This window comes from Centrocercus urophasianus, unplaced genomic scaffold (assembly GCF_019232065.1).
Source record: "Centrocercus urophasianus isolate 14NV4802_14NV808 unplaced genomic scaffold, USGS_Curo_1.0 seq_18, whole genome shotgun sequence".
NCBI lineage: Eukaryota > Metazoa > Chordata > Aves > Galliformes > Phasianidae > Centrocercus > Centrocercus urophasianus.
The window spans coordinates 16593666-16665754 of NW_024884733.1; positions in this window are offsets into that span (position 1 = coordinate 16593666).

Here is a 72089-nt window from a genome sequence, read left to right on the forward strand (position 1 = left end):
CACCATTTATTTCTGAATGCCTAGAAACCTTTTAAACAATTTTTAATGAGCAATACTAAGCTTGGTCTTTGCAGTTTGTCACTGATTTCTTTGTTCGCAGCATTGGGCCACCTTACTTATCATGGACATTACATATACACAAACACTTATGTAGTAGTGCTAACTGCGATGAAATAATATGTGATCAGTTGTGCAACCACCTGATACATTAATTTATTATGCATCTTTGATTGCTTCACCTGCCCCCTTCCCATTAGTTCTTCTTTCCCAGGACTTCCAGACCTCAGAGCAGATTCACACAGCTACCATTACAATAAAAAAATACCCTAAACTTATATTTGGAATGCTGTTTTCCTCTTTCAGTAGAGAATTTCATCTAAAGATACATGCACTTGGTGTATGAAAGATACATCCATTTGGTGTAAGAAACAGTCAAATGATAGCTTTCTTAGATATAAAAATGTCTCCTAAATCAGGATGATTCCACATTTTACAAACTGAAGTTTCAGAACCAGGAGGAGACCATTTCCATCTTCCTAATATCCAAGAAACCTTCTAACAGATGTCACTACTGAGACATTGGTTTTCAATTCTGCAGTTCATAGCTGCTTGATTTAGGTTTTCTTGGCAATTAAAGAATAACTTTTGTAATGGGTTTATGATTTTTTAGTGAGGCAGCTATACAAACTGCCACAGAATCAGTTTGTATCACAGAAATCGATGTGTGTTTCTCAGTAGGAAATACATACTATTATAAATGAGCATAAATTACCAGAATAAATATTGTGGCAATTAAGAGATCATAATTCATTTGTTTGTATAGAGGTAAATGGACATTTGCTAGTGATTTTGGTTAAAATGTATGAGCAGATTAAGATAGGAAACAAACCTTTCTCTCTGTAATTGCAACATCTTTTTGATGTAAGTCACTGTATTTGCTGCTTTCTTGTATTGTCTTTTTGTCTTCCATCTTCAAAGATAACAAGATCAGACTAGCTTTATATGAACTTTTTTTTTTCTGGTAACAAAGCCTGCTTTAGTGTGGACATCATTGTCTCATTGTTATTTGTGCTGGTTTTTTTTTTAATATAAGAATTGTGTTTGGGGAATTTCTAAATTTTCTGCTGCACTTGGGTAGCGGCAATCCCAGGTATTTATACAGACTGAGGGAAGATCTCCTTGAGAGCAGCCCTGCGGAGAAGGACTTGGGGGTTCTGGTGGACAAGAAGCTGGACATGAGCCAGCAGTGTGTGCTTGCAGCCTGGAAGGCCAATTGTGTTCTGGGCTGCATTAAAAAAGAGGTGGCCAGCAGGGAGAGGGAAGTGATTGTCCCACTCTACTTGGCTCTTGTGAGGCCTCATCTGGAATACTTTGTCCAGACCTGGGACCCCAAGCACAAGAAAGATGCAGAGCTCTTGGAGCAAGTCCAGAGGAGGACCAATAAGGTGATAAGAGAGCTGGAGCACCTCCCCTGTGAGGAAAGGTTGAGAGAACTGGGCTTGTTTAGCTTGGAGAAGAGAAGGCTCTGGGGAGATCTCATTGTGGCCTTCCAGTACTTAAAGGGAGTGTATAAACAGGAGGGGGAATGGCTGTTACGAGGGTAGATAGTGATAGGACAAGGGGAAATGGTTTTAAACTAAGACAAGGGAGGTTTAGGTTAGATATTAGGAGGAAGTTCTTCACACAGACGGTGGTGACACACTGGAACAGGTTGCCCAAGGAGGCTGTGAATGCTCCATCCCTGGAGGCATTCAAGGCCAGGCTGGATGTAGCTCTGGGCAGCCTGGTCTGATGGTTGGCGATCCTGCACATAGCAGGGGGGTTGAAACTAGATGATCAAAATGGTCCTTTTCAACCCAGCCCTTTAGTTGCTGGCAAAGGATGAGTTGCTGTGTTGTTGCTGTAATTTCCCAGATAAATATTGAGCCAGCAGTGTGCCTTTGTAGCCATGAGGGCTAGTGGTTGCCAGGGGTGCATTAAAAAGTGTGTTAAGGGAGGTTAAGGGAGTTGTCCTCCTGTCCTCCCCATACAATGACTTTTTTAATGGCGGTGTAGACATATTTGTTTTCCTTCTAAATAAATGTGTGGAGAAAATAATTATTTGGCTTTGACCAAGAAACTAGATCTTGAGGCTGCTAACTTTAAGTCATGACACTCTACGCTATAATCTTGTTTAAATAGAACACAGCAGTGAATCTTCTGGCTGTAGGATTGGGCTGGTAGGCTAAGGTTGCATACCTTTTGGAGTCCACCAGGCACGAAAGTACGTACACTGTAATTGAACATGGCAAAGATTTTTCAAGATTTAATTTGGTGGGTTTAAAATTCATGAGTTCCATTTTATTTGAAATAGACTGGCTAATAGCACTGAACATGAGGGAAATTGGGGATAAAGTACAATCAACAATGCATTTAAAAAGTAATGGACTTCTTCAGTTTGGTATTACGCAGAATCAGTTATCAACAGAAATGTTCATTACTAAAGTTAATAGTACTTACAATCCAGATCCATGTTTTTGTGTTTCTCTGTAGTATTTTGTGATCTTTAGACAAGTTTACCCCACTGTATTCTATTACATTAAATGTAAAGAGAGAGGATTAATTATATGGTATCCCAAGAGATATTTAAATATGGTACTTAAATAATAATTTAAAAGTTATTTATTTAATATAAGCTACCCAATTAACTTATGATGTTTGTACACAGATTTCTAAAAAAGTACTTTGCATTTCTTTTCATAAATTTAATATGATGAAACATAACAGTCAAGAGTGTTTAAGGAGAGCTGGAAAATGAGAATATTGGAATTGTAAAATTAAAAGAAGGTCAATTATGATTTCAATTTCTTAAGCTTTGAATTAGGCTTACACTTCTCATTACTAGCAGATCTGTGAAGCTGGACCCAGACTCATCTCATTTACTGTGCACCGTACTGGAAAAATGCTCTGACACCCTTTCTTTTTTGTTCTCTACTTTATTATTTTTATGTTAATCCTATAAAAGTGGAAAGGAAGCAAGACAAGAGAATAAGCTTTCCTAACAATCTTGATCTCAAATTTAAAATGTTATTCTAAGATATTCTGCAGATTCATTTGCTGTCTCAAGCAATTCAGGAATAGTGCTGTAAAAAAATGCAAATTATGTTTAATAAAGATTAATGCAAAGTTATGTATCCTTCTGCTAAAATATTAAATACAGCAAAACTGAAGGGCACAACATCTAGTGAATGGACTGTGAATTGCATGTTAAGTTAATGATAGTTCTTGTATCAAATTCACTCTGCAGTATAAAACAGCAATGATGGTACATTGACTTTGAAGAGAGTATGATGAAGGTTCTGAAACAGGGTGAGATGTTTAATTGCGTATGTACTGAAAGCAAATTTAACTATGAAGCCATGGGCTCTGAAGAAATGATTGACAATTTGAACTGTCACTTCTCAAAATCCTCATCAGAGGATTATACCCATATATGCTAATAGGCAAGAAAGAGAGGTTAGGCTGTTCTTAAAATGAAAAAATGCCTATGAAAATAATAATAATTTAAAAAACAAAAAGCGAGTTTTATAATTGAAAACAGAAGCATTGGGGTAGATTTCTTCTTTGTCTTTCTTCTTATATTCACCTGTCAAAAGGAATAAAAGAAAATATTTTTTGTGTAGATGCAGATAAAATTTTAGGTGAAATAACACATTTAGGCACATTTATCAAGTGAATTTCTACTGTATGATACAAACGAAAGAAATAATTTGTAAAGATAACAGCTTATTCTTTATCACAGAGTCAAATTTTTAAATAGGATTCACTTCAGCCTCAAAAAATTGTAGGGACTGCTTTTATTTTCAGGCTGACTTGTGCCGAAAAGATTCATCTTGAATGCAGGAAGTTGTGTGTTTATCTACCCATTTTTATATATAATTTGTGGGTATGAATCGTTTTTGAAAATCTACATGCAGGAAAAAAAGTGGCATGCATAGATATTACAAATTGGTTTTGAAAAATACAATTCCCTTTTAGCATATCTCAGCTTACAGGGAGGCTCAGAGGCACAGACAGACATTCCGTGTGTGGAAAGTGAAGATCTCACGTAAGATAAAATTACTGAAAGACAACTGAGCCTCTGTCTATGTTGCAACACCTTCATTGTAATCTGCCAGACATCTTATGTTCAGAATTGCCTTATTGACAGAAATAATCAACTTTTAAAGCTTTATTACGACATTTGGTAGTGAGGTAGCTGGATGATGAAGAATCAATAGTTTTTCAGTGAAACACAAAAAAAAGTTAGTAATGCATCCTAATGGCATGCAGAACTACATTCTCTGAAAAGCCTATATTTAAAACACTTTTAAGTTAGATTTTCCACACTGGAAGTGTCAAACTGTCAAATTAGAAACTTTTATATCACAAATACATATTTAACTAGGGATTAGGATGCCATAACAGCAAGAAGTGGGAAACAGCCTGAAGTTTCTCTCCATTGCAGCTCACACTGTGGCCGCTCCCCACCCCATGCGATCATGGAGATGCTGAGTGGCCTGGCCTGACCCCAGGCACATATCTATCACTCAGCAACAAATATTGCTGCACAGTAGGTACTGTCACAGCTGAAACCAGAAAATGGGAAGGGCTCAGTGCAGTGCCAATTGAAATTGTGGCAAATAGTTTTATGCATTTTGATACATTGGCTGAAGACAGGTCCTGTGGACAGTGAAAAATATCCAGTCGTGCTTTCTATTTTGAGAAAGGAATTTGAGAACAGGTTTCAACATTGCCAAAAAGTTATAAATTTTTTTTGTATATTTGCCACTCCATTTTCAGTTATGATCAAAAGTTTGATCCTGTCTCTTACGTGACCTTTATAAAACCTCTTTTACTAGAGAAAAATGTCCCTCATTTTGTAACCATGCCTTATTCATGTCATTTGTGAACAGCTGCTTTCAGGGTTGAAGCACAAGAAGGGCAAAATTTTATCAAAAATCTCTGATGAGCACCTTAAAAACTCACTGGGATTTGCAGCCACTGCCATTAAACCGGGGATTGATGCATTAGTTTCACAAAAACAAGGTCAAAAATCCCACAAGTTTTGTGTTTTTTTCACTTTTCTTAAAAGAAAAAAAAAAAAAAAAAAGATTAGTTTTTTATCTATATACGTTAACTACAGTATATATTTTATGAGGCTGCTCCAAAAGTAATGCCTTCTGTTTTATTAAATAATCCCATAACATCAAAGGTGAATGTTGGTGGAATGACAGTAGAGGCTGAACCTTCCCACCAATATGCTATTACATTTTGTTGCTGTGAGACAGATGGCAGCAGAGGGACAGTCTGAAAAAATGGCATCCTACATGGAAATACATCTGAAGCACTGGGGTGGAATTGAATTCCTATGTGCAGAAAAAATGGCACCCATTGAGGTTCACTGATGCTTGCTGAATCTCTGTGGAAACCAAACAGTGAATTTGAGTCTAGTTAGGTGGTAGGTGGTGTATTTCAGTAATGGCTACTGTAGATCACCTCCTCTGGTATAGATTTTTACGAGCACAGCATGTAGGCTCTTCATCACTGGTGAAAATGCATAGCTAACAGTGATGACTACGTTGAAAAATAGTATTTTATCACTGAAAATTTGCTCTATCCAATAGTGTTATTATACTCTTTGTATCAGTAGTTGTTTCCATGGAAATAAATAGGAGGCTCTGAAAGCCTCCTATGAGGGATGAGGCATATGTGTATATGGTCCAAGACAATTCCTATACATTCAGTGTGGCTCAGGGAAGCCAAAAGGTTGAACACCTATGGTATATTCTGTCATGTAAAAGATACATGACACTTCCTAAATAATGAATGTAAAAAGATACTAGATCATTTGTATTTTAGGAAAGAAACTTTTGGATTCAGGAGATTTTGAGAAAAAAAGCTGTGCAATTGAAATAAACACCACTTTACTTTCTAATACCAAAAAGAAAATTTAGAATCAGATTCTCAGAGGAACAAGACAATATCTTGCCTAGATGTTTGCATTTAAGGGCCCTCTGGAAAGTATATTCTACTCCATGAGAAATACACGTTATCTTCAAGGACTCCATTTTCTTCACCTGTATTATTTTAAGCCTCTGATTGACATTTATTACCCTGTATTTGTGTTGGCTTTACATAATGTTAAATACATGATATATTTTAATTCCCAACCACTCTTTGCACAGTGTACATTGTACATTTACATCTCTGTAATGCTGTCCATGACAACAAGAAAATTAAAAACATTCATTTCCTGTGCACCTTCTCTGAAATGGGAGGAACAGACACATGAAGATCATTATAGATCTTACTAATAGGGTAGCTGTAGCATAGGTGCTGTTAGATGCAAAAGAACGTCTGGCTACCTAATTAACCCCCCTTCATCATTGAGATATGAAGCAAAAAGTAAAATTAACAAATGATTGAGGTCAGGTTTGCCCTATTAGTCTCTCTTAGTATAGGTCAGATATGACTGAATAATTTTGAAAAACGCACTTTAGTTACTGCCAGTCTGGTTAGATAGGTTTGTAGTAGATCAACTATTTTTAATTAGACTTCTACGCTTTAATCCAAACTATTTCAGCATTAGCACCCATTATTGGTCCTGGTTGTAAACAGTTACTTCTGTTTCTGGCTCAATTTAAGATTTAAAAAAGAAGCACAATGGTAGTAAGCAATTCTAAGAGTAACTTTCACAACATAATCAAAACAAATTATACTTCCAATCAGCACATGCTATAAGATAAAACAAGCAGTTTTTTTCAAGTCCTCAAATAGAAGGATTTGTTGCTGATCTCAGATGCAAACAAACCGAGACACAAGAGCTGCTCCAAAGCAAGGGAAAAGCAAAGGGGAACCAAGAAGCTAATGGGAGAAGCAGGCTGCCATTGCTGCCCCATGCATTCATCCAAAACCTGCAAGGGACTAGAAATGTATAATTGAGAGGTGGGTAAGGAGAGAAGTGTTAAATAAGCTCATTGATTTGATCTGATAAGAGGGATCAATAGCAACAAGAGAAATCAGGATTAGTATAGGCTGAGAGACTCTTGTGGCTATAGTATGTCATGTTCCTTAAAATCTCACAGCTGTTTACTCTTAGCTTTCTAACTGTGTTTGGCATTTGTTAAGATTTTCCATTAAGTAGGAGCCTCATCCTGTCTTCATAGTTACTAAACAAGGACAGAAATTAGATAATTAGATATTAAATGCAGTTTATTTTTTAAAAGAACCTTATATGTATAATTTCCCTTACAGCTAAAGGTGCTGTCAGGCTCTGTGTGTAGAAACAGGTAAAGCTAATATAACAGTAATGTATTTTTATATACACAGATATATTTTTTCAATGGTATGTGTGAAATCAGTTGCTGATTCTGTGATTTGGAAACAAATCAAAATATTGGTCAAGACCTCGGGTAACTTGTTTACTTTCTTGAGCATAGCTCAAGCAGAGTAACTTTTCTTCTAAGCCTGTATTTGCAAACTGCTCTGAATTTGCTTTCAGTTGGAAGTGACAGCCATTTTGTGTTCATTTCAGTACAGCCTGTTATAGTTGAAGAGGTGATCTTTTCCTTTGTCTGTTAGGTCTTTATCCCCTCAGTTTTGGAAATGTGAATACAGAAACCTGAAAATATGTGTTTTCCTTTGTAAAGGGCAAATATAATACTGGGTCTACTAATTCTGTCATCATTTTATTGCTAATAAAATGACCTTTATATTTCTGTGTAAGATAAAATGCTAACTGTGAGCATAGAGCTCTTTTTCGTTTTTATACATGTGTTTTACTTCTTGTTAAGAAGGAAACTTCTTAACAATTGGTTAAATTCTTTTTGGTACTAATTTGACTACCATTTATGGTAGTGGGAGGTAGGTAATACTCCACAGTGAGCACGTTGACTGTGAATTATGGTATATCCCAGCAAACAGAACAAAAATGTTTTATGAAAAATGTTTGTTCTTTAGAATCGGTTAGAAATATCTTACAACTTTCATCTCTTTTAGTTATTAATGTATAGTTATATTTATAATGTTAGTTATTAATGTATATTTGGTAACTTGTGTAATCTGGTTTGGACTCTTGCTAGTGTATTTATTACTCTATAGAAAAAAAAATAGGGATTTTATTAAAAAGCTGTAAAGGAGTATAACTTCCTGATTTTTGTATAAGTGCTCTTATTTTTCTTACTACAAACAAATAGAGAGATAAAGTGAATGGAAACCTGAAATAAGGCATCTTCCTTATTCTGGTATCATACAAGTAAGATAATTTTGAATTAATGTGAAATTTAAACTTCTTACAAGAAAGAAGTTAAGAGTGTGCTTTCAAAGGTATTGAAGTTTTACTTTGAGACTTGTCTCAATTCTAAAATAGGATAAACTTGTGATTAGAGAAGTATCGTAAAGAATGAAAGTTTTTCTCCCACCTAGAATCTTATAGCTTATTATCTACAGCATCATATCATTATCTTTAAGGTAGGAAATCTTTTATTTACTTACAGTTCTGTTCCTCCCAAGTGAGTGTGATACTCTGCAGGACTGGGTTTGTCACTGTCAGCTTCTAATTTAATCACATAACACACTAATTTATCCCTACAGTTGTTAAAATAAACCAAATTTAGAAAGACATTTTTTGCCTTGAATATTCTATTAAGCTTATCTCCTGATTTTATTCCTTAAAAACATGTTTCAAGCAGACAGTTGAAAATGAAGCTATCAATTTGATTTTTATTTAGGATTTAAAAATATGTTTTCTGCCTCGGAATGCAGTCTTATTTCTGTAACTCATGGTGATAGGCTAATACTCTGGAACAGATTGGATACTCAGAAATGTCAAGCATAATGGAAAAAAGAAAATGCAAAAGAGAGGAAGTTGACCAGAGGTGCTATAAAGGGTCTTATGCTCTACAGGTTCTTCTATAGCAGGTAGGAGCATCATGCTGGTCTCAGGACTCTATTCTGTGTCACTTTGCTGCCATTCATCAGAAATAAACCCTCAGATAAACAGCACAGTGTCAGTTCTTTTTGCCTGCCTAAGATAACAGGTTTTCTTTTTCTTTTTTTTTTTTTTTTCTTTATTACTGGAGCTCTGCTGGAATTCTTTTCCTTCCTTCTTCTATAACAGCCTAAGTGTTAGAGGATCTAGTCTAAAAGTTATTAGAGTTTTGCAGTGGGGGGTACCACCTGTGTGTCCCTTCTTCTGGCAATGCCTCTGTCATGCAGTTGTTCTGAAAGGTTCTGAAATAATTTTTTTTTCTTACTCTCACATTACTTGTTGATCAGAGGAAAAAAAAGGATTAGTTAATAGTAACTTCTGACAGTGAAATCGGTATTTAAATCTCACTTTAGTTGCAAAAGCAAGTTGTCAATCTGCATTTTGGAGAGTGGTTGTGAGTTTCTTGATAAGTAAATGTGCAGTTACACATGAAAATACTTCTAACAGCTGAGTTAAGAACTTAGCTAACCTCATTATCTAGAATTAGAAGAATGTCATATTCTGTGTTACTATATATAGCTGTGAGTCCTTGGTCCAGCTGGGCTCAGCTGTGTGTGTGAGAAAGATTTTTGTGCAGTTCATGCAGTAGGAAGCCTTGAGGAAGCTTTAATTTCTTGCATGCTTGAATATATTCATGTAATGGTATACAGTGTCGTGCCTTTTGAAACAAAAATACTCTGCTTTTAGAAAAGGAACTGTAAAAGGTGGATTGTCATGAAGACTAAATCCATACAGATTCTAAATGCGTGCTTAATGAAGGTCACCAGGTCTAAAATCATGGCTTCAACATGTTTCTTCAGATTTCTATCTCCTGAAGACACATGGTCAGTCAGCTGGCCTGAGTTGGAACTGGAGTTTTGGGGACAGGCAGGCAGGAAGTTGATCACTAACTGTTGATATGGGGACAGAGGGATAATAACTGTATTGATTAGTAACAATTATGAGTAACAATACATACATATTGAAACTACAGAGATAACTTGTTGACTTGTTAAAATATTGAAATATAGATATGTTTCCTAAAATGCAACATTTTTTACCTGTCTGAATAATCAAAAATTGCTGTAAAAGTGTGTTGTTACTTTGAGAAATTATTTAAAACAAGCATTATAAAATGAAAATGACTGTTTCACAATATATTGTTATTCAGTTTGTTTCTTTGTGTCTTGTTTTGTATTTAAGAAAGCACGATGCTTTCCTTTTAACAACTTTAGACATATATATACAATGAAGACTTTCATGTTGTTTTTTTCTTTTTTTTTTTCCTATGCTAACTTTACATGTCTCATTTCAGAAAAATTGCATTAGTCTAGTATCCTCAGCAATCACCTACATCTTTAAGAAATGCACACTGTGCTTAAATTAAATAGCCTTTTTTAATGAGACAGATCTTGTGTCTGGTCTTAGGTGGAAGTATGAGGTGGCTGAGAATATCTGCAGCAGTTTCATTAGTGTAGGCATTGACGCAGTGTAAATTTTGTTTTATTTGAAGTTCTTGTTATCTGTAATTGTGAGGCTGTAGAGTTGATCTAAATGATCTGAGTAGTGAAGTGCAACAGCCTCCCTGACTAAAACTCAGTCTGGATTGAACACAGGATATATCAAATTGCAGAAAGGTTTCAATATGTTACATGGTTAAACTTGCTGAACTTTTGTTCTTGCAATTATAAAACCTTTTTTCTACCTTTAACACACATACTCGTGAAAAAAATAGACATGCTATTCACTAAATCAGATTATCAGGAACTGAACAGAGTGATCAAATATGCATTATAACTGTGAAAGCAAAGCTTTAGATTGGCTTTTCAAACAAATTTTGGGTTGTGCTCAGAAAAGTGAAATTGTTTCAGTTTGCAGAAAAGCTCATGCTTTAACTAGTCTCTTCCCCTTCCTTACTTTTTTAGCTTTTTAATGGGAAAGCAATTGCAGTGGACTGAAGGCATGTTAGAAGCTTCCACACTGCAAAGGATAATGGGAATAAAGTAGGCTAATATGGTTATGTTAGGAACCAGAGTGGTTATGTGAAATAGTTGAAGATCTGTGTGGATATAGCAATTTAACTAATTAGTAATTCTGGCACACAGATATGGTTTGTGTGTCATAATGTACATATCAATAGATAAATCGGTTGTTGGTTTGTTTTTATTTCAATTTTCCTAGTGGAGTAAATGGCTCCTACACTGTTCCGGTCAGTTAACATTTGGTAGGTTAACCAATTCTATCAAGACAGGGAAACGAGATACTTGTAGTGATTTTTACAGTACGTGCACATAACCTGCTTTTCTGCTGATTGGGGACAGGAAAGGTAATCAGAATTCAAATTTGCCGAAACTCACTTTTGGGACTTGCACTTAAAAGCCCTAAAACTTCCATACGCATATACCGTTCTGCCTTTAAAATGGTTCGCAAGTTTAATCACCAGCTAGAATTGATTTTGCAGCTCAAATGGGACCAACACATGGCTGGAGCTTCTTGTTATATCTGTCTGGGAATAAAGGCACCATCTCTCCTACGGATGCTGATATTATTATTTTTTTTTTTTTTCCATAAGTGCATGCAGTTCAAACTGTTCTAAATAAGTATATGTGGTTGGCTCAGTTCCTCAGTCTTTGTGATAATGCAGCCATAACAAAATTGTCAGATGTGTGGAACTGATTATAAGAACAAAGTAGATTTCCTGTAACTTCTTGTCCTGTTACGATGCTTGTTTACTGTATCTACCATTTTTAAGTGGATGAACCTAATCTAAAATGGAACAGCCTTTCAGGAAAGAACATTCCACTGGAGATGCAGTAAACTTCGTTGGCTACAGCTGATAAGCCTTATTCTATTTGAGGTCATTATTAATTGTTCCTTGGGTGGATCACAGGAACAGTTGGAGACCTAGGTGATATCATTTATCAGTAACCCATTAACAGTTGGCTTGTCTAATATTCTTATATCTCTTTCACACTTTTCCCTTGAAGAACATAAGAGAATAATATTTGGTCAAGCACTGATAAATCAATAACTTAATGCAGTTAGTTACACTTAGTGCAGTTAATATGAAGAGCTTGTAGAAGTTTCTTTGTATTTACTTCTTTATTCCCTCATCAGCTATTAAAGAACATTCTCATTTTCCACATGAAAGCCTCAGGAGCCATTTCACAGCACAGATGCAGCAAACTGAACACCAGAAGATTAACTGACTATACTATCTAGTATTGCTTGTTTGGCTCTGCATGTACGATTTAAATTTGCAAAAGCAAAAACAACTACATCCTAAAAGCTTCATATAGAAAGCCTGTTCAATCTCTTCTTTCTTAAATTACATATTCAATGTAACTTCTTATAAATTAAATGTCTTTTGGTTGTATTAGAATAATCAGGATAACTTCAGATTTTAAAAAGCAAAGTTATTGTAGATTAAAACTATTTTGTGATGGCACAGTTAATGGAGATAATGGCATTCTAAGCACATAATCACATCCTAAATTTTTAGCTCTGCTAAATAAATTTTGAAATTAAGGATTTAAATAGGTTAACTTAAATTCTTGAATTGTTTGTCATGTCAAACTGTGGCTCATTTTTAAGGCTCACACAAGAATTGGTTTACTTTAATTAAGCTTATTTTTAATGCAATGAAACACTACAAATGTAAACAATACATGAAAGCACTAAGAAACCAAGGGCAGGATTTTTGTGTTAGTGAATATATGACAGATTTCATCAGATGGACAAAAATAAAATATTTATTTCTGATAGAGAATCTCTATATTTAATACAATGGGTGGAAGATAGAGCAGTTGTTCACCCTTCCGAACTTCATTTTTTTTGAAATAATATCCTCACTTAAAGATTGTCCTCGTGTTGCCATTTCTTGGTCCTGCTCTCTGTGCAGGGATTTGTTTTAAATACAACAATATTACACTCATTTTTAAAAACACATTTTGCTTTCTGAATAGGATTGAAAAGCTGAAGTTATGTTCTCTAATGGCCAATCTATATGTTTCCAGACTTTCCACGAATTTATCCATCTCCTTCTTGAGCTACATGTTGTTCTAACCAGACCAAGGTTTCCTTTCTAAGTTAACAATTGTGACTGCTAACATCACAGTAGTGTTTTTGTTTCTGCTGTGCTACTTTGATATTGGCAGGAATCAGTTCAAAAGCATGCTATGAAGCCTTCATTAGGGGACTGTGATACTCAGACTCTGGGAATTCAGCCAGGGGGAATCAATTGGTGAAATATTCAAAGAGAAAAATGAACCACCTCTTTTATATTCACATATTCCAGAGCAGACTGCTGAGACAGAGCTAGAGAGACTGGCCTTAGACTTTGCAGTTATGTACAAAAAATTCTGTCTCATTTATCCTTAAGTCTTGAATGCTGTTTGTATTAGATTACACTCTAAAGATGATAAACTGTGATGTGTTATGGTTTCATGCCAAGGCTTTGGAAACTTTGCTGTACATTTATGTACCTAATATAATGGAAGTAGGACATGTATGAGAGCAAGAATCCAGTATATTCACCTACCTGAATAAGACAGGTCTAAACAGAGAATGCTTCAGGTCACTGGGCCTGTGGAAGCATTCTGCATTGAAGGAGTAAAATGTGAATTTTGCAGGGTATTCCTGAGTACAAAGAACAGTAAGTATTAAAGGGGAAAAAAAATACACTGTAAAGCACATTGCCAGAAACTTGAAGATTATTCTATATAATTCAGGACACACATTTCATTGAATTATGCCTAAGTAACATCTTAGAAAGGATATAGTAGTAATCAAAGGATCAAGAAGTAATAATCCTGTGGCAATATTTTAACTGACTAAACAGCTTGCTGTAGCTAAACTTATTAGTAATTTGATAAGCATGCAGGTAACTAATTGTAGGTACTTAATTATGAAAAGTAAATATTAGAATTTGTCTCATAGTTATCTTTTAAACTGAAGGGATTTCTCTCATTAACCTGGGACTAAGTAGAGGGGGAAAAACCTCTGTAATTCACTATCTGTATTTGCTTATAATTTGGTCTGATTTAATGTTGTACTAAACACTGATACTGCATATGTTGAAAACAAGCTACTTAGAAACACTTCCTTCAAAAGCTGTATTAAATGCAGATCAAAGTTTCATGCTTCTCTAGGCACTCTTTTGTCTGTTTTTTGCAGTCCACTAAGATCCAAGATGCTCCAGTTTTTGCCCTGTGTTTAAAGCAGGAAATAACTACAGTTGGCTTTAGCCTAAGAACAAAGGTTATGCAGTTGTTGGGTTTTTTTTTTGTTTGTTTCACCTTTCATTTATTTTCCCATCTAACAAAAATATCCAGGTAAATGCAGAAAAATAATAATGAATTAGTGGGGGAGGGGGGGAGGGAGCGGAGCTGGAGACTTATGATCCTTGATGTCCCTTCCAATCCGGGCCATTCTGTGATTCTGTGAAAGTCTGTATGTTATTAATTTGGTTCTGTAAAATCAATTCCCTTTGTCATTTTCCATGGTACCTGATGCCCCAAATGTCTCTGGGTCCCTATCACAGTATTCCAGGTCTTGTAGCTAAAACCAAATAAATAGACCTTTGTTAAAGAAAATCTTTTCTTAAAGAAAAACCAGAAAAGAGTCAGGTTGTTGAACTCAAACTTTTTCCTTTCATCTTGTGTTTTCTGTTCTTGTTGGCTCTTGCTTCTTAGGGTTCTGCCCTACTGTCTGATTTGCTGATCTGGCATCTTCAAAGAGCCTCAACATAACGACGTTCAAGTCATGGCCTGCTTGTCTAGCTCTTTACAAAAGACATTCTCAGCTGAAGTTGGGGATTTGGACATTAAGGCTTTTCATAGGTTTGGCAGAATATCTTGTAGCCTAAATAAACTTATGAGCAACAGTAGGAAGAAGTGTTCTTGTTTAGCAGATGAGTTAGAGCTTCAGGTTGCTTGTTTGTGTTCACTATTGTTACAGCAAGGCACCAGTGTCTTAATCCGCTGACCAGAAAGCTATACTTTCCTATGTAATTTTTCTTCAGTGTGCTTCTACAGTCAGTGGATATATGTGAAGGTCCAGATTAGAGAACATTAACCAGTTTCTTTCTGCCTCTACAAAAACAGCAGTATGATGCACATGGACAAAAATAGGGAACAGAAAGTGAATATCCTAGAGTACAACATGCAAGCATAGGCATACAGGAAATATAGCAAAGCAAACAGACATTTGTGTGAAGGCAGCCCCTGTGTTTCGCTCCAATTTATAGGAGGGAGATGAGGTTCTTTTAATATCTGTATACCTGGCGTGAGATTAAGAAACAACGATTCATATGTTAGTCCAACCAGTTTATTACAAATCCTAATCAGGGAGATGGGAAGGGAAGGAGGGCGATAGAAAAGATAGGAAAGAAGCAAGAATTGCGTAAAGAGGGAATGGTTACCACCAGGATCCAGCAGCGTCCCGTTGTACGACGTTCGAAGATCCGAGGCAGACGCAGCGGGGGAGGGAGGAGCAGCGTGGCCGGCCTTGGGCAGCAAGCAGGTAGCAGGAGGCAGTTGCAGTGCCAATCCAGGAGGAAGCAGCAGTGCTCAGGAAACAGGCTCAGGAGAGTTCATCAGCATGCAGGAATTCCTCAGTGTGAGGAATCTGATGTCAGACACCTCTTCTTCTACTTCATCATGCAGGCATCACTTCGTGAGGAATCTGTTAGTCAGAAATCCTATCCTCATGGTTTTGGATTCCCCTTTTATCCTCCTTGTTCTCCTGCCTACGTGGCAAGGATGGGCCTTGAGCAGGAGTCATTGAGTACCCGCTGAGATGGCCATCATCCTGAGATAAGTCCACATAAAAGAGCACTCCACAGCTATTTAGCTGCAGCTCATCTCTCCTTGCCCCTGGCCTTGTCCATCTGTGTCCCCCATACAAAGGATTTCACAACCCTTGTGCAGGACTTGTCCATCAAAGTTCTCCAGAGAAAGGATTGCGCAACTTTTGCCCAGGACTTGCCTATACTTGAACAAGTCCATCTGTGTCCCCAGCAAACTTTGAGACACTGATGTTAACAGAATAATATCTTACACCCTGGAAGGAGTACTCTAGAGAGCGGTTGTTTGAATGAAAAGCAAACGCATCAGAAGAGCTGTGACAATGCAGTGAATTCAGGATCTTCTTTCAGAAATGGGCTGTACTGTTTATTTTTCATACAAAATTCTATTATGTGGGTCAAGAGAATTTAGAGGACTTCAGTCCTTGTGGTAATGAAAAGGAACATAAGGTGGTCATTTTTTTTAGAGATGTTATCTGAAGCTCCTAAACTTTCCTTGATGAAATCTGGTTCTTTAAAGGCCTAAATCAATGTCTAATGAAAGGTTACAAAGGCTAATTCTGTGAGTTTTACATCTAGCTTGTGCATTTTCCATTATTTCCATGCATTGCTACATAGCAATATGTAAATTTCTATGCCATAATTAAAATGTGAATTATTGTGGTTGGGAAAAGCAAGGAGGAGAGTTGCAGATCACAGATATAGTTCACAGCTGAATCAGATTAATAATTTTTGATTTGGGAAACTGTAGGCTCAGTTCAAAAAACCTCTAACTTTCCAAAGGTGGACATTCTTCAAGTTGTCTTCATCTTTAATGGAAATATCAAATTTTGATTTGTTTTAAAATACTGAACTTGTGTGGGGTGCACAGGGTAAATGTCTACATAAGATCTCTGTTCTGTGTTATGGAGAGCCTCTCTGTGCCCACGCTTTAAGAACAGGGCTGAGAAACTCATCTACTGCCACCATATTTAGACTGTATAAATAGAAGCAGCAGTGTCTGAGTATCAGTATCAGTTTGCAGGGAAGCAAATACACTTTTCAGGGAGACACAGCAACATGTGAATGTTCAATTCTGCTGTTGTTTGCCAAGAATGTAAATATTTTTATATAGTGATATGCAATACTGTATCATTCTTGGATTCCTCCCCCATACATTTCACACAAAGAATGTACAGTTTTCAAGCACTCATACTACATACTGAGATGAACCCTAGTTTCCACATTTCAAGTACCCTCACTAAAGGGAGGTATAACTAAGTATTTTACACTGAGAAGCATCCTATATTGATACTGGTGAGACTGATATATGAGACATACTAAATTCTGTTTTTTTTTTTATATCCGTCTTCCTGATAAGTGTTCAAACTGATGCACTGACATATTGCTCTTCAAATCTTGTTATGATTTGAAAGAATGGATTGTAAACCTTTGAAACATTTGTGTATCTGGGGGAATGGAAAGTAATAGTATTGCTGTACTTACACCATTGTTAACTGTGGTGTAACAAGAACCTTCTGAATGGAGATGGTGAAAGCAACTAGGCAAGATAAGCATGAAGTCAGCGTTAAGAGATTATTTCATTGCCTGATATATTGCTTTATAGTAATGCAAAATAAGTAGAAGGCATGGCCCTTTAGAATAAGCTTAGTGTTCGTGTTTTGACTTCTGCAGATAGATGATCTGTTGAGGTATGGAACTGAAAGAATCTATAGAGAAGCAAAACAGCAAAATATGTGGGCAGCAGTCTAAATGGAGAGGGAGAACTAGCGAGTGTTTGATGTAGGAGGCCCAAGAATGTGCTGTGAGTTATGTGTGGATGGCACATGAGTACTGAATGGGTGACAGGACCCTTTAGGGAGTGCAAAAGCAGTCCCCAGACTTCCATTTGTGCTAGAAGTTCCCCTCACCATTGCCATCTTCACATCATTCTGACTATGTTACTATGGAGCTGTTATTTAGTTGGGAGCATTTGTTCTCTTTTATACCTGTCTCGTAAAATGATGGGGATGGTGGTGGAAGTTAACGCTGTACATTTAGTTCAGCTTTGTGCTCTGTGCTTAGAAAAGTAGCATGTCTACACAGGATGCCTTCTTCTGTGGTTTTCTTACCAGAGGTCCGTGGATAAGGAGTTAGTTATGTGATGCAATCTCATTTCATTGTTTGCTCTTCTTCAGTTGCATTAGAAGAAGCTATATTAAGTAAAGTAGATTTTCTGTGTAAGAAATTGCTGTGGCTGCCCCAGGGATACTGAAGGACTGTGAATGGAAAAGATGATCATGTCACTGATACAGAAAGGAGAAGACACGCACATATCTTTATTAAGATGTCGTACAGAATATGGAGAAAGTTTTGGGACTGCTGTGCAATAATGAACTTGCTTTCACTAAATTTCTGAAAGCATCTATTTACTGAGGATATCAGTTGCAGCCCTCTGGAATTGAGGGTCAGACAGAGCTGATTATTGCCAGCTCAGAATTAGGATTCTCAATAACTTTGCAGCATTGCTGAGCGCCTGCTATTTAACCCTAAATGACATTTATTAAGTTTGCGCAGCCAGTGGACTGACGGACTCACTTCCTCATTATTAAATGTGTGTTTTTCTAATCTTGCATCATCACAGTGCTTTATTTAAAACTAAAATCAATATTCATGGTACAGAGGTATTTCCCCCCCCCTACGCTTTCATAAGTCTGAGTATTTAGTTTTTGAGCACTTTCATTGCAGGCAGTGAGTCTAATAAATCTATGACAGTCTCAAGAAAGTTGTTTGAAGTTCTTTAAAATCTGAGAAATTGCCAAGGTTAGTGCACTGTTTTTTCATCTTCCCAAAAGAGAACTTGTCCTGTAAATGAAAATAAACAATTTTACTATGCTGCAATGTATGATGTAATATTAAAGACAAAATAAACAATACTAGTATTTTGATAACGTAAAAAGCACTTGTTACTGTACAATGTTATTATTAAGTAATTGCTGATTTTATTACTAGAATAATATCATCTGAAATCTCCATTAAATTATTTTTGAATGAAAATAAATGAGAAATTAAGTGCAATTCTTAGGTACAAATTATGCCAGTCATGTGTATTGCCCAAAGAATATTCTGTATCATGTGTGGCAATTTAAATCCTGCATGAAAGTCATAATGTCCTTTTGCAAAAAGCTCATTTATGAAGCAATCTGTAATATATATTGCTTTTGAATTATCCTAAAATTGTGATGAAAAAGAACAATGTTTCAGTCATCATGGTGTGTTTGTTTTTTTTTAATTTAAACCATTAGTATGGGAAACAATAAAGTCATTGGAGAATTCTTTGTGCATAGGTTTAGAAGTTAGTGGAGGAAGTAAGTATTCTTTTATGCTGTATACACTGAAATTAATCACTAAAAATAAAATGAGAGAAATAGTGACATTTCACGTAGACAAAATGAAGACAGTTAGGCCTAGAAGACTCTGTAATGAATCAATCAAAATGGAGTTAGCAGATAGAAGGCTTAAAGGAATGTAATAAGACCATGCTAGAGATATCCTCAACAGGAAAGACTGGGGAAAGAAAGAAATGCTATGTGATAAGATAAGAAAGGTATGTATGGATAATAGCATTGTGATGATGGCTGATAACACCTCCACAATATTAATTTGAAAACCTTTGAGATATGATGGAAATAATAGCTGTTGCAAATTACTGTTTCCTGAATCCTATCAAGAACAGCCTTAAGCACAAGTCTAGCTGTAGCAAAGCTAGAGCAAATACCAACCTGATTAAATAAGAAATAGTTGATACAGAAACGTTTTGCTAATCTGGGAATTAACCAATCACTACCAAAAGGACATGCATTATTTAATGGCTTTTGCTTCAAAAAGAAACTAATTGACACAGGGAAATGGATTGAATCAACCTTAGCACAGTGAATAAAACAATAAGGGAATTATGCTCATAAAATTAGGTGTATGTAACCTGCAGAAGTAGTGTATATAGAAGAGAGTAAAGGAAAATAGGTATTCTAGAGGTGACACTGAGGAGAAATGAAGGTGGTAGCAAGTGAGGATAAGAAAAAGGAGGAAAGAACAGATGCCAGTACTTACCTTAGTGATCTAGGAACATTATACTCTATTATAAAAGATTTGTAAGGGATCAGTTGCAAAAGAGTGATTAGGAAAGTCCTTGCTATTATTAGGTAAATTTTAAAGGTTTTTGGCAAAAAGTGAAGAAGGGTAGAAGTAAACAAATGTACCAGAAGGTTGTAATACTTTTCTAGTGTCAATAAACCATGCGGTTTCTGGTGCTCTTCCCTGGGACATACGTTATTGAACTGTTATTTCCAGTACATAGGATCTGGCCTGGTACAGGAGATGATCTTACTGAAAACCTCACCATAAAATGTGCTGCTGGGAGGCAAGACATATCATGTTATCCCCGAATCTTGCACAACAGGAAAACACTGAAATAGTGGTGATGAGTTTATGGAAAAATAGTTGAGGAATACTGTGTACTCAAGAATGTTCTTAAAGTATGTAAAAAGTTGTCAGTATCTCTCTAATACGTGCTACTGTATATATACACACACACACATACATAGTTCCTTTTAATTATAGTAATTACAGGTAAGCTGGTGAGTTTCTAGCTATGGATCTTTATTTTTACTAGTAACAAAATCAGTATTTTCTTTCTCAAGTCTATTGGCTTCATTTCAACTTTCTTCAAAAGCATTTCACAAAAGCAAGTAGTAATTTTTAATCCCACTTTTCAGCTGGGAAAAAGTGAGTCATGAATTAATTTTGTGAATCACAGAATATTCCTTGCAGGTAAGCGTAAATTCAGAACACAGACCTCCGCATGGTCAACTCCCCTTCCTCTTCTCTGTTTTGTGAGATTATTTCACAGCTGACTTTGTGAACGCAGCTTGTAACAAAAAGTCCAATCTGGAAAATAATGGAGACTTGTTCTGGGTATGCAGAGACACATTGTGTCATGGAAGGGATGGTCTGTGCTAGTGGATTGCTCTGTGCAAGCGCAGCTGCTCAGTAAAGTGGCAGTGAGATGTTCTCCATAGCTCCGAGTTCTGTCTAGCAGATCCCCTCTAAACTTGTGAGCTCCTGTAGTGAGTCCATTCTGATGATGTTTGGCAGAAAGGCAAATGCTGCTGTGCTGACATTCATCTCTAACCACTTTATTGTGGGTCTGGTCTTCTTATGCTGATGTGCTTAGCTAAAATCGGCGTGGGGGTGCATTGGACCCTGTTCAGCCTGCTGCTGTCTGCGTGGAGTGTTTTTTTTTTCCCCCAATTGCGTGTTTTCCTATAACTGTCTCTGAAATCAGGTAGGAATTGGTGTAATGCCAAAATACCACAAGTTAGAAAAGGGCTGTAATGATGTATGTATAGATCTTTTATGTCTATGCATAAATATATCCTATGTATCTTTTAAGATAAGATATATCTTATATCTTTCTTTTATGACTGTGCATGTGTTGATGTATCTTCTCTCCACATTTGACATACTGACTTCAGAACCTTGTACTGCAGGAGGAGCTGTGGCCCACTGTCACCTTCTTTAAGCAGTCAGTCATTTTGTTGCAGTCACGTGTTTTGCTGGGTACCTAGAGCAGCAGCTTTTCAGTTTTAGCAGGGGGGAGTCTGATTGCAGGTAAGAGTTATTCTTCTGAAGGGGTGGCTGTTTGAGTAGTATGGCAGTGTATTAGATCAGAAAATGCTAGGAAGTAGGATAGTTGATTCCATGTACAGTGCACATACACTATCAGCACTTCGCTGATGAAAAGTGATTGTTGCCTCCCTTATGAATCTGCACTCTCCTTTCAGAAGGAATGATGTTGAAAAAAAGACTGGATTTAATTTTAAGACGTGCCAAATATCCAGTCTCTTTTAACTTCATGTTTTCCTAGGGCTGTTCAAAACTACTGAGTATTATGAATGAAGCTGTGTTGGGTGTTTCTTTTCAGTAGCATCTGAGATAGGCTGTCTTTACATATTCATATTGTCTCTACTTGTTCCCTTTAAGTTTGCAAATACGTCTATTCTAATATGCTAATTACAAGCACTAGTACTTTCTTTCATTGTTTAAAAAATGTGTATTTCCTTTACTAAGCTACTGTCGGATGATTAGTCTAATTCTTAAATGACATTCAATTCACAATGTAAGTGAACTACTTTGTAATCTTGGACAGAGCGCCCACATCTGTGCTTAATCTGTAGGCTATGTAACTAACATCCCATATTATCTATAATCTATAATATCTATGATAGTATGTGCTCAGACTGTAGATCTACTCCGTATGTGTACAGTAAAAGGAAACCAGTATGAAAGAAAATGTGTAGGGCCTTTTCTATTCTGCACGTCATCCTTGCTGAATTTAGTGCAAAATTATTCTCCTTTGAACTGAAGCTAACTCACCGTTTTAAGAGAAATGCTCCTGAACATGTCTGGCTATGAACAACAGCAGCATTAGCTTGTCATGCAGAACAAAGAAATAACTGATGTATTGTTGCCCCAGCCTGCAGCGCTTGCCAGAGCTGAGTGCAGCAGTCCTGTGAGAGGTGGGAAGTATGATTTTTTGTTTTGTTTTGTTTTGTTTTTATCACTGTTCTTTCTTAGTCAAAGCACTTAGACACTTATCCTTAGTATTTGTATTCATTTTTATTGCTGATCAGATTTCCACTGCTCTTCCAAATCTATTTTTAGGAACAGTTACATAAATTGTTATTTTATTCTTAATGTGTTAACATAAATCCTAATAATGTAAATAAAAAGAAAGTTGAGCTTAATGTGACTGACTTCCTGCTTTATAAAAGTTTGAATATTCAGTCAGGAAGAGGAACAACTCTGCTTGTGATCACATGTCATAAACAGCATATTAAATACTGCAATAAATACTTAAGTGAGAAGGGTTTGAAAACAACTTATGTTAAAATGTAGCTGCATAAGATATTAATTCATCCTTTTATAATTCTCCTAGGTAACTTGAATAGTGGTTTGCCTCAATGGTTAATAGCCTTGATCTTCTATTTCAAATATTTTCCCCAGGTAACCACGCCTCATTCTCTGCAGTGCTTTGATCTCTTTTCCAAAGTTGACCAGTGTTATTTATTTCAGTGTCAGTGAAAAGTAGTAATAATCCTCGATATATCAACCACTGTGACGTGAAAAGCAGGTGATAAAAAGTTTAAGCAGACGATGTGTTCTCTGCAATTGTTGTGGTAAAGACATCCATATAGTGACTGTTGCGATCTCCTTTGGAGGGACACATTGCAGAAGCGGAAGCTTGCTTTTTACTCTCAAAGCTATTTAAAAACAAAAAGCGTAGCCGATTAAAATAGAATCTTCACTTTGTTATACAGATCTGGGTCTTTGTAGAGGCAGCTGTTGCGTTCAGATGGTTACTAAGAGTAATTTTACCCAGAAATGATTTTGAAATTAGAATTTAAAGAACTATGTAGCTGAAGGAGAGGATATACTATTTTTTTTGCAAAGCAATTTAATAAAAATCAACCCACTAGTATTTATTAAAAGTAATTTGACAATAAATAGTGTACCAGAGACTAAAAATAAAACACTTTGTACACCAGACCTGCTATGTTAAATTCTGCCTATTTCAAATTTGTGTCTTCCTTTTGAGTGTGTATTGCATCCTGAAACAGGGATTTTAATTGAGGTCCTCTATTTCTTTGCAAAAAGTACAGAAAGGAATACAAAACAGAAATGTAAAACATGAGCATCGACAAACCTAAACCCAACTATTTAGTTTATCTAATATTATGTACTTAAGTCTATATTTGGACATAATAGAAAAGGACCTTATGATAAAATGAGACATATTTGCAGAATTTTTTTCTACGAAGGACAGGTTATGTAGTCAGAATTGTTTTATTATATTTGCTTACAAATGAAAATAGTAGTGCTGTGTCAAAGGCTTTCTAATGCAACTAAAGTATAGTTAGCTCTTGGGTAGTAAACACAGCAGGTAAGAGGAGATCTGATGAATATCATAACATTTTTTTATTGGCATATCTACTTGAAAGACAGTGAGAAATGCAGTTGTAGTAAATTAAGTTAGTGAGAGCCCATCTATTTTCTATCAAAGAGTGAAACATTTTGTAGGAAGGAGAAAGGGACAATGAAAAATGTGACCTAAAGTGACAATTAAATTAAGTGCTTGGATTCACCTCTATATAAGACAGAATAAGGGAAAAGGGGAAAAAAGTGATAGTTCAAGAAGAAAATGAATAAAAAGTGAACTTGCACAAGTATGACTGTGGATTAGAAATATGGGGTGCTCATGTTGGTATCTTTTGATGTTAAAAAAACATACTTTAAAATAAATACAAATTATTAATAATTTACATTATTTGTGTGCTATTTAATGAGGTCATGCAGCTTGTTGTCACCATGTATGATTAAAAATCAAGAGTGTAAGGGTTTTATTTGTTTGTCTCCACTTAAAAATAACTTTGTTAGCATGGATATGCACCTTAATATAGACAGGAGAAGAAATAGACAATAGAAAATGTGTTGCGTTCTGCTTGAATCATTTTTAAAACAAAGTGCTTTTCTGATCAAGTGTGAAATAATGTATGGCAGTGGAAGTTCTGCGAGCTAGTGTGCTAATTTAGAAGGTTGAGCAATAGATGTGTTAATACTTTTTCCTTAACACCTGCAGTTACCTTTGCTTTTTCCACATTAAGGGACTGGAACAAGGAGGGGCTCGCATCAGCTTAGTGCCTGAGAGACAGTCAAGACCTGGCATATGACCAGGACTCCCATTATTTCTGGGCTAGCATATGTAAACTCTGTTGCAGACTTCTCTCTGATGAGTTTTACAGCCACTGTTAGTGGTCTGAGAAGCTCAGAGGGGCAGTGCTGCTCAGCAGCATAACAGTGCTGGTTGTACAACAGCGTCAACTTGGCGAGGAACTGCTTGCCGAGGACACTGCATGCTTTGTTTTATTGCAAAAACAGCATGTATACTTCCAAGGAGCTGGAATTGAGGTGTTTGGTTTTGGTTGTTGTTGTTTTTCATTTTTTAAACAAAAAAAAATGGGGGTAGGATGAGAAACCTGAATTTCAAATCCTTACGTGAACTGTGGCTACATACAGTATATTGTGCTACGTTTATAAAATGTGCAGTCTTGCAGTGCAGGAGAAGATATGTAGAGAGCCAGTGTTTTCTTCTGTGCTGTTGCAATCTAGCCAGCAGTGCTGAACTCTGAAGACAGACAAGCAGAAGAACACAGCCAGGCTTGGTTATCAGTGCTGGGCATTGGGAAAGGGCTGCATACCTTCCATGTCACGTTTCCTTTCTGTTACTCCACAGTTGTAAAATAAGTGCAGTTTAATCACCACAGTTTAGGTGTCTGCATTTTCAAAGTTGCTGTTAAAATGGAGTGGTAGAGCTGATGTGACCATTGTAGATCCAAGCAAGTGGTTACAGTCTTTCTGTTGATGTCATATTTCTGAGCTTTGTGTTGAAGAGAGTAGAGTCTGAGAAAACTGATTTTGCATATTCAGTAGCACATTTGCAAGTGTAAGAAAACTTGAGATTGGAGAAGGTATGATTATTTATAGGTTTTGTCTGCTGTTTGGACTATGAGAAAACAGCTTGAATTGGACTATACTTTATAGTTTTTCTGCCAATATAAATATTTTGGAATATCCAACTTTTTTGAGCTTGATACAGTTTAAAGTGGTTTAGGTATTAAACTAAATGTAGGCATGTGCAGTAAGTTACTTCTAAATAATGCTAACTTTTTTGTCAAGCAAGGAATCATCAGCATATTGCCCACTATGCCCCTGTTTTTATTTATTAAAAAACATGAGGAACACACACAAATATGTTCAGTAAATAGTATTAACGTTGTTCTAAGATTTCACTCCTGAAGACAGCTGGTATATATTATATTACTAGGATTTACTATCATCTTGCACTTCATCAGTTGAATCTTTGGTAATTTGAGATAGTATTAAGCTTCCCTTTGACCGGACAAGGAGCAAAAAATTCTAGTCACTTGTCCTGGTTTTGGTTGGGATAGGTTTACCACTACAGCACCGCATCGTGTGTAGCGGTGTGGACAAAGTGTGAAATTATAGACATGAATTGCAGATAATCCTGGAGTAGATGTAGTTTGCTGTGACTTACGCCTGCCTGTGATTACTGTGAAACCACAGTCAAGCACAGTTAATGAGTAACATTAGAGTAATTCTTTACCAGGATATAAGGCTGAATGTTCCCATTTTGCCCTGCATTTCCTTGGAACCTGGCATAGAAAACAGCTTTCCCACTTAGGAGCAGTCTTTCCTCCTTGGGGATGGACAGTACAGCTAAATAATTCAAGTATTTCCATGGACAGGAGTAGTGAAGGCAAGTCAGAGTGACTGCCTAGGACACCAGACAGGATGTGGACAAACAGCCATAGGCCAGGACCCACTTTGTCCACTCTGAAGCTGGGCTAAAGATTGCTTGCAGATGGAGCTGCCTGTGCCCCTCACTGTACCCACTCCTTTCCCTTCTCCAGTAATAACAGGAAAGAGGCTCTCCTTCTGTCCTGTTCCCATCCCTTCCTTTTTCCAAGCAGCAGTAGTTCAATTTCATTCATAGTTTGAAGTGTGAGAAGCTTTGAGCTTTCTGTGTCCTGGAAGATGGACCCACAAGGCATCTGGAGTCTTTCTGTATTGTCAACAGCAGCTCTCTTTACCAGCACATGTGCTTTCTCTATGAAGAATAGCAACTTCGCTGATAAGGGAGAGATTCTCTTTGCTTAACTCTTGTTCCTCTAGATGGTAAACTGGTGACTGGATGCATGTTAATAAATTGCAGTCATAATGGTATTTTATTTTCTGCCAACTTCTAAATCCAATACTGATAAATGCTCCATAGTACTCTACAGATTACTATGGTCAGCTGTCCCCCCTTTTATCTATGTGCTGTAACAGTAGTGGTTTCTTGAGTTACTTCTAGTTTCTGAGTGTCTTCCAGAGTATGGCTGGTTTGTCCTGATCAGGAGGAACTATTGGAAAGAGCAGCAGAGCAGCAGGAATTTGAGACCAAGTCAGCCTATTTTCTGTCAGCACAGACAAAAGGTGAATGAAAACTGGATTTAGCTCCTGGTACTCCCTTACTTCCATGTCACGCTGTCCAGAAGACTGAATGCTTGGGTACAAACACAGCTTTCTGGGCAGTTGCAAATCACTTAAAATGTATTAAAATATCAATCGACTTCATTTTTTCATTCTTTCCCATATTTAACTCAAACAATGAAGATTAAATTTTTTCTGAAATACTATAAGTCTGGAAATCATTGAAATCATACTCTTTGCATGGTATTAGAATTTCTCTTCCATGTCCATGTATAGCTACATTGTAAGAGCAGGATTTAATATAGGAAATTCAGCACTGATATTTGTACTCAGAAGGTGGACTGGCTATTTATAAGCATGAGCAGGGATCACTTTCACCCTGCCAGTACCAATACAAATATTTCCTTCGAACTTTCATCTTTGCTTACCTCGAAGAACTCTCAGTCTCATTGATTTTAACTTTGTTTGAGTTCAAATTGTGTTCTTCTGATTCCTCAGTAATTTGCAGTATATCCCTGTTAATAGTGCCAGCATTCAGAATCGTTTTCTTCTTTCTGATCCAAAATGGTACTATTGACTTCTCCATTGAAAAGAATAAGTCTGTCTGGGAACTCTCTCACAGACAGAAATTGATATGCTGCTGCCTGTACTGTCCTTTTCTTTGCTGCTCAGATATGTTCTTTTTCATGAAATGCAGCCACAGAAGTCATTCTTATTTTGTGGCAAAACTGGTAAGCTTGTCCCCAGTAATAAAAGGATTTAAGAGGATTTCTGTTTCTCTTTTTTCTGCTCTGATTACAGCTGTAAGCTTCAAATTTTTTTTTTCCTTATACTTCTTGGCTCCTAATAGAATGATGCAATGTGACCAATTTGATCTTTTACGTTATGCAGCAACAAATGAAAACTACTTCTGGAGCAGATAGTGGCTTTCCCAGAAACCTAGTTAAAATTGGAATGAGAATTTTCACTTAGAGACAGAACCTGGTAGCCTAGACAGAAGGAAGGCAGTGTATTTGATGGAAAATATGAAGGAGCTGTAGTGTTTTAGCAAACAAGATTGAGAATTTAAACTTTCTTCAAAGGAAGTTGATGAGAGTTGCATCTTTCCTCTTTGATGTTGGTTGTGGAAGATGCTCTTGCTATAAATGAAATTCTGGCACTAGAGGAATGTGTCCCAAAGTGTTCCTTGTCATTGATTGGAGAGTTTGAGTGCACAGACATGACAGCTATACCACTAGGGCGTGTTCTTAACTAAGAGGAGATAAATAGATCTTTGTGTTAACATTGCATCTTCCTACAATTTAACTTTGGATGCACTCAACATAATGTCTTCATGTTTTCAGAATTGTGTTACTGCTGCTGAATTACAATGAAGCATTTTTAAAAGCAGGTGTCCATGTAATGTGTGCACCTGTAATTATTTACTGTAGATGGTTATGTTGTGTTTATCACCTCATAAACCGACCTGCTAAAGTAGTGAATGTCATTATGCCCATTTCACAGATAAGGAATCTGGATTTGGATATATAATGATATATGACAGTGCAGCTTCGGAGTTAAGTGGCTGATCAGTCACACAGCAGGTTTATGAAGAAGGTGGAAAAGGCTAAACTCAAAGATAGTGCTTCCTTCCAAAACAGTACATTTGTAAGCAGAGGTTCTTAACAGATTGAACAGATTGTGATTAAGGCAGAATGTTCTTGTTATGTTGTTTTGTTGTTTATTGATTTATATTTTAGAATGACCAAAATATACACTAGTTACCAAATGGAAAGTAAAAACAATGTTAAAAATCTTCTATTCCCTGGATCTTTATACTGCAATAATAAGAACGATATAGACACAGAAATACCATCCTGTATTTAGAGAGCGTTCCTAAACAGTGTCATTAACTGTGGCTTCTGTGTTTTTTGTGGAATGCAGCTCCTCGTTTTCTGTGTAGGAATTTAAGGGTTTTTGAATAATTTTCAGGGAATGTTGATAAAACAAGAGAAACGTAGTCAATTTTCAAAATAAACCATGTTATTACCTTTATGGCTTATATGTCTGAATGCTTCAAGTTAGCCAAAGTCTTGAATCTTACTTGGAAGATGTATGGGAACTACTGAGTCACGGCCTGAACCTCTGATTGATCACCTGAGGCGAGCGATGAGTCAGCCAGAGGAGCACAGGTGAAGGCAATTCACCTGTGCTCCTAGACCTATTTAAGACTGGCTACCAATGGGGAAGGATCCCTTCTGGAGATCTGCTCTGCTGGAGTTTTGCAAGTGAGCCCAGGATACGGGTAAGCTTTCTATCTATTCTCTTTTTGTTATCATAATCTGCTTTACCATGCTCTGTTGTTTATTTCGTAATTATGACATCTTAATATTCATTGATTGTACAGCCTGACAAATGGTACAGAAAACAAACAGGGCATTCCTGCCTGTTCCTGTGTCCTGTGTGACTTACAACTTTATATATCAACCAAGCAAAATCTTGCAGCACATCCACTGATGTGTACACAGTCGCAGCAAATCACACCATGGATGTCATTGAAGAGCCTGGACAAAAGCCATTGATCAGCTATGCTGCTTGTTCTACAGTAATTGCAGTGTCTTAGTATTTTTCAGGGATATACACAAGCAGAGTACGATACTATAATCCATAGATAACACAGCCATTGTCATGGTATGAACGCTTAAGCCCTGCATTTAAAAAGTGATTTATAGTGTGTGGGATTTTTAACTCTTAAAAAAATCATAATCATATTGTGGATTCGTCAAAGTCAAGGATCAAAACCTGAGTAACAGAATCAGAAATGCAAACATACTGGTTACGAAAATGCACATGGGCAAATAAATTATATACATTCAGTAGCTGCTTTAAAAGTCATATGAAGGGAATAGCATCTCTGTTGTAGGCGTACCTGGCTGCCCACGAGACTTCTGAAAATTAGAATGAAGAAACAATACAAAATACATTGTTAGAACAGGGGACAATGAAGGAAAAGTATTTCTTGTTTCTTCCTCATAATACTAGTAGATAAGGAAGATTGTGTATGTGATGAAGGATGGAGAAGCATGGGTTTGTTTTGTTGTTTGGTTTTGTTTTTGTGATTGTGTTGGAGTTTTTTGGTGTGGTTTTTCTACTCTTTTTTTATTATTTTTTTGGAGTAGGTTATTAAAAAGAGTAAGAGTACAAAAAGTCATGTATTGGCAGTGAGTCAAAGTAGATTGTAAAGAACAGTGCACACAGAAGAAAAGCAGCAAAAAAAGATGCTGCTTGCTTTTTTATTATTTTTATTTTTTTCCACTAAAAAGTTTGAGAGAGAAGAAAAGATCCTTTATATGAGAAGAAAAGAAGAAAGATATTTGCAGTTTCTGGGTCAGCAGAAAAGTGTCTCCTTGACCTTCCAGGTGGAGGAATTGCATCCTAGAGGGAGAAACTTTATATTGTGTAGTCCAATGACTTGTGAACTGTGGGGAATCCCACAGACTATGAGATTAAGTGGAAGCCCTCTAAGGAGATTGTTTGATTTTTATTTTTTATTTTTTTATTTTTTATTTGCAGATAACTCATTTGTAGCTGCTGACTTTAAAAATTGGCAACTTCAGTAGTTACTTGGCTTCTTGATTAACTGCAGCAGCAAGAATTAAGTGGGAGATAACTCACAACTGCATTCTTCTGAACTGCTTTCTTCCATGACTTGTACTGGTCGAGTTAGTTGATTAGGATAGCAGCCACTTCTTTTGAGTGCGCAGTAATCCTCACTGTATGGCACAGGAAGGATGTGATTTATCCTATGGTCACAATTCTGCACTTCAAGGAAGCTGTGACCTTCTTCTATTTTCAGTTTCAATTGGTCAGCAGATTAAAAGGCTAAATTTGAGCCATGGGAAAGTTGAGAAAACAAGACATCCTTGAATTCAAACTGAGCATGAAGATACTGAAATACCTACTGAAATTAAAAGAATATATGCTGACCAAGCTGAAGGTCTACTAGTATAGCCATTTCTTGGAAACTTCATCTTTGTAGCTTTTTTTTTGCCTGCTCAGACCCTTACACTGCAGTAGTAGATTTAAGTGAAATAATTATAACACCTGCTGGGGATAGGAAACTAGTCCTAAAAGACTGTTTCTTTCTACATTTGAGATGGCTACTACTTTTACTAGATCAGAAAGGCATACTTCTTTACAGGGATACTTGTGAAAATGTGACATAAAAAGACTTAAAACTAAACAAGACTTTTACATAAAGCAGACAAGGCCCCCTAAAAATCAATGACAAAATTGTTACTTTTTGTACTGACAACACAGACTGAACAGAATGTGATTCAATGCATGATGCAGGGATGATTAGTACTGCTCATTGTGCTGAACATCAGCCATTTTGCATTGTGATACAGTTTGTGCATTTGCTTGCCTTCTTGTCAGGGTCCTGACTGAAGGTCATCTTTGCTTAGCTTCTGAAAACAATCTGTTCCAACTAAGTGAACCTTCTCATCCAGATTCAATGTCAGAACAGAGTATTTTGACAACAGCAAGTTTTGTACTATTACATTGAAAGGAAAATACATGTCAGGCTTTTTTTCGTTGTTTTGGGGACCAAATTATTTCAATATAAATGTTCTTGAACTAGATTACATAGTATATGTCCAGCTTCTTGACTGATTGGCCATTGGTGTACTTTTTTCCTTTTAATTGTCACAGTACAATTAGCAGAGACAGTCTTTCCCTGCTACAGATACAGAATGAGAGCTACCAGGCAATAACAAGGAGCACTTCACTATATTTACATCTTAGGCATTCGCATCCACTGGGCAGATATATTAAGTTCAAGGAAGTAGAATTCTTCGTATAAAACAGTTTTTTTTAACCTACTTTTTTTTTTTTTTTTTTTTTTTTTTTTTTTTCCCCCCTCCAGAATATGTTTATTTACCACAACTACTTGTTGCTGTTAATGAAGATTTTTCTAGCCCAGATTTTTGTCCAGATACTTCAGAGTTTTCAACAGTATAGATTTAGCATTCCAAGGATAATCGGGCAGGGTTATCCTAGCTTTTATATCTTCTCATTTGGGAACTTAGGGACCAGAATATACAAGCATAGCTATGCTGAATCCCAGCTGACAAGAAAATGCATGTTATGTACATATGCCTCACAGACTTGTACAATAGGATACACATAGAGTACAACATTTTGAAGCATCAGTTATTGTAGGATAAGTAATTGCTTCATCTTCTGCTGCATCCAGATGCACAGCCCACAGTCTTGGCCAGGAGTTTGCTCTTTCAACAGAGCCTGGTGAGAAGAATTAAATTTTTGCAGTGCAAATGTTGCCATAACTAGCCACCTTTTTCTCACTTGAAAAAAGATTAGAGTAATCTGTTCTGCATGTGGCTGCAGCCTGAGATCATTAAGAAATAGAAACTAATACAGAATGTCACAACTCACTTATGCCATTCCACAAAGATCTTATTACACTGGTGCTCAGAATTCTTCTCTGTTTGCCAGTAACTTTTTGAGTAAAGTTGTTGGTTTTAACTTTCCTGCACCAAACTGTTTGCATGGGAACAGTTAGGTCACAGCCTGAACCAGTGATTGAACACCTGGTGAGGGGGCGTAGCCAGCTTGGGGAGCACAGGTGTGTGAACAATTCATCTGTGTGACCCAGGGTTCACCCCTCCTAACCTCATTTAAGGGCTGGCACCTGCAAGGGAAGGAGTTCAACTTGGAGACTGCCTCACTTGGAGAGTGTTTGGTGAGCCTTGGTCATTAGAAAGTGGTAAGAGATTCCTCCTTTGTTACTGGATTGTAATGGCTGTCTTTCTTGAGTGATCTAGAGCTGGTTTAAAGCAGCTATATCTGCTGCTTCCTGTCCTTACAGAGTTGCTGTTAGGATTAGTGGACATTGTAGCTCGGAGGCACTGTCTGTGAAAGGGCAACAGTTGTAGTTTAACCCCTTTCTTTGGGAAAGGAGTGGGGGAAAAACTACAAGAAAGTGGTCTGTCATAAATATTCTGACAGGTCTGTTTGTTCCTTATGGCCTTCTAAAAGGCATGGAAACACTCTGTTTTCAACCATACTGACTTTGTGGTTGTTATCTGCATATAATGGATGACGAGAGTGAATTTATCTATACTATTTGATACTGAATCATCTTTCCTTAGGATGTGCCCTGTCACTCTGCCTTGTGAAATGTTCTTTCCCTATCTGAGGAAGTCCAAATGTGTTTGCATTTACTCAGGTTTTTTCCCCGTGTTAAAAATTCTGGCAATTCTGGCATACTCTAGCAAACACACGGCCTTGTTCTTTTTTAAAAAAGTGTACATTTTACAAAACAGAAAAACAATATAGCAGTGTCAGTGTAAGAGAATTATGAATACTGCTCTGAAACACTCTAAAAAAGTTTTTCTTGTTTCCTGAAACTTGAAACAAATATAAGGGGGCACAGGTAGAGGATGTTGGCTCTTCTCAAAAACAAAAGAAATTTTGTGGTCTGGCATCTGAAGAGCAGGCAAATAGCTTCACAGAGGAAGAAGTTAACATTATAATATCCCTACCACTCAGCTGTAATTTAGTGATTTCCTTAAAACCATTATCCTCTTACAAAACACACTCCCTTGAACTTTTGGTGAGTGTAGCAAGTTGTCTATTTCTAGGAACTGTGACGCAGGTGGAGAGAAGGTAGAAATATTTCTCCTCAGATCTCCTTAGCAGTGCATGTTCTTTCAAAACACCATATGGTTAACAGATAAATGGGATAGGATTCAAGGTGTGGCCCTGATTACTGAATTATATTTTTGATCGTGTTAGATTTGGATTCATCATCATCAGTTTTTTTATTTTTATCCTCATGACCTTAGATAATCTGTATGTGCTCTGTCCTCATCGCATTTATGTTTCTGTAGTTCACTTTGGTGTGTGTATAACAATGCACAAGATATATGCTAATGCTAACTGTGCAAAGAAATAGTTTATCCTGGTAAATGCTTTTATTTACTTGAAACCTGTTTTAAGTGATATTTATTTTTCATAATAGGGTCAATGCATTTTGTCCTCCTGTTGAAGAATTAGGTAGTGTTTAATTGCCGTTCAGTTGAAATATTGTTTTGACATAAAGTAGATTTAATATTGAATTACGAAATTTGTTTATCGTACTGAACAATTATGATCTGAGGTACGTCTCCTTTTTCTACATAATTGAGGAGGTGCTATTAAATGTTGAGTCACCTTTGATAAGCGCTATTATCAATTATATCCTTAATTATTATTATCTGTCAATATATGCATTATGAATAAGTTAGGGTTGAAAGGTTATGTTTCTGAGTCATTAAATTAAAGTTGCATGTATACAGAAGTGTTTGTAAAATTAGTCTGTGATTGTGTATTTCTTCCAAAACAATCTGAACAGATTAAGGAGCAAAGTAGTGGTTAGTTTAATAATAAAAGGTGGAGTTATCTTAAAAATCCTTCGAGAATAAATATTCCAAAATACATGTTATAGAATATGAAGAGAAAGGAGACATCATTTGTACATCTGAAGATATGTCTTCACAATTCTGAATCTGAGGGAGACAAAGAATAGATTCGGATCAAAAGTACCAGCCAGAAGTACAGTTTTTTTTTTTTTTTTCTTCCATAATTTCAAAAGTTATGCTACTGGCAATGTTTGTGCATGCTGTCTGAATATTTGTGCTAGTAAGGAAGAGGCAGGCAAGATCAAAAGCTAAAGGGTAAAGTCCACCTAAGCTCTGTTAAGACCACCTGTCTGAGAGCCAAGGTTAGTTGAGGACTGAAAGATAAGCAATTTCAGCTTTCCATCTTTACCTGAGGAAATTCCTCAGGAAGTTCAGATAATCCTTCTGTTTAGAATTGTCCCTTTTAAAATGTAAATCGAGTTCTTACTGAAATTTGCCCATCATGAAGTAGGTTTTCACCACTTTATGCTGTTTTAATAAGAGAAATTTTTACTTTCTGGTGAGGTGAAATGTTTTGTTTGAATTTTATCCTGTGACAAAGAGTCTGTGTGCTGATGACTTGCTGCAGAGCTGTCCAAATACTAGCATTTTTCAGTCATGCCTATCTTTGGTAGGAGCTGTATTCAGACAAAGTCATTGTCCGTGTTGTATGTCAATGAATTAGCTTGTAGGCTCTGGATGCATTGTGAGTTTAACCAGTCCTTTACACTAAGCAAATGTCTGTGGTTATAGGCTGGAAGAATACCACAAATAACCCATGAAATGCATCTGGTTCACTCCTTTACAGCTGTTGAGAAGTGTTTGTTTGGAAGCCACAGTATGGTGCTGTCAATCTAGACAATTCATACATCTGAAGTATACTGGTGTTATTAAATGTTTCACTAAAATTCTTGACACTGTAAGGGAAGGCAGCACTATTGTTTCAATGCTTAATGATAATTGAATTATTAGTCTTGAGTTTACCATACTGAACATTTAAAGTCATCTTGTTTCTCTGCAATCAAATCAAGTAGAGGAAAGAAACTATTAAATGGTTTGTCAATTTAAATAAGAAGAATTGTGGAATTGTATTCCACAATTACTATTATCTGTCAAGGTTGTCTTTACAAATATGGAGACTTTAATGTTGATATGCGTGTTAAATTATATATAAATTGGAATACATGAGTAATAGGTGATTCTCAGTATTTATGATTGAAATAATGTAATTAAAAAAAAAAGTGAACATGACTGTGTTGTTTTTACTAAGAGCTATCTATCGGAAGGAGAGCAAAGTTTTTGTAACTGGAAGATGTTAGAAAGTATCTACAGGTACGTGTTTTAAAATAGCCAAGTGGGCTCCTATAAGTATATTCAAATTAAAATATTCAATTATTGCTGAAATATATCACTTTCCCTGCCAGATGGCATTAGCAGAACCCAACTAATATGAAGATGATTTGTTTAAAGCGTCTGAAGTGATTGCACTGCAGATACCTGATTATTTCTGAGAGCATTTCAGCATTCTGTATAATTCTAGTGACTGTGACCATATGAAACCAAAATACTCACTGTCTGAGAAAATGCAATACAATTACATTAAAGATATTGATGAGTAAATAGGGATCATATAAAATGGCCCTGCTAACTTTATTTCTTTCTAATCTGGACCTTTTTTTTGCTTCTCTAGCAGACTGTACTAGACACAGTTGTTTTTGTGTTGTTTTGGTTTTTTTTTTAACCTACTCTAGGGAACCTGCTTTAACAGGGAAGTTGGACTAGGTGGTCTCCAGAAGTTCTTTCCAGTCCTTGTGATTCTGTGAAGATAGTGTTTGTAAGAGTTAAATCTATTTTAAAAATTATATGAGAACTTCATCCTTTACGGTTTGACTGTGTCTACTTCAAACATTCCTTTGTAGTAGTCCCTTATGCAAGCACATTCTTCTCTAACTTTGCTGTCTTGCGCCAGTGCCCTTAGAACACAGACCTCTAAAGCTTGTAGACCTCTAAAGATCCTTGTAGCCTGATGATTAGTCATCAGTAAAGTTCTTACCATGTGTGAAATTATTCCAAACAAAAATATAAGTAGTAATACGAAAATATGTATCATAATTTTTTAAACTGTACTGAATGCAAATCTCTAAGACTAGTGGTTTCTGAAGAAGTTAGTGTCCTATTCCATATTTTAGGTTGATAATTTTCATGGGCTGTACATACTAAAATTAAAGCCTAAAAAAGCAACAGCTCCACAAAAGATTGTATAGGTGATAGCAGAGAGAAGATATACCTTTCTTTTGTCAGTTATAGTAGCTGAATGAGGCTTCTATACGTAATTCAAATTTTCACTCAAAGGGGGGAAAAAAAAAAAACAACCACACACACAAAAAAAAAAAAAACACAACAAACTAAGGTAAAGAGCATACTTACGGTCTTCTACATTTTTCAGGCCATGTCATTTTTGGCAAATAGCCACAAGCAGAAGACACTAATGTCAGTTGCAGTACTACGTTATAAGTTATTAATTAGGGTAAGCTCTGTGTGTGTGTATATATGTTGAAATTGTATTATTTGGTTACATCAGCACAGGAGTGTATTGTTGGAAATCTGAATTTGTTTGTGTTTGTGATAAACTGCATCACTTGAAGTACTGTGCTGCATTAGAAAGAGCTTTTAAGAATTTAGCTATCATTTTTGTCCAATTTTGTGATGTGCTATCAATTCTGCATGATCTACTTGGAGCTAAATGACATCTCCATGTTTGGAAGGCAACCCATTTTTCTTCTGTTTTGCTCATGTACCTGTGAACAACTCTAGTTCTGAGTTTTCTTTTTGTCTTCCCATGAACATTAATGTAATGAGTACTTTGAGAAGACCAGACTGTATGGCTGAATTGTCAGATGGCTCTAGTGTTTCAGTAGCTCATCATTCTTTTTTGTACTCTTTTTTTCCACACATAGTTTTGACTGGTCTTTCCTTATCACTGCTATATTTTGCTTAACAAAATACTTGAGGAGAGGCAAAATATTCTATTTTCTCCTTCTTACCCCTCACTGTTAAAAACAAGCAACATCTTACCTCAATACTTTCCAATGCATGTGCTGCATCGTCAAAAGCATAATTTGCAGGACTCCTTTCACTTCACGAACTGATTTTAGAAGAGGAGCTGGTAATTCAGAAATAAGACTTACAAGAAGATGCATTATGTTCTTAGATTCTGCCATACTCAAGCTAGAATAGTCTTGGTAACTGCACCTTATGATTACCTCATCTATCTCATGACATCTCATGTCAGATCTGAAAGTACAGCCACTGTAAGTTTTTTTTTTTTTTTTTTTTTTTGCTTGCTAGCATTAACCTTAGAACAAAAGATGACAGACTGCATAACCTCTTACGTACTTTGGAGCCCTCGTTACACCAGTTTTCTGTCTATGCACAAGCAGTTCATTTTCCTTAGCAGCACCAGACACAGCTTTAATATTCCTGAGTGATTACGGCTAGTGAGATAAGACACAAAAGACTCTTCTAAAGTGACATTGTCAAGTGCATTTTAGTACTTTAAAAATATGTTCATAGAAGGACATGTACATAAAAGAATGAAAAGACAAAGTCAGAAGCAATCAATTATAAAGATTACAAAAAATCTTGAGCACATACTGTATTTCAAGTAAACTATCATGCGTTTGAAAACTTAATTCATAGTCAACAGTAATGGACTATGATGTGTGGAATATACAAAAAATTACATGTTTTATGGGTAAATCAATGAGATTTTTTTGACAGTTCCAGTAAAGAAAGATAGCAGTTAATATTTTGTGTGAAGATGCCTAAAAATATTTCACTTCAATTGGGAAATGGGAAGACACAGATGTTTGAAAAATAATATATTAAAAAGGATTATGCCTTTTCTATAATCCTATTAAAACATTGCCAGAACAGTCTGCACATTTACATATCCTTAACATGAAAAATGCCTTGAAATTCACTTAACTCATGATCTATCTTGGTACTCCAACCCCCCCCTCCTCCCCCCAATTTTTGTATTATATTTTAGGAATTTGTTCAACTCATTAGAAGAAGAGATTTCTCCTAACTGAAGTTGTGAATGTGTCTGGTATGCATTATAGTTTTAAAATAGTTCTGTGACCGTTGGATGTTAGGCAGTGTTTTCAGATTGTTTGCAGCAAGTAGATTATTGATCATTGTGGATTCTAAATCTGCTTCTGAAGTGCTTGATAGCTCAACCAAGAACACAGTTGTGTTGTTTTCCCTCTCTAGTGGTGTAATAGCAGTACTTCATAAAATTGGTTGGTTATGCTTGTGTGCCTGTTAATTCCTAGTGGTACTATTGATTTTATATAACATCCTGGAAATATTAAAGAAAGTGTATATAAAAGTGCCTGAAATATATAACAACATGGAATATTCAAGCATATCTATGAGTATTTTTTTTTCTGTTGGGAATCAGTTCCAAAATTGAGTGAAGCCAGTAGGAAGACTCAAGTGGACATTTGGACAAGGGCCTATCTGTCCAACTACATTATATCAACCTTCATAAAAGCTTAATCCACAGACAGAAATTCAATAATATTTTTATATCTGTTCAATACTGCTATTGATTCTTTTCTCTTTTTTTCAACACATTATTCTCCTTCACTTGGGTACTGCCGAGGAGAGGGTCTGATTATTTGATTTGACAAGCAGAGACTTAAAATCTCTGGTGGACTTTTTGATTTACTGTCAGTACACTTTGCTACTGGCATGGTAAAAATCTTGTCTTAGCGATCTTCCTGATAATTTTTAAATTATTTAAATTGACTGAAGCAACGTCCAGTTATAAAACACACATCAATATGAAACAAATATGGAACGGAGAAGATGGTAATGTAGCTGCTTTGGACAAAGATAATTTGAGTTCGTTATACTGCTTATAATGATGAATTTGTTTATGCGTATATGAATGTCTCCTGTATATGTCTAAATAGGACACTGAATTACTATTTTGACAAAATTCCTTGTGTATAAAGTACATGGTTTTTCAAAAAAAAATTAAAGTCTTCAGCCAATCTGTGCACTCAGGCTGGGTTTGATCTAAGGGTTAGCTCTTGACTTTAAAACAAACAAAAAATGTTGTCCCTTCAAATCTGAGTTTCTTGTTCTTTATTTCAAATGTTGGTCTGGATTACTTTTTTTTTTTTTTTTTTTTTTTTCCTCTTGCTGTATGGAAAGTAGATCGTGAAAAGGTCACTGGTGAATTTATTATTTATTGGATTATCATCTTTATGTAATTCATCTTCATGGTGATGTCTCACAAGTGGTCTGGCGTTGTCTTTGATTTGTGCTTGGTGCAGAATACAATCAGTTTGATCACAGAATCATGGAACAGGTGAGGTTGGAAGGGATCTCTGCAGGTCCCTGATCAGGCAGGGACACATCCAGAGCAGATTGCTCAGGCCCACATACAGGTGGCTTTAAAAGATATTTAAAGAGAAGGCTTTCTGGGCAACCTGTGCCAGTGGTCTGCAATCTACACAGCACAGTGTTTCCTGATGGTCAGAGGGAAACTTCTCTGTTCTGGTTTGTGTATTAGGCGCCACTGGGAAAGGCCTGGGTCCATCTTTTTTACATCGTCCTTGCAGGTAATTGCAGACATTGATCAGGTCTCCCTGAATCTCTTTATCTCCAGGCTAATAGTCTCATGTCCTCACTGGAGAGACGCTCCAGTTCCTTAGCGATCTTTGTAGACTAGCCCTCTGTTAGACTCAAGTGTAACTACATATCTCTTGCACTGGGGAATCCAGTACAGATGTGACCTCACCAGTGCTGAGTAGAGCAGAAGGATCACCTCTCCTTTAGCCTGCTGCTTGATTTATCTTATTTCCAAGGATCAAACGTAAAAACCTGTCTTTACTATTTCAGCTAAGCAGAACATCTGTAAAGCAACCTAGTAATCAAATACTGGAATATGCGAAATCAAATACCGGAGTACATGACTTGCAAGTAATTAACACTGCCATAAAATCCCTGCACTGAATATTAAAAGGAAACTTAAAATATTTTAAAAGGTGACTAATATAGCACAGCAGAGTTACATAGTAGTGCCAGCTGCAGTGGAAGACTGTCAAGTGCTGTGAGAACTATTATAATCTATCAACATTTGATATTTCATCACATCAGATTATACAAATTCTTGCAGATTTATTTTGGTACAGTAAATTTGCTTCCACAAGCTGGCTTGTCATTTGGACAATCTCAAGAACAGTAAAGCGTCTTCATCAGCTGTTCATCTGATTGTTACTCTTATGTTGCTCTTATTTTAGCTGATTTAATAGAGGAGTTAGTAACATCAAATATAAACACTCACCATCTCATTCCTACAATGACAGAACATTATAGCAAACAAAGCAGTTCTGCTCCAAAACAACGAGAAGTGGGACTTAATCAGCCTCTTCTATGTGCTATTATGGTGAAGGAAGAAAAAGTTTGAGAGGGCTTTTCTGCTTAGTGTGCGAAGATGTAGCAATACTCAGTAATAACTGATGAAAATTTGTGTTGAAAAGATGGTACAAGTTCGATGTTACAAAAATGAAAGTGCCTAGATGTCCTTCATCAAAATTGGATCTATTCTTTCAATGCTCTGCCTCAAACAGGAAGTTCCACATCCTTAGTTATGCATTTGAAATCTTTTAATTTGATTTAAGTTCCATATAAGGTAGGGTTTGCTGCCTCATCTGGCAGCCATGTTTGTATTAACACATAAGACAGTCAGTGACATTTTTCTAACCTTTAGTCTGTAAGATTTAGCTATTAATTTTCCCTTCGTTATTTAATTCTTTAAATAATGTAAGTATTTTAGAAATTAAATACATTATTTATAATGTATTACATTCTCTGATGTTCCATCACTTTCATCCAACAACTTCTTAGTGCTGAGACTTAATATCTTCAATTTTATGGTTAATTCAAACTACATGAAATTTGGAAACTGTAATGACACGTAAAATTATTCTCCTGTCTTGTCTCTCAGTAGCAAAATTCTAGCCTTGTTTGCTACAGCATACACTGTATGGGACTCTTTCAATGCACCTATCCGCCATACTTTGTAAAGCTCATATTTATCCTAATTATGAAATATGCATCATAAAAAGTAATTATGCTTAATCCTTTTTAATTTATCTACATTTTTGTGCTGTTTTACTGACAAAGTTGTGTATTTTTCAAGTAAAAGAAAAATCTGTTCACAATCCCTTGAATGCTATATTGTAGTTGACTCACCAAGAGTATATACAAATTACAGTTTCAGTGGAATCTGGTAATCTATTTCCACACTTAGATTTAGTTGAAACTTGGTAGGATTGGAAGAACTAGATAGAAAGAAAAATTGTTGTATGTTTTCATCCATTTAGTTTGGTCACAAAAGTACTGTCAGTGTGTCTATCAGTGTGTTAGAGAGCTCATTTTCAAAGGACTTGAATGTAGAGAATGTAGAATGTAGACTTTGCTGATACTGGTTTAAGGGAGAAGCTACCTAAGGAGAAAAGTTAATATAGACAATTCTTTTATTAGGAGTTTTTTCCCTGAAAAAATACAGAGAATATAATGAATAGATAAGATATACAATGTCAAAATTCTTATTTAATAGTGATGCAGATAAGTGGGAGACAACACTGATAACATTCATACACAATTTCTTAAAACTTTTTTTCTTAAATTAAAAAAATGCTTTTTTTTTTTCTTTTTTTTTTTTTTTTTTTTTTTGCCACCTCATGACTCTCATTACTTGTAACAGTCTGGGTAGGTTTTGAATGTATCGTATATGAAAAAAGAAATTGCTGGCCAGCTGAGACCATGTATTTCAGCCTGGAGTGAATTTGACAGCTGAGTTATTGCAGGCAGTGCCGTAATAACAACATTACCACCCTGACTGGATACATACATGGAATATTCTTTACACAGGATCTTATTTGCAATTCAGAAAACTCAGCTTGAACTTTAAGCACCACTGAAATGAATTATAGCTTCACAGTGATGTGCTGGAGCAGGTTTTCAGTGATTCAGGCAACCTCTTGCTTAGTTCTGCTCTAAAACTTCTGGGGAAGTCACTCTTCACTTATACTATAGAAATCATCCTTGCCTGTGATTACCTGAAGAGTTGCTTTTTGCCTTCAAAATGTAGCTCACAACTAAGTGGAGCAAATGCACTTAATGGGTTTCTTCTCCAGGAAATTATGAGTCGAACTGCATTCTAAGAAATCCTCTCTTCCTCTCTCACACATGTACTTGCACACTGGCAACACACTTCACATCATGCACGTTGGAAAGCGCACTTTATTATTGTAAATATAAACAAATCTGTGTTTTCAGAAAATTGCTTGAATTTGATAAAGTCATTCTTTTAGTACTCCTATCTTGTCCTTCCTTTTCATCTACCATTGAGTGGGAAAGTGTATTTCTGGAGAACTGTTGGTTTTTTTTGGTTTTTTTTTTTTTTTTTTTTTTCAGTCATTCCCTTCATAGATTAGGGAATTTTGCCACAGAATAATTGAGTTATTAAACTGATGCAAAGAGCCTCTTGTATCATCCTTAATTATGGCCAGACTATCAGAGTCCCTGAAATCAGTTAATGCAAGCATATAGTATGTTTCATTCTATGTGGATATGTAGAGTGCCTTTATCTTGTTGAAATGTTGCCAGGTAAAGGAACCATGTGATATTCACCCTCATCAATTTCTTAGCAATATATGTATTTTAAGATCAGTGCATATTATAGCACTTTGTTTCCTTCCATTTATTATCTTATTTTACCTTTATCTATTCAGAGGATTTCATTCAAAAAAATGAGGTTTTCTTCCCTGTCAGCAGGACAGGTATGTGTGAAAGTCACCCTCTTTGAGCTGTCTCCATACACTTCTATAAAGAATTTCATTAACTTGGAATTTCATGATGAAACTTGGAATAGACATCTTGTTAATAGAGTAAATGTTGCTCTTGATCTCGTAGCCTTGTTATGCTTGCTGTGTGTGTTGCATGGGTCACTCTTTAGCTATATGTCAATGCGAGCTGCTTGTCAATGGAAGCAATATCACTCCTTCCGGAGAGTTGGGTGACATTATAATGTACATCTGAAAGGCAGAAAAATGCTAGATCTCATTAACACACGCACAAATCCATGAAAACTCTGTGGAAATGGTAAAAATGTTTAATTTACTGCAATTATATTTTTCATTGTGGAAAATATGAACAAAGATCCAGGAGCTGCCTCTAGGCAGTTCTGACTTGCCAGCTGAGCTTGTACTGCTATTGTAAACACCACATCACAGGAAACCGCTAAAACTAATGCTCACCAAAACTGTTATGTCTTTCCCAGATTTTGAGGATTTGAAAGAACTCGCGTGTTATTAGAAAAGGTTCCAGTGTATGGTAATTCACTATTAAAAGTCGATTGGACTGTACTGTAGGGCTTTGTCTACTCACTTATGATTAGGAGTTCTTTGCATAACTGTTCAGGTTGTAACTTACTTCGGGCAATGTTATAATTCCTTCCAAGAGAAAGTTTTCTGCAGTTTACTGTTAAATAAGGCACACTGTTTTGGGGAGAGATTAAGACTAAATGAACCTAGAGGAAACCAAAATCTTTAACCATTTTCTAAGTTTTTTAATTCCCCTGTTGTGTAAGAAAGAACCTTCTATGCCTGAGCCCATTTTCTAATATTCTGTGAAATTCTATACTATGTGACATTACTGATACTATTGTGCAATGCAGCCTTTCTTGTGCCACCTTCTTCTCATTGCTGGGAATGATGGTTATGGCTAGAATTGAAGTTGCCTGATATTTTTATTGTAACTTGCTATTTTCTAATATAGTTTTTTCTCTATCACTCATGGTAATTTTTAAAATATTTTCAATAATTAATTATTATTTTAGCAAAAATAATTTTCTGCAAGCAATAACTAAAAGGCATATTATCATAATTATAACTTGCAGCCTCTCATGGATAAACCTATGCATTTCTGTGCTCTGAATAACACCTTGTAGAATGGTTTATGACACCATATATGCGCTTTGCTGCTCAAATAAGAAATCCACAGTTTGAAAATAGTTGAAGGAGTTGAAAACTGAAGTCCTCAAAGATGTAATCTGTATTTATAAGGCTAATCCTTACAAAGTTTCAAGTGCTTGAAAATGCTGCAAATTGCAGCAGCAGCTGGGTCCTCACTTCCTAGTGGTTGCTGAGGCACTAGGAATAGTCATTTTAGGAAATGCATAGATGACTGCAGGTGATGGAGTTTCTCCAGCTTGATGAGTTACCATTCATTTGCTGAATTGCTTCAGTTCATGTGAATGGTTGAATGGTTACAGAAGTGATAATCAGCTAATGAGTTGTAACTTATTATGGCATCACTTAATCATTTATACATCCAGTAGCTGACTGCCTCCTACGCTCTCCAGTTTCTTTGTGAAGTGAAATCAACAGTCAAGGTTGCATACAAAGGAGTGGTAAAACTTAAGTAGGAATTAGAGGAGCAAACATTACAATATGCTTAGTTTCAGCTTGAACTTTATGACATTACAGTTTGAAGAAATCATGTATGCTTACACCTATAGATGATCAGCATGAGGAATTCTGAACAGCTAGATCCAATGCAACAATTTCTGAAAAGTGTTATGTTTTTCACATTAGTGAAATCCTAATTTTGTCTTTTATAGAATCGTACAATGGCATAGGTTGGAAAAGAAATCTTAAAATCGTCTAGTCCCAAGCCCCTTGCCATGGGTAGGGATACCTTGAACTAGATCAGGCTGCACAGGGCCCTATCCAACTTGGCCTTGAATACCTTCTAGGATGAAGCACCTTCTAGGATGAAGCATCCACAACCTCTCTGGTCAACCTGTTTCGGTGCTTAACCACTCTCTGAGTAAAATATTTCCTCCTAGTATCTAATTAAATCTCTTCTCCATCCCCCTTGCTGAACAAGTGTTGAACAGTTCCTCTGTGTCTTGTTTCATTAACTATAAAATGACAATATCCGTTCTCATTTCATCAGAAAATGGAGTGAAGATGTAAGGAACTTAGTTTTTTCTCACTCTGGAATCTAAAGCATTAGTGAGGTCTCACTAGCCTTTAGTTCAGACATAGAACTGTAGGAATGAAACAAAATGTAGAATACTCACTTTTCAAAGTAAATATCACTTCTGCTAAACATGGGGTCAAGAATTATAAGAAAAAAAAAAAAAGTGTTGTGCTTAGATATTTAAAAGCAAGATTATAATGCACATCAAATAGCTGAATCCTGATTATTTTTGGCATCTCTTATATTTAAACACATGACTTTCAGAAACAGTGTTTTGCAAACACTATATGCGCGCATATATGCGTGCATATATGCGTAAGACCAGTTTGTATTGAAGCATGTACCAGTATGATCTCCTTCTGGATTTACAAGAGTTGTTTCTTATACCACTGTATTTTTTTTTTTTTTTTTTTTTTTTTTTTTTAATTTATTGCAAGAAGCATCCTGAGTTAAAGCCTTTCTAAGTGACCTTGATGATACGGGACGCCTTTTAAGCCACAAAGTATAAATTAAAGATGTGCAGGTGCTAGGTCAAAAGATCACAATATATTATAACACTGTCCTTTATGGATGGTGCTTAGAATGTGTTTTATATTACAGGGACTTAGTAGGAGAAAAAACATTTTTAAAAAGAGCTGACCTTAAGTTTGTATCTAACTCTTTGTAATAGCAAGACATTTGTCAGAATGTGGTTTTGTTGCAAACGTTACAAAAACCAATTGAGAAGAAAATACTGTTGGTTTAAAAAAAAAAAAAAAAAAATAATCAAATATTCTTTTAATGTGGTCCAGTTCCCCTTAGTATTACCACAGAGAAATTCTCCTTTAGATAAATTGCTATCATCAACTTATGCAATATAGCTGATAGACCCATTTGTTTCTCAAGTAACATTAGATCATTATCTTATTCTATACACATACTAAGCTGAATTTGTATCACTATTCTCCCCCCCCCCCCAGTGGTGGGGTTGGTTGTTGTTTGTTTGAAACTTCTATGGAAAGGCTTTCTATTTAAAGGCAGTGGTAAATTCCAGCCAAATATCAGCTTCCTGTCATCCACAAAAAGATGCATTTGGCAAGCTCAGAGCTCACTTCAAATTTAACTTAATTTATTAAAGTTATACTATGATCATTACAGAGGTGATACACTTGGGAATATTAGTACACAGGCAGATTATAAACTGTTGTGAATGCTTTTCTACCTTTTAAATGTCTAGAATTAAATAGCAAATTTTGCTATGAATCAATTACTACCTGATTGTATTTTGTGAGTGGTCTTCAACAGAGGACTATTGATTTTCTTTCTAAGTTGTGCTTTTGAACTAATTCATCCATGGTACTCTATTTGTAGAAAAATAAATGATGAAATTATATGTATTGAAAGCAGTATTATTTTAAAACTATTGAAAAGTAGATTAAAATATTTATCATGGGATTAGCAGCATAGTGTTCAGGACTCCTGAGTTTAGTTAAATACTTGATATAAATGATCTACAAATTTGAATTCTAATAAATCATAACATAAAAATACACTTTAGAGAATATTAACCTGTATTTTATCAAAATTGTCTATATTCAGAAGAATCTTTCCTTTTACAATTTTAATAGGAAGATGTTATACATAAAAGGAACAAATACTAATGTAATGTGTAATACCAGTTAGTCATCAGACCTCAAAAGAGGAGCTTAAACACCCATTATAGCAATAACTAATTCTATGAGTTTCACTAGATATAAATTATATAACACCCAAAGTCTTCAATCCTTCTGATATTTTCTCTTTCACTGATGTCAATAAGATTGCATATAATTTACATCACAATTTCTAGCTGTACTTTCATAACTCAGTGTGATTGAGTAGACTTACTACTCCTGTTAACTATCTGGAACATTTGCTGAATTTACAGCTTTTAGAGAATCTGCATTTCTGTAGAAAGCTTTCCTTACTGAATCACACTGTCTTTATTAATTTGACCGAAAATTAATAAAGATTAGGAGAACCTGGATAAAGTATGTTAAACCTACTGTGACTTTTTTAGTTATTCATAGTAGCTATTACCCTTTTGCATATGTAGTCTGTTGGTCACCTATTTTGGAAGTGGTTATGCGCCTACATACCTGTGACTATTAAAAGGGACAGATGATTCTCTATAAGTTCATGATAGAATTATGTCAGTTATCTGTGGGACTGGCAAATCATGCAAGAACAGTTTAGAAGGTCTATGGTGGGAGCACAGTCTGTGCACTGCTGCAGTAATTAGAGACATCTGAGAAGCTTAGGCTGCATGGGGAGTTTGTCATTGCTTTACAAGAACCAACAGAATAGCTAACTAGGCTGAGGGACAGAGGTACCTGTGGGGTATATAAAGGATTGCTGGAGGTGGAACAATTGTAGTATCTATTTGCTTCTTCTCTATTCAGAACAATACAGAAAACATCCACTGAAGAAAGCTGTGAGCTTTTTCTGCTAGACCACTAGTCAGTGCAAGAGAGACACTTTAAAAAGTGGAGGTGTTAAGAATGATAATAGCAGAAAGAAGATGATCTTGGATGAAGTAATGAAAAATAGTTTATTCTCAGTGTAGTAGCAAAGAGTCTGAACATATTGCAAAAACATAGAACTATTCCGGACCTTGCCTGGAAAATTCTTGATACTCATATTTATTTATGTAAACTATATTAATTTAAATTCTTTGCAGACAAGGCACATGAAAATTTTTGGAATTAGGTTTACTCTCACAAGTGAATGAATTTACTGTTAAATATTAACATATAAATTTACTATCCTTCACCGATGGTTTGAAGAGTGGCGATGTCATCATTACTGGGGAAAAGATCTCTAGGCAGAGTACTTTAATATATAAAAGTTGTTCAGTTACATGCTTTATTCTGAATAGTACTATGCTGTTGATCTCTGAAACTGCTATAGAACCCATGAATTTTTTTCTTCTTTTAACCAAAACTGTAATATATGCAACCTTTGCTCTTCTTTAAATTTAAATTCAGCATATAGAAGCATGTAGGCATATGGCAAGTGAATGAATTCAGACAATGCTAGTTCAGACTTTGAGCATTAATTTTTTTCCCTTCCAAATGCAGCTGTTTACCAAAAGCGTCAGCAAACCATCAAGAGGAAAATCCATTACTTCTTCTTTGTTTTATAATTAAGGTCCTCACTAGTAGAAGTAACCAGAGAGATAAGAGACCCTTCATCTCTGTCTTAGCTGGAATTCTTAATTGGAATGGGTTTGAAGACTTTAAAGAGAATGGGTCTGTATTAGATGAAGGGAAATGAGATGAAGAATGGCCTATATGAATCAAAAGCAGATTTTCAGTTAAAAGATGAAGCTTTTTCTTCTCTGGTAGTGGTCAAATGCTATGTGGTGTCAGAGACTTCCTGAGGAAGGAGTTGCTGGCATGAAAATCACTGAATTACGTGGGAAATAGTAGAATCAGGGACTAAGACTAGCAACACGTTGAATTCAGTAAAAGTATCAAGCTCTTGGTTGGCATTTGAAATGTTTGTCTATCCTCAGTCACGCAGTGCTTCAGCAGCTCTTTGAAGGCCAATTTCTTTTAATATATTAAACACTGAAGGTTTGGTATAAGGATCAAAAGTGTGTGATGTTGTGCTTGGTCAAATCTGTTATGATTAGCAAAGTGATATCGGAAGAGGAGTGATTAATGAATTCCTAGTCCAAAATTCAGGATTATAGCATTCAACTTCCCGTAATCTGCTCAGTAGCTACTCTCTCATGAGAGGGAATCACATCCCACAGCTCTTGGAAGCTCAGGGAAAAAAGCTAAGTTTTTGTCCAAGAACTGGAGAAGCTGCATCAGTGTTTTCTTAGCAATGGAGATGATCATGCGTTTCTGGAGAGAAAAAAACAAAAACAAAACATACTAAAAAGGACAGGGGTAAGGATGAATTTTCTTCATTTTTGTTTATTGCTGTAAACATGCTTTCAACCTCATTTGTGCTGAGTAAATATTACAGATAACCACATGCGTATTCCCAACCATTTTCTACTCTGTTGTATTTTGACAAATGGGGAAAAGTGACTTGTGTTATGGATATTGACAGTATCAATCATGGGGCTGTCATGAAATTAGGAAAGGCCATGAGTGTTTATGTTCATTCTGCTTCTCCATATTTCATTGTCAAGAAGTGGTTGGCAGGAATTGTTAGGCTGCTTGAAAAAAAAGAAGAAAAAAAAAAACCAACCAACTTGGAAATTACCTCTTGTTTTCTGTATGAGCAGAGAAGGTGACAGTAATGCTTTCTGCTGCAGATATTGATCAGAATGGACATTAGTGCTTATTAAAAGAACTTTTCAGTATGAACAACAGAGTTGTGGGGGGGGGAGGGGGGAATTGCCTAGGGTTATCTCCTCTTAATGGCTTTATTACCATAGAATCACACTCACAGGCACTGCCTTTTTATACTGTTCAACCCAGCTTTATTGCTGTGCAGAAAGGCCACAGCAATGATGGGACAAGTCCATTCTTTACTGTAGCTTTACAAAAAGGACACTGAGACCTGTATAGGATGAGTAATTCTACAAATGAGTATTGAGCATAGGTAGACAATCATGGGCTTCCAGCAGTGACTGTTTAATGTAAAAATGGGGACTACTGGATTCAATCCATACATGTGTTGAATGTGACCTTGCATGTAGTGGTATTTTATGCATCAGAGTTTAGTCTCAGTGTAATCTGCAATTTGTATGTGCTTGAAAATCCCAGTGTATGTGAGGTCGTACATTGTGTATATCTGTGTACATATGCTTATGCAGTTACCTCTGTGAATATGATAAAGTGAAAACAAAGCCTAGGTATCTAGCAAAATTGAATTCATCTGTGTCCTCATAGTCAAGAATAAGCATATTAAATTCTAGAATTTTAAATATATCAAGTTTACCCACAAAAAAGAAAAAATACTAAAACTTAGAAATTCTTGGGCTTACCATGTTTTCATCCCTAAAAAAACTGAAAATCGGAAAGAATTGAGTGCTTAAATACCTCTTTTCTCACTCTTCCTGCTTACAAATATAAAGATACCTAGCAGGTAAACAAAAACCTCATTTTAAGTAAATGCACACAAAATATAAAGTAGTTTGTGTTTGGGTTTTGTTGTTGTTTTTTGTATGTATTATATATATATTTCTCTGTGACACTCATTGGCATAGAATTCATAGAATTTATATGGTTCATATATTCCACTGAGTCCTCAGAACTTGTCTGCACAGAAAAAGAATTCTCTTCTGGAGGATTCACGGGGAAGTAAAATGAATAAGTAAGTCAGAATTATACTAAAGTCAGAAAAGATGCTTCCTCAATTGAGAAAAATCATTTAGTCATGTATAAAAATCTACTTTTTCTTTCTAATGTGTGAAGATAAAGTCTGTCACTGTGTCTGGTTCAGACATATCAAAGCACGATTACAACTTTGATCCACCCTATCTGTTTTTCATTCTTTGTGTGTGTGATTTGCTTGTTTTTAAGAGTCATGACTTCAAATCATTAGTTAAATTCTTTGCTGTTATATGTCCTTTATTTCTAATGAACTTAATCACTAGGACTTTGTTCACTAACCTAATGGTGACATGGTCCTTCTGTGGCCATGTGCTGGATAAGTTACTTTTTTCAAGCTCAAATTATTGAGCCATCCTGACTTTTGTCGCTTTAACAACTCTAAAAGGACATGAAATATTTTAAAAGGTATAATTCCAATGATGGTATAGTGCAGCACGAGTAAGGTAGCTCTTGAAAACCAAGGTATTGTTACAGTATATCATTATCTGGACATTTGTCATAGAACAGGTTTTCATAATAAGCTTCAAAGAAGGTGGAAGCCTAGATCTAAGCTTTGAGTTTTTCAGAAGTACTTCTATAACAGGAGCTTTATATTCTCTGCACTTTGACCAGTAATCTCCACATGACCATTAAGGTTGAAATAAAGCTGGCTTCTCTATCTGACAATATAAGGTGAAACTAAAAAGACTGAATTTTAAATCTTTTATTCTATTTTATGCCATTTAAATCCCTATTGCTTCCCTGAATTTCCCTTAATCTATTTGCTATAATGTACTGAAATTAGAGGTGGGGCATAATTATCTGTGAAATACCAAATCCCTTTCACAAGGTTTATTAAAGATAAAAGGATACCAAACCTGGAACAGGTTAAGGAGATCATGGAGCATGCCAGACCAGCAAACTACTTTTGTAGTTTGGATTCCAAATAAAATGTCATTAATACCTTATAGCCTTTTTTCACAGCATTACAACATGAGCTAGGACCACAATTCTTCTCAGAACTCAGGCTGAATGGGATCTATGTATTCATAATACGTACTTAACTTATACTTCTCATGGGTAGGCAAGTTTTAGAGCTCTAACACCAATTCTTGAATATCTCTCATTTCCAGATAGCCTAAGTAATAATCAGAACATTTCAATTAACTTTCTGTATACAAATCGGCACATATTTAAAGCATTAAGTAGGCGAGAATTTGAGGGTTTATTTTTTTATTTTTTTTTTGCCTCATTTGTTTATTCTTTTTTTAAAATTTTTGGTACAATAAAACCAGAAAGATCGATGCGAGTTTTATGTAAAACACACAATGTAGGAATAAGTATAAACTAATATCTTTTCTGTAATTATTCTCTAGACATTTTGCAAAGAAATGCTTCCATGGGATAAAATTTCTCACTTTTTTAGGAAAGAGTATCTTCCTCTCATTATTGTATAACTACATTGAGATGACTGTGGACAATCCAGTCATATTGCATGTTCCAGATCTCTCCTTTGTCTTTTTCTCTTTGGAAACTATCTCTCTCTTAGTTCTTAAAATCTTAACCAAAGGGCATTGCAGAAACAAAATCATTATACACTTTTACTGTGTACAATCATATGTTTTTCATGTTTACTTGAAGTTTGGGTTTGAATGTGTTTTTCCTTGAGAATGCTGTAAGCAGTTTTAGAAATACGTAACTGCAGTATCAGGTGGTCTTGCAACCAAGAGGTCAGATGAGTGAACTGACATAGCATTTTTAAATATGCTGCTTTGTCAAGATGACTGACAGTTCTCCTGTTATGTACATAAAATTGTATATTGTTGTGAATACTAACTTAGTTGTCAGGAGCAGTTTTGCCATTCTTTTTAGCCTGTGTCATGTAAGATTCCTTTAAGCAACTAAAAAAACAGCCATAATCCGTTTGATTTTCTGTCTTCCCATGAGAAAAACTTTTGACAGATGATAAATAGCAACTGCTGACAATCATCAACGTGAAGCTATCGCGGTTTTACATTAAATACAAAAACAGAGTTGTAATGTCACTAGGGATAAGACTTCTGACACATAAGAGACAAATATATAATCCTCAGAACTAAATCACTATTGGGATCTAAGGAAGTGCAACAAAGCACTGCTCCTTTCAGAATCTCACAGTCTAACTAAAGCTAACTTTGATATCTGGAATCATATGCATGTTGCATCTTGCTGTTGCACCATAAGCTGCTGTTATACATGCAAACATCAGTGAATGTATGTGTGCAAACTAGAAAGATGTTTTACAGCACTGTCTTATTTAATCAGAGCTAGAAAGGGACCAACATCAGAAGAAAGAATGGTATTTTCTGAGCCAGTACAAAACTAAAATACTAGCTCATTCAATGATAAAGAACCAGTCATATCAGTCATATTTTCTGTATAACTTTCTTTATGCCTATACTGTACTCATTTACTCATAAAATAAATATTGTTAAATATATAAGTAGTAACTTTAAATATATAAATAGTAACTTTAAAATAGATTATACTAGCAGGATGTTTTAGCAATAAAATATGAATTTTGTCTGACTAAATATTTCTAATCTTTTTCATCTCTCCAAGTGTGAAAACATTGCCAACAAAGTGGTACTTTTATTCTAGTATCTCTCCTAATGAAAACTGTAGTTAAGAAATTATACAGCTATTTTGAAAACAAAATTACTATATAACTCTTTTCCTTTATATTCCTTCCTATATAACTATTTTCTTTGCATATATTTATTCCCGTTATGCATTGTAGTTTGTTCCATTCTTCTTAAATGTAGGAAAGGTGAGTTTGAGTGAAATTGAAAAGTTTCATGTTAAGAGATGCAATATGAGTCCTGTAGTATCATCATAAAGGAATAACTAGGCTAGCTGTGTCAAAGCAAATAATTTGCATAAAAGTGCTAGTCTAGTTGAAATTCTGTGACAATGAGAAGATTTAGGAAAAGAAATGTGTTGAATGTTATGTGTTTAGACCATGCTTACAATTATTACCGCTTTCACTGACACGATAATAACTTGACAATGCAAAATAGCTAGGACTATCATGTTTGTACCAGTGCACCTTTACGTGAAATGTGAAATGCTTTCAAATGATATTATAGTAAAATAGAAGTCAATAGACAGCACATATACACTTATGCCCTTTAACAACACTTTTCTTTTTAGCAGTTTCTTGCAGTCTCTCTAAAATTTTTTCATGTAGGTGTCAGTTTATTGAGGCTTATTTAGCAGGCAGGCTGGACTGAGCTCGTGAGATCTTTTAGATTGGAATGTTCTTTCATCAGCATGAGATGTCCTTATAATCTTCACTTATTCACTTATTTATCGTATCAGTAAGAGGAAAATCATTTTTCTGTTATTCTGTAGGGTTTTAAGGCATAGCTACTGTCCAATGCTTATCATAACATAAATTTTCTCTTAGCTGTTCTGACTAACATAAAGGAATTTTTAATGGCTGATCTACATCTCTTTATCAAGAGACTGTTGTCCTGCATTGCCTGTACAATGTTATTTGTTTCACGTCCAGGTCCAGGAGTTGATTGAGATGCACAACCTTGAATACAAAATTTTCTGCATTAAATTCAGTGACCTATTTTATGTAGATACTAATATTAGGAGTTTGCAATGCCCTTTTTGCTTTTAGTGTCTGGAAATGTAAATGGTCTGTATAATCACTTGAGAAATGTATTTTATGTCTATGACTTCCTGGATTTTTTTAACTGGAAATGTTTATATTAAGCCAACAGAAAAGTAAGTTTAGGCAGATAGCACTCAATACCATTTGCGTCTGTTAGATAAAAGTTCCTTGCATTAGTGTTCCATCATGTCTTAATGTGATGAGCTGCAGGTTAAGACAAGAAGGAATCTATGGAATGGATAATTTAAGCAAAAGTACTCAAGTGTAACAGACTGTAGAGAAATTGTTTTTCCAGCCTGTGAAATCTCCAAAGGGGAGGAGGTGCGTTTTTTTTTTTAATTATTATTATTATTTTTTTCATATAATAAACAAAACATTGACCATCAAACATACTCTTTCACTCTTCAGACTATTCACCTTTTCAGAAATGTCAGTTTTGGGATCTTAATTTTTTGATTGTCTGTAAAGTGTCTTTTTCCCATCACAGTTTCTATCTTGAAGATCTTATAAAATTAAAACATTAAAATCTTGTTTTAGAAGGCGGTGCATAGGGAATGACATATAGTAAGCATTCATACTGCTGTTTAGGAACTGCTGAAACCCTGGAGATTTAGAATTATGTAATAATTTTAATGATCACATCAAATACAGTTGGCAAATTTACAACTGAATTAAGCTCTTCCTTTAAGCTACTAGTTTGAGTGCATTTTTTTTTTTCCTTGGGAGAAGCCCCAACCAAAGCATTTTTTTGATTCAGAAGAGCTAGAAGGAAAGAAACTAAAGCAAGTTATATGGACTGCATATTATTTAATCCAATTATAATAAATGTGCTGAATACGTTGTTACTGTCATTTATGTTTATGAGAGAAAAGATTTAAATTCTTATTAGCTTTATTAGATTAATGAGTACCAGATTTACTTAACTGTTTGGTTTTTTTGTTTTTTTTTTTTTTTTTTTTTTTCCATTTTACTGCCTGCCAAATGTTTTCTTCCTTTCAGGCTCTTAAGTAACTCTGGAGAAAGAAAGAAACAAACAAACAAAAAAACACAATGGATCTGTCTGTTGAGGGGCTGTGGTCACTCTTCTAAGGAGTCGTGCTTCCTTCCATAATGCTGTGGCTCTGTTTGGCTAATATCATACAGATGAGTTGTGATGCTGTTACAGGAAATAGCTCTTATTATAGGGGAGAAATCAATCTTTGTGAAGTCAGTCACGATGGCCACATATGTATCTATATCTATATCTATATCTATATCAATAACAATAACAATAACATAACGTTATTAACTGCCTAGTTTCCTAGTAACTGAGTAGCATAGTGTTGAGAGAATGCTTAGGAAAATCATGGAAAATTTGTGAGCATCTTAACAATTAATCTACTCAGTATACTAAGTAGATACCGCTTCTTCTGTCTAAGAGTTGGCATACACTAAGATGAACTTCTTTTTATCCAAAGTGCCTCTTCTATTTTACATGTTGATATTTCTATCCTTCATGTGCATACAGTTGTTAAAATACCTACTTTAGCTGATGTTTCATTCCTCAAAGATCTTAAGAACCTGAGAACTAAGTGAGCTAAATGACTTGGTACTTATAGCTACAACATTTTTTCAATACTGGCCCGGTGCATACAGATGTTTTGTATGTTAATTTGGCTGAACATTTGTTGAAATCTTTTAGCTAACAGACAAATAGGAAGAAAGCATTCCACACTACATGGTAGTTGGGCAGTGAAATTATTTTCTGGGATGGAGGTAATTGGTTATGACTGCTAAGTCAGGGAAAAAAAAAAAAAAGCCGGACACCATTGTGTCTGTTTTACAACTTTCCTTTGATTTTTTTCATGAGATGGTTTGGGAAATCTTTGTGGTAGAGGAAAACAGATTCCTGATGAATTCTTAGGACAAGCACTTAGTACTAATCTTTACACATCTAGAACTGTCTTTCTGAAAAGGTATTGAAATACAAGTTGTTTTCTCTAAATTGGTTTTCTTTCTTTAGTGCTCATACTCTATCCATTAGTACATGTATGTATAGGAATTAGAGAAGTTGAACATACAAACCATTAAGAAATGGAAAAACTATTCTACAACCAACAATGTTTTTAATGATTTTATGAGCACTCAGTACTTTGTGCCTTTCTGCATAACAGAGAGGAGAAACAATTTCATTTATGAGAACAGGTACTTCAGGAAAGTGAGATAATGTTTTCCTCGCTTACATGACTGTCCCCATGCTGTCACGAGTTCTTTCATTTTGTTTCCAGCTTGTTTTACAACTGTACTGATAAGTTCTTCTGTCTTGTGTTAGACATAGTACTGTGTGTCTGTGATGTTTAGGAGAAGCTGAATGGGAAGCAAAGGACTGTAAGTGTATTTCAGAGGAAAGCTTTAAATACACATCTTGCCACATAGGAGCTGATAACTCAGGTAATTTGCCCACACATAAATCTCATTAAAAGTTTTGAATGCTACACTTTCAAGCGTTCAGGCAAAGCAGTCTCATGGCTTGTCGCCAATCTTCAGGAATTCAGACTTTATTTTTATATATGAAGATAGAAGAGTAAGACTGAAACAGTTTTAACCTTTTTTTTTTTTCCATTGTAATGCAGTCTTCCAGATTTTTGAGAAATAGAAATAAATGAAAGAATGTTTTTTAAAGGGCAAATATATATGGGAGGGAAGGAAGTGCTTTCTTTAAACTTATCGTCTTTATGCTCAACAGCTTTGGTGCACTCCGCTTTCTCATCACTCATTGCCTTCTTTTTCCATCTTTCCCCTTCATTTGGTGCACTTCCATGTAATTCTTTTTCTGGAGGCTTCCCCCAGGCTACCTGCTGTCTCCAGAAAATTCTGTTCTTTTTCATTTGCATCCCATTTATTTGATTCTTTGTTCTTAATATATCCTACGTCTATTTCACTTCAGCATCGTGATTTTTCTTTGTTTTTATTCTGCTCCAAGATTGTTAGAGTTTGATATTTTTTTTTCCTGCATCTGTACGATTCTTTGCTGTTCTCAGAGAACAAGTGTCAAAATATCAGACAGTGGCATTTTTTTAAAAACCAGGCTTTATTGACAGAAGATTTTGCACCAGCTGAGTAGAAGCTAGTTACAAACCCTCACCATACATTATTTATACATATTAATTGCATACTCAATAGCATCTCAACATTGGTTTGCAGAAAAACATAAAAACTCTTCGTACAACATTTGATTTACCAGCATTTTCAATGCAATGAATTTCGTAAAAACAGCTTTGGGTTTCTCTGCATTATTTTCACAAGCTGTTTATCTTCCTGGTGTTTATAAATAGAACATTGCTTTGCTAATAGAAGTATGTGATAATTTAATAAAAGCACATGTGATATGTATGTTTCCCGGGGGGGGGGGGGAAGAAACTTCAAAATTTCCAAATTCCTAGTGACAGAAATTAAATATGAAGGTGTGATCTAATAACTTTTTTTTTAGCAACTTTGATGTATAATTACATAGGATGTATATTTCAAGGCAGAATGTTTTATGTCATTTCTTATAAAAATGCTTTGATACAGCATCCCATCTCCAAATTCTGCTTTCAGATTCTTTTGAGAGATTTTGAAGGATATAAACTAAGCAAAATTTTTGAAATTATTTTAATAGCTAGCAGTTTTTATAAGAGGTAACTATTATTTTTTTACTTGAAGTGGTATGTATTTAAGTACCATTTCTTTCCTTAGTGAATTTCTACTGTGTGGTGTAGTTTCAATCCTTAAAAATCTGTAGTTTGAACACTTTATTGAGTTATCTCACCAATTTTTGGAAATCTTCAACTTTAACGTTGAAATAACCTGTAAAATTTGACATAAATGTATATATTTCATCTTTCTCTATTTGGGCCTGTGCATGCTGGGGAGAACGTGAGAAGTTTGTAGAATGCAAACTAAAACAAACACACAAAACACCACTCCAGAAAGGGTTACAAATCTGTCTATGACATTTAATTGCAGTCTACCATATTGTCTAAGCACATGCTTACCTCTAATTTAATGAGTGGTTTCACTAACCATATTTTTGTCTATTGTCATATTAATTATGTGCTTACGTACTTCACTCAATTAGAGTCACAAGCTCTTACTATTACATTTCTAATAATTTGTGCAGAAACTTTTTGCTACAAAGTTGCTTTTGATGTCAGCGTGAAATATATCCACTTGAGAATCTAATGGGTTATTCTAAGTATTTCTCATTCAGAACTCTTGCTTAGTTGAATTTTTGACTTTTTAAAAGTTGCAGAATCAGATTTAATCCTCAAATCTGTTTTTGAACACCTAAAATAAAAAAAAAAAATCTACAGTTTGCTCTGCCAATGTATTGTATTGTCTATCTGAATGAGTCTTTGGGCTCTCTAATATCTAATTTAACATTTCATTTTAATTCAATATCAGTTTGTCATCTTTCCATACCCTGCTTCTTAGGAGGAGATATAACAGTAATATGATTTGTAAATAATCTTTCTGAAAACCGGCGAATACTGAAACTAGATAATCATTCTTCAGAACAAATAACACATCCTCCCAAATTGTATGACATTTTGATGTCCATCTACTGCTTTATTTCATCCCTGTGATGTCCTTTCTGCAGTGTAATGGGGTGATCAAAATGGCACACGATATCTCGCATATAGCTTCTGAATTCTTTTATATAGTGCCAGAATGCCTTCTGTTGATAAATTATAATTCTGTCTTTACTCTTTCCCATCTACCTTATCTAATTTCTTGCTCCAAACATTTGTTTGCCTTTTTATTGCTACTAAATATTGTGCATGATTGTGAAAAACACTTTAAACTATCTTATTCCCACTTCTTTTTCCTGGTCTGTATTTTGTGTTCTGCTTTAATTTAGACTTTGGTCTCAGTGACTGTTTTTGGTCCCTAGTCTCATTACCTTCTACTTCTTTACATGGAACTGCATAAACTACTTAGCATCCCATAAGCCTAATTCTATCCAAATCATTATGACTTTGTTTGCTCTGTTTCTCTGTATTTACTGCTTCTCAGCTCTGTGTCATCAACAGATTTAGCTACTTTTGAAAGGATGTCCTTCCATAAGGTCATTTCTCTACTAACCCAATAAAAGTGATCAATGTATGGTCACTTCCTGTACTTTTCTTGTGCAGGTAGAGACATTTTCTTGGACAGGTGACTCTCTGAGTAGTAAGTGGTAAGCTTATTGGATCTGTTGGAATGAGTCCAGAGGAGCCACAAAATGATTAGAGGGTTGGAGCACTTCTGGACTTATGGAGGACTTATTTAGCTTGCTGAAGAGAAGGCTCTGAGGAGACATAGTGGCTTTCCTGCACCTAAAGGGGGGTTTAATATTTAAAAAAAAAAATGACAAATTAAAAAGTGAAATCTGACTTATTACACAGTTTGATAGGGATAGGACAAGGGGAAACAGCCCTAAACTAAAGGGAGAGATATGTTAGATGTTAAAAGGAAATTCTTTACTCAGAAGGTGGTGAGGCACTGGAAAAGGTTGTCCATAGAGACTGTAGATACTCCATCCCTTGAGGTGCTCAAGGCCAGGCTGGATGGGGCCCTGGACATCCTGATCTGGTATGTGGCAGGGGTTTGGAACAGGATGGTCATTAAAATTTCTTCCAACCAAAGCCATGCTATGGTCCTGTTAATCTGACATTTGGTAATTACCATGCTTTAGAATTAGTTTGTGCCTCAATTGCTAAATATCTGTTTTAAAAATGAGTTAAGATTTGGAAGCAGACCTGATGTTGCTAGTTTACTCTTTGAGATGATCTGTAAAATGGCAAGCAGTTTCTTTGTAGAGGGCACTATACTGCTGTTGCTATTCTGTTGCCTCTACCATTTGAAATAAATAATAAAATAAGTATGAAAATAAGTAATAAAAATAATAAAAGCTTTAATTTCAAAAAGTAGACAAAGCTGCTCTTACCAAGTAGGTGGAGATCAAAACAGTTTAAGGAGAGACTGACTTACAGGAATGAATCCCAAGGAAGAAGAGAGAGAAATGTGACTGAAAACATTGTACTTGCTATACAGAGCCCGAAGTTCTGTAGCTGAATTAGTTTTCTGATCCACTCAGTTGGAGTGATTGTGTATGATCTATTGTAGATAAAGTGGGTAATAATATTTAGATGTCTTCTAATTTGCATTCAGACTTTCAAAACGAGCTAGAGAAATAATGAAAACAAAAATATAAAACAAAACAGTAACGGGGAAGTATATTTTGTAAATTTTAATCCTGACTGACTCAATCCTGACTTTGTTTTTAAGTTTCTTACTAGATAATACAGGAATTGATGATTTTAATTTGCATCTATCTTTCGTAATGTTTGCTGTGTGCCATAAACAAAAGTTGCTCGTTCTTAGAACAACTTAGAATATTCATTTATGGCTTCCTAGTGTATTATTCTTATAAAAATCATTTATAACTAGCATATTTTTCTAGGACCTGAAGAATATGAGCAAGATGCTGAATTTTCTAGACTAGAAGTGTTAGAACTGTGTTCAGTTTACCAACAGAGCAACCCCTCCTTGGTATCTTAGACTAGAGCTTATGTCCTAGTACAGTTAGGAGCCATCTCTGGCCTCTTCTTGTTTAAGTAACCTCGAAGAGTATCAGCATGTACAGAGGCTGAATCAGAGAGAAAGTGTTGTAATATGGCACAGGTACAGTAATTCTGGTTAGCTCAACAAAGTGACTTACATTTTGAAATCCCTGTCAAACAGGGAAATCTGTCAAACAGAAGATGCTGATGAATTTCTTACATATCTCCATATAGATGTATATGCTGTGCATAAAACATCCAGGTAAGTAGACAGTATGGCTACAGAGGGAAAGTATAAGGTTCATTTAGCCGAGAGCAAAATGAATTCTTTGCATAAGTATTCCCAAAAGAAAGGTAAGGCAGCATTCCAGAAACTGCAGTACACTCTCCTTGGGGAAAAGTGAAATGTTAAAAGGTTTTACCATCATACTAAAGCAGATAATTAGGTAATTATGACTGTTAACTTTGACAGAGCACAAGGCTTAAATGCATTAGATTCCAGAGTTTTGATGTAGATAGCTTGGGAAATAGTACGGTCTTTGAGTCTTTCTGAGAGCTCACTTAAAGCAGTTTGGCACTGAAGAGCAGAAAGTGTACAAATAATTCCTATGTATGTGTAAGAAACAAAGAATGATTCTGGAAAAGCTACAGTAGTAAATTTGTCTTCAGACCATAGATATTATTAGAAGCATTGATAAGAATTGCCTCACAATATACTTAGCAGTGAATAATTTTAGTGCAGAATCAAGTTGTGTTCTTAAAACCATTGTTAGATTTCTTAAGTTAATCTGCTTTCCTCACGTTACTGTGAGATTTCAGGAGCTATTTAATACTGTCAAATAAGATGAAAAATTCTCTGAAATCTTGACATCTTTCCTCAACTGTTGATTACTGCATGGACATGTACTGGGTACATTTCTACTTTTCCCCTAAGGCATATCACATCAGGCGTATGGATGACGTGAAAAGAACAGCTTTAACCAAACTGCCACTGTGATAGATAAGCAAGAATTGGCTGGAAGATGAAGGAGGGAGGAAGAGATATAAACTCCATTCGGCCTTTGTGCTAGCCCTAGAGCTGCATGTGTGAATAGGAAAGATTATTCATCAAATACAGATAACTTCTGCCACATGCTTCAATGCAGTTGTTTAAGAAAACCAATGAGTGAAGAGAGACATCTGTTGTATTTCATCTCTGGTAAAAATTAAAACAGGACCTCCAAACTTCTGGCTCTGCAACAAAGGACAAGATGTTTTCAACTGAAAATGTTCTTCAACTTTTTGTTCAGCTTTTTGAATATGCCTAGTGATTTGAATAACTAATTTTCAGTTGCTTGTAGAAGTGCTTGGTGAAGTTATATGATGAAGTCTATTGAGGCAAATAATATATGGAGTCATGACAAATGAGATATAGATCCACAGCAAATCTGTCCTGGTTCCACAATTAGCTAGCAATGCTTGGCATTTCTAATGGCTGTTCTCACTAGGTATCTTTAAGAAGCTGAATCTGAGCCTGTGTTCCAGTTTCAGTAGCTTCATAACAATTTGAATCAGCTGTGAATTGATCTCAGCATTTCTTCCTGTATCTTGCCTTTGTGAATACTCTTGAGGAAAAACTAGGTCAAATTCTACTCCTAAATGGCACCTATTTAAAATGAGCAAGAATTATACATAATCTACGTGCTAAATTTTGTTTATAGTTATTTAAATGAGCAGTGTGACAGCTGAACAGAAATGTTTTCTCAGCTACATAGGGAAATCTGATTTCCTTAGTTTTGTGGAAAAACAACACATTTTTCTTTTTACCTTGGGTTTCTAAAGAAAATTCAAACCTTTTTTTTCCAGATAGAAAGCAGCTATTTTTGCATGGAAGTATTTGTGAGGTGAAGAATAGCTTCCTACCTGTATCTACATTGTAGTCTGCATCCTACAGCTGCAGACTTGCAGACTTGAGGTGATACCAAGTTACATAACAAATTGTGCGAGCTCAGCTTGTGTGAAAGTTTTGTAAGCGCATCAGTAGAGCCCAGGTTGCAGAATTAATGTGCTCATGTATAGTTGAAACTTTCAGCCATCATTGTATGCTTATTTTATCACAGTGGTTATATATATATGTATGTATATATATATATGAATAATATATATGAATCACATAATCTTTGATTTTCATTCTTTCTTCTGCAAAATCCATTCATAGCATGTTCATTATTAAGTAAGATCTATTTCTGGGCTTTGCCCTGTGTTTATGCAATCAAATTCATTCATCCCTCTCTGGGACTGAACTTTGAATTCACTTACTGCTTGTACTTATTCTTTTGCTTTCCTTACACCATTTCTGATTCAATTGAAGACAAAATCTCATCCAAACTGTTCTGCTGCAATAAATCACCAGAAAAATGAGACTGAGTGTAAATCAGATCTTTGAGAACGGAACAGCACACAGAACTTAATCTCGGACTTGACGTATGCTAGGCCTTCCTATCTATCTCCTCTCTTACACCATCTAGCCCTAGATGGTGAGCAACGATATAAGCGATGTATCACTGTGTTTGTTAGTGTAGTTAGTATGTCTAGCCACAGATATAGGGAAGAGCAAGCTTTGGCATTATGACTCCTCATTTTCATTCATTCTGGGAATGTGTTGAGGGAATGAGACTGTGACCACTTCCTTTCACCTTCCTTGCTCCTCTATTTCAATGTAGAATCTCTGACATGAACAATACTCAGGACATACCTCTAAGGAAGAGCCTTTCAAATGCTTCTTTGCTCTATTCAGTGTCATAACAATAATCTTTCAGTTTTCTCCTTAAACATACTCTTTTCTATCAGCTCAGTTACATCCTGTCCTTCTCTATCTTCAGGTCACTGTACAGGCGCTTTGTTTATATAATTATTTGAATCGTGCATTTGTCTGGAGGAATGTGTTGTACCTGTTTCTTCTAATATTTTGATTTTTGTTGTGGTTTTGGGGGCATTTTCACTTAAAAATATTATGTGTATTGACAGTATACTGTGTACTTCAAGTTTGCAAAAATGCAGTTGTTGAGATGAAAGCACATTCTTTTTTTACTTTTAAAGGTGAAAAATGGAAATTTGGAATCGTTGCCATTAGTAGAAATGTGTATGTACTGAAAGGGATGTGATTTCAAGGCTACTTAAGATTTAGTTTTAGGTCTTAGAGGAGGAAATATGATATTTTGGTTGAAGTCACATACTGGCAATCATGTTTTTCAACATTTTACCCAAAATATTGTTTTGAAGACAGTATCCAGGTCTCACTTATGAAGGAGTAAATGCATGCAGTGATGATGACAAGCAAAATTCTCGAAAGGAGAAGATGAAAAATGAGTGTGCCTAGTTTATGTTGTTTCCTCTATTGCAAAATCTTTGCAGAGAGAACTGTTATTGGTTGTTGGATGAGATAAGCAGTGTTGAAATCTTTACTTGATTATATCTGCCTCTACCATCAGTTGTCTTTGTGACACTGGGTCTATAATAATAAATGTTTTAAAGGAGACAGTATCAGTCCAAGAAAACTAATGTTGCTTAAAACACATATTTCCATCTAACATTGTTATATTGCTTCTACATTAAAATATGTAAGTCTATTATGACTGTGTGGGTGTTGTAAAATATGCCTTTCTAAACCACCTACAGGTGGTAATATATCACCCATATCTCCAGGTCTCTTGAGAATTTCATTAATTACTTTTCCAGAAACATAGAGGAGGTCAGTTGTCTGCTACCTCTGCTACCTTTTATTACTACTTAACTCCAGCAACAGATTGAAATAGTTGTCTGGAAAAAGAAAGGAGAAAAATGAGTAAAAAACTTTAAAACCTGGAGGGAAATGTGCTTTTTAAGCATTTGATCCATGGTTCAAAATATAAGCCATAAATGCTGCAGAAAACAGTGTGGAAAATATGGTAATTGAGAAAAAATGAGAGAAGACAGGCTGGAGTGGGGGGAAATTCAGTTTTACCTCCTGTCATCATGCATGCTCTGTAGTAACTTGTTTCTGTGGTGGATAGGCAAATCTAGTAATAAAATATTGCTTTTTGTGGTTATGTATGCTATCAGTGACAAAAGATAAGTTCCTCTTGTTACATATCTGTTTCAGACTAACCTAGTAATTTTTAGGTTTATCTTTGCACTTCATCCAGAGCTGAAGGGCAAACCCAGATACAGATGCACTCTGTATGTTTTTTAAAATGCTTTAAAAATAATGATGAAAACCCAGTTCACGTATAGGAGTAGACCACTATGACTGTTGCAGTAGAAGACTTTATCAAAGCTCTTCACACAAAGGTAAACAGTTTCCTCTTTAAAACAAGAAGGTCTGAAGGGAAGAAGTGCTCCTGGTCTCTTTTGTTTGAGAAACCCCTGTGGTGGTATTCAGGCAAATTGTAGATTTCAGTCAAGGCTGCTGAGTGAATCCTGTGAGGTGTTGGGTGTTCTGACCAGAACATGAAAGATTACTAGGCTTCCCAGGAAATGCTCAAAGTTGCAATTGTATATGTACATATATGACATATATGTACTTTCTTTCTCTCTCTCTAGACATAAAGACACAACTATACCTTTCCAGCCCAGTGTTTGTTCCTGAGTACTTCATGTGACTGTTCATATAGATTAGCGTTTGCAAGTTAAAATAGTAACTTTTTAGTTGGTTTCTATGAAAATACTGGGTACAACAATGATCTTAAATCTCTATATGAAATATAAAAGTATTACTCATTAAATGACAGGGGAATGATTCTGCAAACATTCTCAACCTGTAGATTGGATTAACCAACCTAAGGATGGTTGTTGTGGGGGTAAATCCTATCCATACGAATGGGTCCCTAATGTAGTAAACATAACATGCTGGAGCCTCAGCTAATGTAAATGAGTTCAGTAGTTCTACTGATTTACACCAGCTGAACATTCACCCATATGTTCAGTAGTAAATATTTGCAAGATCAGCTCATAAATAATATTTTATTTGCAAGTGAGCATGGACACAACTGTCCAGACTCTAAATGAAGCTTAACACATGAATGCAGGAAAGATCTCTCCTGTAGAAGTAAACATGATAGTAGTATATTGTTTAAAAAAAAAAAAAAAAAAAAAAAAAGGTAATGTAAGAAAAGTAATGTTACTGCCAGCTCTCCTTCTCTGTCACAGATACCTCAGTTTGTATATCAAAAGAAACTTCAGTAAGTTTACTTTGCCCCCTTTTCTTGTTGTTTTTTGTTTGTTTGTTTGTTTGTTTGTTTTTCCTTCCACTTGTTTAGCCTCAGTAAATACCTGTAAATACCTCTCTGAAATAGCTGGACTGGTTCTGTTACAGGCAGTGAGCTTGTCTAGGCCTTGGCCGGAGGCCTTTAAGCCTTTAAGTCCTTTAAGTACTTGTCCAGTGTCAGATCTGTGATTACCTGAAACTTGGGAACAGTAAATCGAGCTTCAGGTTCAGATTTAAAATAATCAGGTTAGCAGCTATTGAAGATGAAAAATGATGTGGTTATTTAACTTTACTAGCTTCTTCTGTTGTGAAATTTCTCCTGGCCTTTATGCTTGCAAAGAACATGATTGTAAATTGTTCAGTACTGTGTTACTGATGCTGCAGATTGTCAGTTAAACCATATTTCAGAGATAAACTGTCTGCTTTTTGTTGACAAAAGGCATTACAAAAGCAGTTTGAATATTAACTATTTAGAGGTCATTCCTTTTAGCATTTTTATATTTCACTTATTATGAAATTGTAAGTGAAGTGCAATTAGCATTAGTGCTGGCAAAGAAAATAAAGATCGAAGAAAGCTGATAAAAGAGAAGATAGTGCCAGAGCAGATGTTTGCAGGCAGGTAGGGTGCACCTCTGACAAGGCAGGTTAGGGATGCTGAAGCTTTTTCCACAATTAAATTCATTCAAAATACAGCATCCATTGCCTCTCTCAGTATTTAAATTGAGACAGGGTACAAAACAGCAAGATGGCATGTTGATCTTAACTTCCCTTCTCCAAGAGCTCTTAATTCCTGTACACTGCCTCAATCCTTACTCTCAAATATTTATCATTTATTTATTTATTTATTTTGATTTAGGTTTTGAAGGGCTACTTCACCACCCTTGTCCCATGTGTGAAAAACAGGAGGGAAATAAGTGCGTGTGAAGTATTTCTTTTCCAGTCTAACTGTATTCCATTGTTACCTGAACAGATATAAGTTTAGTCTAAATTGGAAGGTAATACAATACTAGAGGACAGTGGCCCCATTCTTATTTACGTTTTGGCTACTTTGTATTACTTTCAATAAACTTTAAACTGGGTGCAAATAATCTCTTTAAGCTAAATTGGCATAATGAACATAAAAGAAGTATAAATGTTAGTGTATCCACTGATTTTAAAGTACAAATGAAATACGGTATCTTAGAATAATTTAACTTTCCTTCATGTTCATCGTGCATCTTTTCTAAATTTTGTATGTACTGTTAATAAAGAGAGAAATTTTTCACCAAATAGCACAAGGAGTGTCACAGGGAGATAAAACACCTACCAATAGCTTTGTATCTTGTGTTGTTTTGTTTCCCAAGTAAATTTATTTTTCAGTACTCTATATGATATCATGCAGGCAGGTAGCAACTCATATGTTGTTTTTCAATTTGGTGTGCAAGTAGGAAGTTAGCATTTTCCATCAGGATACAGTTATTACAGGATCATCCTTAAAATATGTGGAGATGGATATGCAAATAGGGTGAAGTTTTCTCTGCTTAATCTAAACTGCTAACAATACAGAAGGCAGGTATCTATACCTAATGTGGAAAATAAATATTTCCAGAAAAGTGGGTGATTCAGATCAAGATGCGTGCTTCTATGGTTAACAAGAAGTGCTTCCTAAATGCTATAGCTGACTTCATTTTGTGCGATCAGTCCTCAGGTGGCTATCTGAGGTTAGATGTAGTTAAAATTTGTAAATGAACTATTTTCAAAATGAAAGTACCAAAGGTTTTCTCATAGTCTTCAGAGAGATCTTTTTCAGAGAGATTTTGCTGGCATTGAAGTGGGTCTAGAACCTCAGTTGTTAACTTTAAACTGGTTTCTGTAGTTCAGAAATGTTTCTGAAACTTTATGTAGTAATAAGAAAGTCTTACAGCATTTTTCAACAACTTTGAATATTAAATAATACACTATTTTCTGTTGGTCTGAACCAAATGCAAAACCTTATGCCATACGTTGACAATATCTTCTTCAATGTGACGTGTTATACTATGCTATTAATTGTAGCATTTGATTAAAATAATTACATTCATTAGAAACAAAGACATTACAGGTGGATAAACTCTTCTATCACTGAGAACATCTCCCCATTCAAATTCGTAACATTATGTAGCAGTAAGGTGTTCCATATTATTCTGTTCTTCTGAGATCAAAGGGAAAATATTACAGTGATAGTTCATGTGTTAATCTGTGTTACAAGATCAATATGCATTGTTTACTAAGAGTAATTTATTATGGGTTGTGAGGTGTTTTTTCTTTCTTTTCATCAGACTGAGAAGGCTTAAGAATGTAGTTTAGCAACAACAGCTACATTTCATCATTTCATTATGTCCACTATACAAATAGTTTGCTCCAAATGGCATTTTAACAGATGCCATCAGAGAACTCAGTTACGTACATCAAAGATGATCCTTTGGCTATGGTGTCAATACCAAAGCCCAATCTCTTTTGAAGTACATGGATTTTTATGTCTTTAGCTTGGGCTAATGTCTTAACTAAAATTAAAAAATGTTTAAGTATAAATTCAGATATGTTTCATCAAATAACCTACGTATTTATTACCTTTTTTTTTTCTTTATTGACAATGTATTTTGAATAGAAGTCTGTAAAATGATAAGTAACATAAGTAAAACAATAAGTAAAACAAATAAATATATTTGTTTTATCATAGACATATTCAGTGGTATCCAAATAATTTATGGTCAAATCCTTTTCTTTAGTATTATGACCACTAGATAAACCTTCCTAACTATATTCATTTGCATCATATTTGCATGTGTGGAACTCAAAAAGGGGAATGGGGAAGTTTTTCAATTTGCATTCTATATTCAATTAGAGTTGCAATACACTATTTTGCATTACATAAATATTTTCCAGGAAAAATAATACAAATACATAAATAATTCCTATGTTAAATTAAAACAGATGAATGTGATCTAGAAAGCCTTGCAGTGAGAATCTGCTAATGGGTGCCAGCTTTGTTGTAGCATAAGTAGGCTCAGCCATAAAGGCTGGTCTAATGTGTAGGACACAGGAATATATCTCCTTCTAACATACTGTTCCCTTTCCTGTCTTCTCTGATGCAAGAACTATTGATTACTGAGGATAAGTGATGATTTAAACTGGCCCTGGTGGTGCACTACTATCATGTTCTAAGGTGCATTTGCTGCTCACATGACCCACAAACTGAAAGGTGCCCACAGGTGTGCAGTTGTCAGCAGCTCTCGTTCTGCTTCTGGTCACATTAGATCTGGGCTGGGCTGATGTGAACTATGTACTGTTTTAGAGCCATAGGTTTGTCAAACATGTTGTGCTGATTTGGTCACATTGAAATAATAATATAAGATTAAAATACTTCCAGATCTCTTACTTTAGGAATGAGGAAATTATTATTTAACTAGAATGAGAATACACAAATGTGTTTGTGTTGAGCTGTGGTGCTTGTTTTGTTAGGGATCCAAAATGATTGTACATGTAGGAAAGTCTCCTGGAGGGCACACAATGTACGGTAAGGTGGTGTTTGAGTTCGCTTTGTTATGGTGAAATTTACCTATGGCACACTGGAGAGACTTGAGCAAGGGAGAGATTACCCACAGTGTTTGAAGAAAAGAAAAGGTAATACATTTTGCAAATAACACCTCTCTGTGGGGGGTTTAAGTGCATCCTACGTATTGGTTAGATAATACAAACTAAAAGTAACTTTTCTGATCTTTGTGAACAAGGTAAAATTGAGCTAAGGAGACTGGAAGAAAAATACAAGGGAATAAATATTTTCTATGAAATTAAACCCTGTACAATTGAAGCTGCAGGGAAAATCAGCAGTTAAAATATAATAAACAGTCTTGAAGTCTTTGAATTCTCACAGGAAGGAATTGTTCTGTTACAGGAATCCAGTATTATTAAGTGGAATTCACCCGACAGGGCAGGAAATCCCTTGTAGGACAAGCAGAAGTTTAAAGCTCAAGGCTCTGTATTGAACTTCCACTTTGTGCTTTTCAGTTAAAGAGAGAGTATTAAAATAAGAGTAAGATAAGACAACAACACTGCTCTTGTTATCCAAGCGTGCCATGCATCCTGCTTCTGCCCCACATTAGTGGACTTACCACCTGGTTAGCCTCTGTGGGGCTGAGAATACTTTCTTCTTACTGAACAGAATGTGAAGTTTAAGAAAAAACAAAACAAAAGGAAAAAGGAGTTCCTGCTGAGAAAATACTGCAGGATTGATTAAGAAAGAGAGCAAGATGAGTTTCTGTCTGATTGTTTGGGTGCAAAGCCAGTGTTGATGTAAAGCTGGGATGGGGCACAGGTGTGCTTGTTGGACTTCCTTGGTCCTGTCCCTGTGGGGGCCAAAAACCTTAGAGGTAGGGAAAGCTGCTGGGAGGTGTATCACACATGCCTGTTCATGAGTGGTACATTCTTGTTTGCACATGTGATGGAATTAATATTGGTGGAAGAAGCTGTCAGAGATTTAAAAATGACAGGGCAAAAATGTCCCAGTGGAAGGAAAGGGGCTCGGTGACAGGAAGAAGCAAAGGCCGAGGAAAACATCTGTTACAAACAGTAATACAGGGGATGGAGAAAATGGTGTGGGAGGCAGAAGCACATATGCTTTGCTGCCAAGCATACTGAAAATAAGCTAACATGTTGGATTTCACCCTCCGCCCTTTGACAGAAATGAAAAAACAATGCAATCTGCCACAGCTGTAGAAAGTAGCAGTAGAAGGTACACAGGTATAGGAATGGTGCTTCAAATAGCTGACACACAGAAGTGTGAGACAGATACCTGTGGAAGGAGGAAGGGCAGAGTTGATAAAAATACGAATTAAGTCTGTGTAAGTAGAAGGACTTAGGAAGGTCAAGGCAAATCAGCTGAAATAGATTCAACTGGGTGGATTATCTCATTCTGGAGCAAAGCAGTCATAAAGCTTAGCTGCATTTCACACAAGGGCGGGGAAATTGTATTTTTTTGCATACTGACTACAGACTTTCAGCCAAGCTGCCTTTCCTGAGTGTCCTGGAGTCAGAAATTACAACATGAGTATAATTGTGCTTTCAAGTCACTCCTGGAGGAGGTGTCACAGGTAGCAATGTGACAGGCATAAAGTGTATGCAAATTGCCCAATTAGATATAACCTGCTATTGAAGAAACTGTTGCAACTGCAACAAAATACAGCACAAACAATTGTGCGGTATGGGAATGCTGATTCAAAATCTGTCCTATGAGTACATATATAATATATCTGACTTTTCCATTACTTACTCGTGCACTGAAATTCTGGATTTTGTGAAACATTCAGTTCTGAAACATAAAGTACTTTCTCTAATAAGGTGTGATGGATAGGAATGTAGGTAAGAGAAGTATCCCAGCCCCAGTCACACAGAGCGTACAGGGGTTAGTCATAGATTTTCATGCTGAACTATAGCTCAGGTCAGTGTCAGTTTAGTGGAGATTTATACCATGCATTGTCTGCTTTTTCATCAATGTGATTTTGAAAGCAATATATCTATGGGAGTGTATTCAAAAATTGAAAGTCACTGGTCTCTAAATAACACATGTAAGTGCATTAGATGATAAGCGCTCTTCTCTCCCCCAGGTTTAGCAGAGGGAAAATAACAACACTCAGCATATTTCTAAAGGTGTAGACATCATTCAGTTTCAGATGGAGTATCTTTATTTTATTCTGTCTAGCAAGTTGCAGCTAGATTTATCTCCTGTGCTCTGGCATCGAAAAGTGTGAAAGTGTTCCTTCTCTCCTCCAGAAAAATCTCACCCACCCACTGGTGTGAGAAGTAAATTGTTCCTTCTCTTGGAACCTTTCTGCCTTCTAATGTTGTATTCACCACTGTGGTGTCTGGAAACTTTCTGAGAATGAGTTAAGTGTTGCAGCTGAAATCTGGCATGTATGCTTCCCTGCTT